Source organism: Marmota flaviventris, chromosome 13 (assembly GCF_047511675.1).
Source record: "Marmota flaviventris isolate mMarFla1 chromosome 13, mMarFla1.hap1, whole genome shotgun sequence".
NCBI lineage: Eukaryota > Metazoa > Chordata > Mammalia > Rodentia > Sciuridae > Marmota > Marmota flaviventris.
The window spans coordinates 104,694,704-104,766,792 of record NC_092510.1 but is presented as its reverse complement, the minus strand read 5'-3'; the positions used below and the strand labels follow the sequence as shown (position 1 = coordinate 104,766,792).

At 41.3% G+C, this 72,089-nt stretch overlaps 1 pseudogene; it reads left to right on the top strand.

The window, feature by feature from the left end:
- The first annotated feature begins 42,340 nt into the window (after positions 1–42,340).
- Positions 42,341–47,272, top strand: LOC114084377 (E3 ubiquitin-protein ligase Mdm2-like; annotated as a pseudogene).
- The last annotated feature ends 24,817 nt before the right edge of the window (positions 47,273–72,089 follow it).

The following is a 72,089-nucleotide window of genomic DNA, read 5'->3' as shown; positions in this document are numbered from 1 at the left end:
GTTGACTACTCATTTAAAATTATGCTAAATATTAACTAGGTTCACCATCTGGCGATTTTAATCACTTTCCTTGTACATAGCAAAGCATTTATCAGTTGTGAATCAGGATAAATTAAAATTAAAAAGAGACAAAAATATTTTGGTTTTTTAAATTTCATTTTTTTGATAATCATTTGCAAAGCATTTAAGAAAGTATCTTTTTAAAATGAACTTAAAAATGGCATGAAGAGTTTCCAACTCTCTGTAAAATTTGTTTTAACATATAAATTGTTTTAAGAAAGCAAAAGGTGTGATTACTGAGTAAAGTGTAAAAAAATCAATCATCATTAGATAATAACAGTATTTAGGCAGGTTAAGCCAATGCACTTGAGATCCTTGGACTAGACTAGAATAAGTCTAATTTGCTTGATTTTGAAAATAAGTTTGTGTAGGATTCTGTTTATAGTGATATCCCCAAATCTTTCACTATGTGCTTCTGAATCTTCCTGCTGCATAATTGAGATGAAAGGACACTCTCCTAGAGAAGACGTGATCAAGAATAATGCAGGATGAGTCTTGTGGGAGAAAAATTCTACTCCATGAGCAACATGGAGGGGTCCATGTTCTCAAAGCCCTCTGTATCACTGTGTCTTCTTTGTAGCTCTGTACAAATGGTCATCTGAAGCCTACAAGCACAGCAGAAATTCTTCAGGCCTCTACTACATTGATTCAGATGGAAGTGGCCCTCTGGGACCAGCTCTTGTGACAGGTATGTTAAGCTCTTCTGTAGTAGTTAAATTCCTATGAGTCTTTGTTGTGTGCAAAACCAAAATTAAGAAAGTCAAGCATTTACTTAGTTGGCATGCTTGTTTAGATGTGCATTGTGATTTAATGTAATGGCCAAGAAATATTAAGAAAATGTTGGAAAACAGGTAAAATGTGGTGTGGAAGGACAGTTTTGGTGGGTATTTTATTATGGTTGTAAAGTTTACTTTCATTACTGTTGTTTTGATGCTAACACTGTGATTACTTTGGTTAATAATCCACTAATATTCCTTTAAATATTACCTTGTATTTGATGTTCTCCTTTTAAAGTTATTTCTTTGCCTCTGAGAGTTGACATGTTGATTGCATTCTGTTTTTGTTTGTATTTCTCTGGATTCATGATATCATAACACATTGAACTTTTTGAATTTCAATATTCATTTCTCCCCCATATTTAGGAAGTTTATAACCATTATTTCTTTAAATAAAAAAAGCGGTGTTCAAATTTTCTGCAAATGTTCTTTCCTTATAAAATAATAATTGATATGTCTTTGCTTATTAGTCTAAAAGGAAAAAGGATAAATGAGTTTTATTACATCAATAAATGTGAAAGACTTCAGAGAATCTTCACTATTTTTTCCTAGAGTGATGGAGATGGAGCTTGCAGCTTCACATGTGCTAGACCACTACTTTACAACGGAGCTTCCTTCTGAGCCCTCTATTCACTTTCTAGATCTATGAAAATGTCCTCTTTCTTTTGAATCTTTCTAAAATATTTTATTTTATTCTCCAGATTTATTGAGGTATAATTGACAAATAAAGTGATATATATTTAAAATATACAACCAGATGTTGTGAAATGTGTATACATGGTGAAATGCTTGCCCTTGTTAAGCAATTAGCATAGTTATCACCTTATGCCTTTTATAATTCTTTCTTTCATTCTTTCTTTTCTTTGGTGAAACAGTTGAGATTTACTCTCTTAGTAAATAGCATCTAAACACTACAGTGCTGTTATTATAGTCACCATACTACATATTACATTATCAGAGCTGATTTATTCTTCATATCTGAAACTTTGTACCCTTTGACCACCATCTCTCCATTTCCCCCTTGCTCAAGCCCGGAAACTGCCACTCTACTCTGGGTGTCTTGCTTAGATTCACATAAGCACATGAATTTTTCTGGAAGATAATAAATGTTTCTAAATCATACATACTTCATGTAACCATGTATTCATGTGCAACAATGAGTATGTAATACCTAGAGAACCAGTTATAAAATAATTGTATGGTAGAGAGCAATTAATATATGTTGTACAAAAATTCTTGACTCTTCCTATTTGACATCTGCTTTTACAAGTATAAGAGCTCAGAAGAACTAAATTATCAAGTCTAGTGGATAACAGCTACCCTAACTTAATTGGTGTGAGCCACGGCCTCTCTGAACGTACAGCTCTTGTCCATTCCTCTGTAACTGTATCTGTGTGTTCCTCTCCTCCTCAAAATTCTTTCACCAACCAAAACAGAACAACCCTCCTTTGAGGAGCTGTTTCTGTATTACCCTAGCTGTATAGAAACAGGTACTTTAACCACTGGAGAATTTGACACTGCACATTCTGAGATAATGTTCAGAAAAATATCAACTCTAGGTGATACTAAGGTAATTATAAGTTAGCTATAATTTGGTATTCCTATTATTACTACTATTTACTGCCCTGATGGACTGCGATTTTGTTTTGCTGTTCTTTCTTCCAACGGCAACAACAACAACAACAAATGCCACAGCCTTACCATGAAATGAGACTGTTGAACAACAAAGTATAAATGCTCAGAACCTGTCTAGGTTGCCTTAATAGTCTAACATGTCTAGAATGATAACTTTGGATCTTTAGGTGCCTCTTGACCCAGTCTCTTCATTTAATAAACATAGAAATTGAGGCTCAGAGAAATTCATTTTTTTTCTTTTCTAAGATTATAGATAATAAGCCACAGTTTTCTACTGACAAAGACATGGTGTTCTGTCCATATCTAATTTTATAAGTATATACATAGTACTCCATCAACAAATGGTTTTGATATAATGGCATTTGGAAGGTTGAAATCCAAAGGGTGACACTAATAATAATACCATCTGATGTTAACTGAGCATTTGGAATATTCCAGGCCTGAAAAGATATCAAGAAAGCAGAAATCCTTCTAAGCACAATAGTAAACAACCACATGTTTGAATGAGTAGAGCCTCATAAATTTTTTTAAAGTGGAATGACTACCCTTTGAATGTCCATGGAAATGAGGCTGTACTGAACAGAAAGCTTTTAAAGTGTCTTTGCAGAAGAGAGCTGATGAGTGATAGGGATACCTAGGTGCATCTCATAGCATCTACCTACCTGTGCTGAAAATATTCAGGTAAATCATGAAAAGTCTCAAGACTTCAGAACTATGACAAGAAGGGCAGTCCTTAAAGGGCCCTAATATAAATACTGATTTAGAAGGACCCACACATTGTGGGGACATGTCAGGTGCCACCCCTGTGCTTTCCCAGGGCTCTGGGGTCAGAGCTGGGATCTTAAGGCCATCACTTAGAGCCTGAAAGCTATCACTAAGAGCTGACAGCCTTCAACTCAGTAAGGCACAGATACCAAATCATTCTTGGTTTTGACCAATGGACAATGTGGTGGGGCCCAGTAGTTCAGAGATTTAGGGCATAAACAGGAGTGGGTTGACCAGTGTCTTTATGTGCACATGAATGTCCATGATCTAGTTCTATTTTCTATTTCCTCCTGGAGTTTTGTCATATGGAATATAGGATAGGGCTTAGTTGTAGAAGGTACCTAGGAAGTCCTCAGACCTCTGCCATCTTTGAACATCTTTACTAATTCAGAAAGCTCAGTGACTAGCCCTAGGTTACCCAGAAATGTGTAGTGGAGTTGAATTATTTTGTTAGGCTGGGCAAGTAAATTTTTCTAGGCCTCCATTTTCTCATGTGTAGAGTAAGAATTGAGCTGAATAAAGGATAACATCATCATCTCTAACCTCTGCTTCTCTATGAAGAGGAACATAGTGGAAGAACTTCTGAGAAAGCTGGCATGGGGCTATACTTCTCAGAGGCACAATACTGGGACCAACTTTCCCTTGTAGATGCAGGATAGCTGCTAGTGATTTTATTAGCGAGTCCCTATTAATGATATTGAGCGCAAGTTTCTTGACCAGTTCTTCATTTTAAGATAGAATATGACAAGTTACATGTGAACTTGGTAAAAATCATCTGGACACACTACTGTCCTACTCTTCTCTGAACTTGTACATGCTTTCCCATCAGAGGAAATGTAGGCAGGTGGCTTCATCTCCAAAGAGGTAATGTGTAGAAATGTATTGGACTTCTTTTTTTATGTACCTTTTCTTGAATCAATTCCCAAAGTGACAGAATCAATTTCCATGATTGACATCATATTTTTTAATGAAATATTTCTTCTTTCTTTTTGGGGAGGTGGACGTGAGCATAGCAGGTATGCTTTGAATGTATGTTTATCTGAATGCATAAAATAAACATGTTTCTTTGTCATCAAGCCACTTTTTTTCCTGTAAATGTTCCTTATATAGCTTGAAGGTGTATTACTCAGTGTAGAAAGTTTCAAAAATTGGAAAGCAGACATACTTTAGCAGAATAAACAGAAATCAGTGGATGTTGTATGATATGGGATCAGTGTTGTTGTTTGTATATGGCTTAATCAAACCAAATCATCAAGTTAAATTAGCTGCAAGTTTATTTACCTGAACTTTAGAGGGTGGATTAGGAGCCTCCAGTGGTCACCCTATGAGTGCAGACGAAAGGGGCTCCCGTGAGTTGGAGGAACATGTTTTCATGTGGTGGGATTTAAGGATAGTTCAAAAATCCTTTAAAAATTTGTTCACAATTACAATTAATTTCTTCAGTTTTAATTTGCTATTCAGACTACAGAGCAGCTATCTGTTGTTCCAAGCTGTTGTTCTCTTTAATTATTTGGTCTATTTGCTCATCCTTGAAAACAAAGGACAAATTATGTGATCTCAAAGTTCTCTGATAGGTAGTATTTTTTTTTTGAGTTTGTGAAAGTAATGTGTTGTGGAAATGGTGTGTCTTACTTGGGGTCTTTTAAATAATATCACTAGAAAGGGCAATCATTTAAATTATGATTTTTTTTTCAGAAGAATAGTTTGAGAGATTATCATCAGGCTTCTCCTCTTCTGTACTTGAAGGAAGAGATTTCTTATATTTTAACCGTGCAAGATCATAAATCTATCACACTGGCCACTCGTCTATATGATCTGTTTAGGCACATCATTTTTTGATATGTCAAAAACCATGAAACTAAATGACAGTATGACATTGTAATTGATGAGCTCCCAAGCCTCACACAGTCTTCTACCTATTTTCTTTAACACTGGTAAATCCTTCTGCAGGTGGAGTAGGTAATCACAGAAACTAAATGCCTAGCTGACTTAATACAAATTGCCCAGTAAAAATATGACTAAAGGGGAAAAAAACCAAACTATGGAATTCAAGAGGCTAAGGGAATGCTCACAGCCTCCATTAGCCAACAGAGAGAGTGAGATAACCTCTTAAGTCTTTTATTCTAATGCAATTGAATATAAAATGGACATTAGTCCTGCTAGTTCAGTTTGTTCCAGTTCTTGCTAGTTTTTGGATATTTTTGTAACCTTGCTCTTCACAGGCTTTGACACAGAGTTCTTTGCCCTGGCCATTGGAGTTCTTGGATTTCTGATTGTATCTGCTGCATTTTTGGCCTGTGTAAACAGCAGTGTGGCTGTAAGATTTGTCCCTTGCTACATGGTATGGAAAATGAGACAGGCATTGGGTCCCCACAGCAGGGGCAGGGTCCTGTGGGGACTTCTCAGAGGGTTCCTTCAATATTGTTTTGGTATTTTAATCTTGTTCATGGTAGAAGTGATAGCATTGCATTTGTTCATATAGCAGCACAAACTCTGCACAGCTATTTTGTGTCTTCTGTAACTTGGAATGTTTTTATATAGAGAAAAACTCATCATTTTTACCGAGTTCACATTATACAGAGATGGTCATGTGACTTGGTATTATCGGCAAGAGTTAAGGCAACTTCAAGTCTACTTTATACCACTGAAATTTAGGCCTTTTATACTGTGTAAACTTTTATAGGTTTATGATATAAGATGAATTGGGGAGAAAGTGAAAGAAGTCAAAAGTTTTTTCTTCTGTAAACATTTTGGAAGGCATTTTAATTTTTTCTGATTTTTTTCATTAAGAAATAGGAAATATATAGAGATAATATAACAGAAATCTGTCAGAATTTTGCATCTGATGTTTGTGTCCCTATGGTTATTACCAGGAATAGATATATTAGATGATCAAATGTCTTGTGTATTTTAGTGTTGGCTGCAGAATGAGTTGCTGATAGCTTTTTGGTCAGTTTTAGTCAAAAATATCTATTTTAGGGCTGGAGCTGTAGATCAGAAGTAGAACATTTTCCTAGTATCCACAAAACCCTGAGTTTAATTCAGCACCTCAAAATAAATATTTTATATAGTGTTTCATGATCATATAGCCTTTTTATTCCTCAGATATATCTGTTATACATATATTTGATTATTTCAGAAAAAAGGTACTCACTTCAGAAAGGACTATGATTATTAAAAAGATAAATATTCATAATTTGTGGTGTTAGATCACAGAAATTCAGAAATGGACCCTTTTGTAATGTTGACTAAATTGTCAAACAGATTTCACCAAATATAATTACTGCAAATATATGGTAATGTAAATTTCAAATTTTAATATTGATATCTTAAGAATTCCAGTTATGATGATCTTAATCTCAAAGAGATTTGATGATTAAAAAACCTTAATTAAGATAAGAGATGCCTCTGATGTTTATACTCATTTCAGCCTAGTCATGTTCTGCTTCCTCCCTCTCCACCCCTTTCTGCCCACAAGACCCTGCATGGACTTGAGTGCAGCATAATGGCTCCCATCTGAGTCAAAACCTCTCATGGGAGAAAGCCCACAGCCTGTGATTTTCAATTACATGGCCTGCAGGGACCAACTGCAGGCCGTAATTAACCAGGCAGACCACAGCCAACAGGAGCTGGCTTTCCACTGCAGGAAATCAAGGCTTTCAGCTCACCTTGGTAAGTCTTCAGCTATTGCAGACTTTACTTCCTGGGAGCTTGCAGAAAGCAGCTGCAGATTCATGAGACTCCTGTATCCACAGCACCAAGGTCACAGCCTGGAAAGAGGCTTTTGCCTGGGCACAAGGAGCCAGGGAAATAGCTGCTCCTCTTTTCTGAAAGCTGTGAGTGGTCTGGAGTCTCTTCTCAGCCTCATTTGGGGAACTGAGTGATAAAGATCTTCTGATGAGGCCCTTGGTATGCAGTGTTCATGCACTATGAGGGGCAGTGTTGCCCCACTTGTGTATCATCTCAGAAAATATTGCTCACAGAATGGCTTAGTTATTTGAGGGTGATTATTCCATGAAATTCTCTCTCAGACTGAATTCAATTAGTGTTGTGGATACTTGGTAATTAGAGAACAGAGTTAGTGTTGTATATTTCTTTCAGGACTCCAGGTAATTCTGTGGATGCCTGATTATTTATTTTTAGTCTATCCTGTAAAATTCTATCATGAGTTTTATATCTTCTTTCTTTGAAGCATCCAATTTGTGAATATGTCAAACCCTGCTGCCTTGATGAAACCTCGTTGGTTTTCTGGATGCTGGTCTGTGTTCTCTGAGGTTTTATTTCAAGTCTGTTACTTGAGTTTGGGGTATCCTAGGATCTTTCTGAATTTTTAGAAGTAAGATACTCATCTCTCTAAGATATAGTAGTGTAGCATCTATAAAGCATGTGAAGTAAATGCTGCTTATTCACAGCTCTGCAGTGTTTTGAATTTATAGTTACTGCTGGGAGTCTTAGTACTTATTGTTAGTTCTGGGAGGCTTAGTACTTATTGTTAGTTCTGGGAGGCTTAGTACTTATTGTTAGTCAATTGCTACCACATAGATCACTGAATTAAGATTGTATATTCCCAGAAGAATGAGAAAGTTGGCTCCTGGAGAATAAATCAATGCTATAGAACAATCAAAGTTGAGTCACTTAAACAGAGAAAATGAGGCAAATTGAGTAGTTTTTTTCTGACTGTTAGTTAATAAATAACAGTCAAAAAGAAAAAAAAATCACCCAGTGAGTCAGGGAGTCAAATTCATGTAGTCTATTTCATAAGTGTAGCAGTGCCCAGATAGGTAAAGAATTACTGCATGAAGGACCAGTGTGTTCCTAGTGATTTGCAAGTGTTTGTTTGATTATTATCATTTCTATGTACATATTTAAAAGAACAAGAGTGACTCAACCAAGTATTTTGTTGGGCTTAGGAGAAAAGATGGACAGAGAAATGAATTTTAAATTTGTTAAACACTTTTTAAAGAAATTAAGGCAGTACATGATACACACTCAAAATATGTGAATTTTTTACATGCTGTCTCTGGAGAATTTTTAGTAGACATTTAATTCAAACAAATTCTGTTACAGACCCATGTATCCCAGAAGCTCTAAACTGAAGATAAGATAGGCAGCTACTATAGCCTAAAATTCCTTCAAATCCCTGCACTAATTGGCTTTATATCATCAATCAATGTAAATAGGTGTGCAGAACATTGGATGCTACTCTTGTTCAGAAGGAGTAATGCCAACCGAAGTCTTCAACTGGAGCCTTCCTTATAATGCTGCAGAGTGAGAACCCCACAGGATGACTGTGGTACAGGGAGCAAATAATGTCAGGGTAGATGGGCAGACGACATTCAAAATACAGTTCCATTTTATTTCCAGAAATTTTTATGAAACAAATTCTCAGGAAGTATTGGAAAAAAATACCTTGAATAATCATAAGAGGAGACTCAGGAAGGGCAAGACTAGAGCCATAATTTAACGAAAAAAAATTTTTTTTTGGTTTTGCAACTGGCCTTGAGAGGAAAGGTTGGGCACCAAGAAGGTGAATCTTTACAGTTCCAAATAAAGAGCCAAGCCATGCCATAAAGGAAAAAGAATAAAAAAGAAATAAATATGTGTCTCTAAGCAATTTTGAACACACAATAGGGAATGTCAGTGTCATAAAGATACTTTTTGTCTTCCACTGTCTTCCAGGTCGCTGTATTAGAGTTTCAGTGGCAGAACCATAGGTGGCTGAAGAGGAAGTGTGACAGTGTTGATACAGTGGAATAGTATTTAGTCACCACATTGTGAAGAGAATCAGACCAGGGCCAACATACTTGAGGAAGTAGAGCAGTATTCCTTGTCCAGTGATACCTTTCCTATTTCTCTTCATTTCAGCCTCTGATTCCTTTTGATGTCTTTTTAAATCATTCTCTGTAGAAATCCTCTTGGTGAAATAAATCTTGAATGGAGTTAAAGGCATTCTGTACCTTTAAAAACACTTATTAATTCTTAATTTATAAATAAAATTATGAACTCCAATATAAACACAAAATTGTTCATTTGTATATAAGGATTTCTTTGCTGTTCAATCTATGAAAGAATAAATATTGAATAATTATGTTTTGAAAATAGAATTTTGGAACATGTATATCAAATATATGTTAAAATATCTGCTCCCTAGGGATAAGTTTGCAGCACATTTTAAAAAAGGAAAAAGATGGTTGGTACTGATTCTTTGCACATACTTCAGCCACTGGTCCAGGGCTGGTTGGTGATAAATGCAGTTGGTATGTTTGCAAGCTGCAATGTTGTTAGCTGAAGCAGAGAGCTCCTCTAACCGGGAGCCATCATGAGCAGTGCTGCTGTGTATTACAGGAGGAGTCCCATTCCAGATTCTCAGTAGTGGTCTAATGGTGACAGCTGATGGGTTTGAAAGAACATGCTGAAAAGAAGAAGCATCTTTGCAACTGATTTGATGTCACCTCCATTTTACCTTGTCTCTGTGGAGGAGGAAGTGCCCCTCCCCACCTGTGCACCATTCACTTTTACCCACCCTCACTGACACCTGGACTAGGGACTGCCAGTGTCTTTAGCATCAAAATGAGGTCCTTAGGGTTAAGGTGGCCTCCAGTACTGTGACTGAGTTATGGTAGCCCTGAAAAGGTGGTACTAGAGGACTGAGACGTGGTTGGTTGAGTAGTTCAAACCCACATTCACCTGGAGCATGAAGGAGGTGAATCTTCATAGTTTTCAAGTAAAGAGCCAAGCCATTTAGTAGAAGAAAAATCACAAATGTGTGTCCCTAAGGAATTTTTAACACATAATAGGAAGTATCAGTGTTACTTCAACTAATAAAAAAAGTAAAAGAAATCATATTTTGCATAATAACAACTTTTTTCATTGCATTTTATGATCTCAAACAGATTTTAGGTTCAGTGTATCAATTAGTCTGATTATTATTTTGGTGACAATTTATTTTGAATACTATTTCCCAATAAATATATTTACAAGTAAAATTTGTAAATATCATGCCTGAATGAGTAAAGACTCTTTGCTTCTATTCTAATAAAAGAAAAAAAAATAAGATAACTAAAGTCTCAGTATTAAAAATTTTTTAAACATTCAGAAGTCCTTTAAAAATTATCCTGTTGCAGATTTTAAAATGTGGTCATTCTTAAAATAGTGCATATTTTACATAGAGGGAAGTAAAGGAATGATATGGGGAGGCAGGTAGTGAAGGGCAATACTTGTCTTTCAGATGGAACCCCAGTGAGTTGGTAGGTTGGAAGAACCAATGAAACACACTTACTAGGGAGATTATCTGCCAGGTGCTCAAAGGTGTACTTGTGAATTAGAGGGGGAACTGCATTGATTGTCAGCATCACTGCAACTGTGATGCTTACCAGAATGAATGGTGATTTCCACATTTTCCCTGTGCAAACTGTAATGTTTTATTGCTTGAACTATGTACCATAGGCAGATATTAGACAAGAATGCACAATAAGGAGAATAAAGAAATCCCCAAGAAATTAAAGAATGAGCTTTGATATGTATGATGTATATGATCTGAGGCCTAAAATATCAAGATGGTTATTTCCGTTTACCTGTGAATAATTATGTCTATTTTATTTTTCTAATAAAACAAAATAAAATACCAGATTAAGTTTCACATTCAGTGAGAGTAAAATGTTAGCCTTCTTAAAGTTTAACTGAGTGTCCACGGCTGATCTTGACTTGTTTTTTGATCCCCTAAATCCTTAAATGGCCACATGAGGGAAACTAGGAAATTCCTTGGGTACATAAAAGGGACATGTGGAACTCAAAATGCTCCCTACAGTTGGAGGTCTCAAAAGGCTACAAACCCAATGAAAAGGTGAACAAGGGCAAATCTTCCAGTTAGCTCATGAGATATAGAAAAAATTAAGTCTGAAACCTCATGTCTATAGATGTGCCCTCACACAGATTTTTAATTCAAATCAGCAATACATAAATGGCCTCAGAATTAAATTACCATGGCCACAGGTTGGTAGCACCAACAGCTTGTCATAGAATTACAAGACACTTTTACTGAGAGTCTACCCTCCTCCTTAGTGCAGCATCACAGGGTTCTCGTGGATAAAATGCCTCCAAGTGTAAGCTCACACTCCAGTATTACAAAACACAAAAGAAAGTGGGAGGGGAGAGAAACCACAAAAGGGAGAATTGAATATTTTAAATATTCCAGGAAACAAGTATGATTAGAAATATAAAATAAATGTGTGAGCTGTTGGAAAAATAAGCAATGGAACTAGAACACAAGGAAACAAATACTTTCAATGAAGATAATTGCAATTTACAAAATAACAGATGTTTGGAAATGAAATTATTGTGTTTATTGAAAATTTTAAGACATGGGATCAAATATTGAACTCAAATGAGATATGAAGATTGGGAAATGAGCATGTATGATGATCTGAAATTGAATATATTTTTTTGAATGAATCCATGATGTAGAGATTTAAAATGAAATTTAAAAGCTTTATAAATCACGTATGATCCTTCTAAAAAAAGATTGGGAAATGAAAAATACATGTAAATAAATTATATGGATTTAGCACAGAAATAAACAAATTGGGAACCTTGAAAGGGATGCAGAGAAGAGTTGTGTAGAGAAGAGACACACATATGTAGCTGAAGTTTTTTAAGATGTTGGGACAGGACTGGCATTATGGCTCAGTGGCAGCATGCTCACTTAGTAGTTATGAGGCCCTGGGTTCGATCCTCAGCACCACATAAAAAAACAAATAGGGGTATTGTGTCCAACTACAACTAAAAAATAAATATTAAAAAAAAGAAAAAAGATGTTAGGACATAATTAGGAAGAGGCAATATTCCAAGTAGCTAAGAAATTTCCAGACTAGAGAAAATACTGAAATACCAAGCATGAAAAATAAAAGTTAAATCCATATCTACATTCTTCAATTTCACTGTGTTGGAATGTATTTGCATTGAAATTTTAACTTGTGGTATTAGCATTAAATTGATTCAAGTATATGCATTAGGTTTTTAAGTGACCTCTAAAAGAATAAAAATAGAGCAAATAAATCCAAATCAGTAAAGAAAGGAAAAACTGGGGAGACTAGTGTTGTAGCTCAGTAGTGGGATGTTTACTTGGCATGCTAAAAGGGGAAAAGAAGGAGGCAAAGAAGAAAAACACAATTTTGCAAACTCAGTTAATCCAAAAGAAGGTAGAAAATGAGATTTAAAAAGAATAAGCAGCACAGTAAGTTCAGAGTTAAGATCACAGTAATGCACAAGAAATGTGATGAAATGTCCATTTAAATCTAGATATGTCAAATTGAATGAAAAGCAATCTTATCTTGTCTATACACACAGGAACACTGAAAGTGAAATGGAGTTCTGTCCTCGTCTTCTACCAGGAATATATGCACAAAACAAGCAAATTTTAAAAAACTAATTCTGGATAAAGATGATCATACTTTTTAATTTTACCAGAAGGAACTAAGAGTTCTAAACTTGTACACATCTAATTATAAAGAAATACTTGCCAATGCTGCAAGAAGAAATTCACAAATTACCCAGAGGAAAATGTTGAAACACACATTTGTTAGTAATTGGTAAAACAGGTGAAAAATAGTAAGAAGATAGACTATTTTAAAAACAAAATTAATGGTTCATTTGTTATACACATAAAACTAAAGAATGTATTATTTTATCTAACACTTATGGCATATTTTTACAAACTGATTACTCAGTATTCCATGAAGCAAAACTCTAAAACTTTTATGAGTTGATGTCAATATCATGTGGACAGTTTCTCTGATCACAATGTAACTTGGTTAGAAACGAATAGTAAAAAGATTAAAAGTACATATTCAAAAGTATAAATAATTAGAAACAAGGCAATAAAGATATTATTCATAAGAAATAAATAATGATTGCAAAAATCCCCAGAAAATTTTTTAAATTAATGGGAGTCTAGTGAAGCTGCTGAATCTTAGAATAACTGGATTCATATGAAGAACATAATACCATGAAAAATGTTATAAAAACCAAATCAGCAAAAGGTTTGACTATGTGGAATAATGATAACAGAAGCATGCAAGTCTTTTATGGAAAAGATAGCATAAAACATGATCATGGGAATTTAAGAAGACTTAAATGAATATGAATGAGATTCTACTGTCATGCATGAGAAAACTGGGTACCTCTCCCTTAAGTGCTTTGTTCGATTTAATTCCAAACAAATGCCAAATATTTGTTGATGATTTTATTTCAACATGGCTCTAAACGTTATATAAACAGTGGGGAACAAGAAGGTAGGACCACAGTGAAGATAGAAACTAGGTGGGAAGACCTGACACACCAGACACGAAGCTTTATTTCAATGATGCAGTAATTAATGCAGCGGGGGTCTGCCCAAGGGATGTGCAGATGGAACAGTGAAAGTCAATAGAGAGGCCATGCTGCCAGAGTATGTGATTCTGGATGATGATTATGTGGTCCCAGCCCCTCTTTCACTGGAACAGTTGTGAATCATGAAATTTGACCTAGCATTTTTTCCCCTGTAGCTTTCTCAGTAGCACAAAGTAGACAAAGTTCTATTTTACCACCAAAAAATGTCCTTTAAAATGATGAAGGGTAAGAATTGTTTCTAGAGCACTAGAAACTAAAAACATAAAGAAAATGGGTTTGGAAATTCTCTTACTGCATAAAGTATGACAATTAGTATCCTGCATAAAATATGACAATTAGTACCCTGCATAAAATATGAGCAGTTGAGAATGACTTATACTGAGAAAATTTTTTTTAAAAAAAATTGTTGAAAACTCCCTCAGAGTTACAAAAGTACTTTACAAACAATAAAACTGTTATAAAATCTGTGTTAATACATATAACAAGCATTATGATTTGCATATGTATTTTCAGAACTCTGTATATGCATTGTTAATGTCAAAGACAAATTAAGTTGCAATTTTTCTTACATTGTTAGAAAGTGCTGCTTTTCAGTGGTTCCTCAGTATTCAAGTATCCTCAATGAATGACTAATATACATATTTTTCCTCTAAAATGTTTTATCAAAATGGCAATCACAGAAACTAACATGTAAGACTTACAAATAGGTAATTAATTTTCCAGGTTATTTCTAGAGTTGTAATAAAATAAGTTTCCAGACTTGACTCCCATAGTCTGGTTGTACCTTTTAGCTTGCTGACCAGCTGATATATAACAAACCAGACATTGATATGCTTCTTATATTCTGTTTGTGTGCTTCTGTTTAGCAGGAATCACAGGAGTTTACTTATTTAGTCCAATGCATTAATTCAATAAAGCCATTTTTTTAATTTCAGATATTCATCTCCTAGTTTTCATAACACTATATGCACTGCTTGTTACTTTATTAACAATTTAAAATAGGATAAAAGTTTTAATAATTTTAACTTTCCTATCTTAAAAGAATATTTGGTAGCTAAATAGAATTGGAATGATTAATAAGATTTTCTTATACCTCTTAAGGTGTCTGTAGTTTTTATTGCATACTTAATAACATATGCATTTTTAATTTATGGAGAACTACTTTCTTGTCTAGTTTATCTTTCTGATGTCCCATATCTGTGTAGAAACTAGTAACTCTTAATTTCTAACAATCACAAAGCTGTCACTTACTCCAGGGTATACAAGATGAAGCATAGAAAAATACACTTGTGCAGGTTAAAAAAAATCCAAGAATTTAACATGGTTCAACCTAATAGCTTTACAGAAATGAATATGAATAATTTATTAATCACTAAATTCATTCACTGATTTCATACAATATTTTGAGTTCATCTGTATTTTAACTACAACTCACCACATGAGGTCAGGGGTGAAATTTTTTACTTGTATTGTCAGTACTCAAAAGTTTCTGATTTTGGATCATTTCAGACTTTGGATTATTTGTGTAAGTATGCTCAGCCTGTTCATGCCTACTGAGTTCTAAGTACAAGTACTTTGCTAAATACTGATATGCCTAAAATCGAGAAGATAATGAGAAAATGAAAGGGCAGAGCCCATTATGGGCCCATTCAGAATTAATTAATGAGTATTAATTAATTCTGAATGTTACACAGGAACCTTGATCATCATAAATTCGTGAAAGACAATAAGTAAGACATATGTGTTCTATCTTCATTTCCATCCTTACAGTCTCTCCTAAATAAACTCTATCAAGGCTCCTCCCATCTCCCTCTCCACAAACTGCTCTCTTCCAGGTCACCAGTGTGACCTCGATGTTGTTAAATCCAATTATTATTTTTCAGTTTTCCTCTTAATGGACTGGCCAGCCACTTTGGGCTCCATCGTGATTCACTTTTTAACTCACTTTCCTTACTTGGCAGCCAGCATACCACAAAGTTCTCATTTTCTTCCCTCTCTTCTCTTTCCAGTATTTACCTCACCAATAGGCTTATGTTGGTATGCTCATGGTCCCCCTCCTTGACCCTTTCTTCTCTGCATGAGACTGATGTCTCCTGCCTCTAAATACTTGTGACCCCACTTTATACCTCAAGACCAATGTCTGAGCTCCAGGCTGGTGCACCTGACTGGGTGATGTGCTTCTGCTCGTGCCTTAGTAGGTACTTCAGATTCACCCTGACAAAGCATGGGGGTGGGGGAAAGAAAAGCATTTCCACAATTTTCCCCAACTGAGTGCCTGACAATTCCATTCTTCTCATCACCCCTTAAACTGAGGTCACTTTTAACTTCTCACTTCCTCTCATATTCCCATCACAGTTCACATCCAATTTATCAGCAAATCGAGTTGCTACTAACGTCAAGAATGGATCCAGAATCTGACCACATCTCACCACCTCCATTGATCCCTGACCTGGATTGTTGTTCCATTCTTGATATGTTCTGTCTGCCTCTGTCTCTTCTCACTCAGGCTTGTTCTCAGCACCAGCATGAACAAAGTCTCATCATGTCAGTCTTCTGCCCAGAACCCTCCAATGGCACCTGAATCAGAGGAGGGGCCACAATAGAGTGTCCACCAAGGCCACCATGGCCATACTGTCCTCTGAGACAGGCAGGTCCTGGTGGGGCCTCTGGGACTCAGATCTTCTACAGGGCCCGGTACAAGGGCTTACTCTGGGAGAAGGTCCTGGTGTTTCTGGATGCTGTGATCAACAGTCTAGATAATGAAAATCACATGTCCAGGTTTTTTCTGAATCAGTTTTTTAGATATGATTATCTGAATTATCATAACGAATGCAGCATAATAATTTATATCATGCTAGCATTAATAATAAAATTCTTAGCAAACCAGCAATAGAACTTCCTTAGCTCAAGAAAGAATATCTACACAAAACAAAGCAAGCATTGTAATTAATAGGAAAAAGATGAATTATTTCCTCCTGAGATTGAGAACAAGACAAAGCTATCCAACCTCATTACTTGTATTCAACAATTCTATCATAATGGAAGTCCTAACCAGTGCCATTAGGTAATAAAATAAGTAAATATAAAGATTAGAAATAAAGAAAATTCTACTCAAGAATACATATATATGTACATTTGAGTGTGTGTGTGTGTGTGTGTATTTGACTGTTCTCACAGAAAATCTCAAGGAACTAAGCACACACAAACCCCACCAACATGTAAAAAGAACCATGTTAATTTGAACGCAAGAATCAAGAAAATGTAAATAAGTGGAGAGATATCTGTGTCCATGATTGGAAAACTCAACATAGGAAAGATGTTGATTCTCCCCAAACAGAGCAGACACTTCATAAAAATGATGTAAGAATATCAAACGTACATGAGAAGATGTTCTACAACATCAGACATAAGGGAAGACACATCAGTAAAGTTCATTGGCTCATGGTTCTAGAGGTTCCAGCCCAAGATAGAGTGGCCCCATAGTGCTGGGCCTCTAGTGAGGGCAACACATCATGGGAGCATGTGTTCACCTCATGAGGGAGGAAAGAAAGAGAGGAAAGGCTGGGGCCCCACATCCTCTTCGAGGCCACACCCTAGCAATGACCTAAAGACCTCCCTGGAAGGCCTTGCCTCTCTTAGGTTCCACCCCTTCCCAAGAGTGCCACCCTGGGGACCAAGGCCTCAATAACACCTGGGCTTTGAGGATCACTCACCCAAATCATAGTAAGTAGAGAGTAAAACAACACCCCTGAGACATGAGACAGTCTATGACGGTTGGAGATTACCTTACTTCTGTGTGCAGTCAGGAGATCAAACCAGACTGGTTATTGGAGAAGGGCAGAAATAGAGACTGGAAACTTGTTCTGGTAGTAGAAATTTTTTTCTGTGCTCCTTCGTACTTTCTCATTTTATGTTTATGACTCCATCAATTCTCTTCCATCTTTCCTACACATGGCGTGTTTGTGGGAATTGCCAACAGCTGGCTAGCCACCTCCTCAATATTTGTTAGCAAGCCTGGCCTGCCAAAATGGGTCTCCCTATCACCAGGACTTGTGCTGACATACTGAATGCAAATAGTTGAACCCCTGTCTAGTTAACACCACTTTGCAGCACATAATGGTCCTTGATCACCATCAAATGGCAAACAAGACTGTGACCAATGGTACTGAGATGCTGTTGAATTGTTGCCAGATAGGAGTCTGAAGAGGTCCCTCAGAAAGAAGAAGGGGGACCTCAACTCAGCCCTAGCAGATTCTTTGTTTATATCAGAGAAAAGAATTTCAGGATGTGTCAGAAAGAGTCAAAAGCAGAGATTTATTTGGGAAAGCAAGGAATACACACTTTCAGGGACAGAGAATGTGGGCCATCTTAGGAAGGAGACATGATTTTGGGTTCTCAGATTCTTCTTTTAAAGGGGACTCTGTAATACTGAATGTGAGAAGTAGGTGGGGGTGGCCCAGCCTGGTGAGCCCAAGATTCTTATCATGCAGCACAGGGTGCTTCACCATGGTCTATTTGTCAGGATCTTTAGATTGACAATATTTAGTCATAGATAATGTTTGGAATGTATTAATATCATAGGTATCTACAATACTTTCTCTTGGCTTTATTTATAAAGAAAATCTATTGTATGACCTAGCAATGCACATAAGCAATAGTTATCTGGACATGCATACTCCAAGATGTTAGGAACTTTAAACAAATTTATGTCCAGAGGAAACCAAATTTGGGGAATAAAGATGATGGTGTTTGTAAAGCTTATCATTTAAACTTAGAGTTTCTTTCCCTTCTCTGTTTTTCTCCTTTCTACCTACCTATATTTCTTCTATCCTATTTCAGAACCACTTCTAATGGCTGAATCTTGAATTGTCGGCCTTGGTTCATTTGGATCATGGAATAGTCCGTTAAAGAATGTATTACTGTCTTTTTCCTCCTGACATGTTCCTCTTTGTTGTTCTCAATTTATATACTCATCCACTGCTATCTTGGCAAATCCAGTGGTCTTGTTATGGTAGGCATAACAAAATGTAAAACTTAAATCCATCTAACATTTTTGGGGTGACAGTACTGGAGATTGAACCCAGGCACGCTTTACCACAGAGCCATAGCCCTAGTCATTTTTTAAAATTTCTTATTAGGATGTTGTGAAACTGCTTCCAGTCTCTAAGTTGCTGAGGCTGCCCTGTAATTCATGATCCTTCTAAACTTCCTACTCACTAGGATTATAGGCATGCACCAATATGCATGGCTCATCTAACTAATTTGCCATTGTGAAATTGTAAAGTCTGTCCTGAAATCAAGCAGATTGTTTGTGCCAATTGTGAAGATAGCTTCAATGTCCACACTCATGGTGGACAAAATGGGGCTAATTCTAAAATAAATTTGTCCTATAACTGTCACCACACTTGGGTAATAAAGTTTATTCCAAAATAGACTCTGTACATGGTGCATTGTAACATCAAATAAACTGTAACCCAACATAATGGTAGGAATTCACTTATAACCAAGCTACTAAGACTCTGCCAATCACAACAGTGCAGCTTAGACAATCATGTGCTATGGACTAATCTGACCAGACACATATAGTCAGAAATGCTGGCTGCAGCCAATCAGATGATTTCTGATATGGCACTTCCTTTTCTTTAGTGGTGAGTATAATCTGCAGAGGTGGTAGGGTTAATCGTCTTAGGTCCCAAGTACAACCTGGTTCTAGAACCTTTTTTACTTTTTCCTTGTCTTTCTTTAGGCAAGTTTTGCTAAATTAAGTTTTCTAATTTTTCTTAAAACAATTCCCATCTAGGAACCAGCATGAGAACCTGACTGCCTTCCTTCTGGCATTTGGTGGGAGTCAAAGACTATTTTCTGACCATCTTTGAGCCATCTAGGAGTAGAGAGCTGCAGTACCCAGAAACAAAGAAGAGGCTGCTTCCCCACCACAGGGTTCAAAGTTAAACCACAGCTTGAGAGCCCTGGGGAGGGGAGGAAGAGGGTGACAGCAAGAATACTACTTGATGAGACAGTCCAGGGGAAAACTGCGAGGATCAAACAGAGGAAATACAGAAATGAGACCCAGGAAACCACAGGGAATGCCAATGAAGGAGTCCCCTCTGAATGCAAGTCTAATCCAGATAGAATCCTTGTGGACACATGTTAGAGTCTGTAAACAAGTCAAAATAACACCTGGCATTTTGCCAGGGGAATGTTAGAGTTGGTAAACAAGTCTGGATAGTGCCTGGCAAAATGCCAGAGGGAGTGGTTTGAGAAGTAACAAAAACAAGCCATTAAGAGTGGAGATTCCTTATTGGTTGACTGATGTATCTAGTTTATGCTAATTAGATAAGCTGTGTGGAATGTATAAATACTGCTCCTGTCCTGCAATAAACGGCTCCCTCTCCTGCTGTATCAACGTACACAAGTTATTCGTCACCCCCCGGTTATTTTGCTGCAGCAGGACTGCGGCAGACACAGGGAAGAGAGCACCCATCAAGTGATATTTTCTTGTTCTTTTACTCTAGGGTAGATATTGGACTTGAATTGGTCAGAAGACAAGATCACTAGGCCTGCCTGCTGGAAGAGGTAGATGTACCAAATGCAAAGGGAGAAATATATTTGCTACTTGCTGGCTAGGCTCTGCAGGGTTCTGGCAAGACTGGCTGTTTCTGAGACAGAAACTTCATGTTTCAATGCAGTGTCCTGTTTTGACTATAAGCCTGGGACTGGCAGTATAATTACTGCAACCAGACCTCATTCCACCCCTGTAGAGAATCAGTGGATATTTCCTTATCTGAACATAAGCAGGTAAGCCATGGGGCCCCTAGATTTCACCCAAGGGCTGGAGCAGTGTGCCTATGCAGTGTGGAGAGAACAAAGTCTGTTTTGAAGACCTCCATGAGTGCAACTTGTTCACACTCAAAGCTGCAGTAACTGGATTACAGAAAACAGTCCTTTAACATCAAAGTAAATTAATAGAAACACACTAAGTATCATGTTCAAAAAACAATTTGAAAAAGTACTTTAAAAATATTCATTTTTTCTCAAAACTGTAAATCTTTAGTATGTATTAAACATTAGCTTTTGTGCTAAAAAAGTAATTGCTTAATTCTGGAAACAATATATCACAGTTGTGAGTATTTATTTAACAAGTAAAAGTTATGCAGTAAAAATAAAAACAATTGTAATATAAAAGCCCAGTTAAGTTGGTAATAATAATGAAATAAAATAAAAACAAGGATAATATCAAAATCATCCAATAGGAATTATGTATTTTAATATTGTAACTCATTTCCCCTTCATTACAATATCACTAACATTCATTCTCATTTCAGGAAGTGATGTTGGAGACACTGAGTGACTTATCTAAGTCATAGACCTGGAATGTGGAAAGTTTCACTCCAGGGACCACAGCGTACAAAAGAAATTCATGCACCTTATGAAGTTTTTCTTGATGTTGGAATTAGGTAGGTAAAGAGTTACTAGCAATGGATTATGACAGGAATATAAGAGGGTGGTGGGATGGTCTTGCTTGCAAAGTTTCAGTGGATGTCTGTGTGGTTGAGTGGTTGTTGGCATAAAATGGTAGAGATTATGACAACATGAGGGACCAGGTGGCAGCAATTTCCAGTACTGGACAAAGTTGTGGAAGAAGAGCTACAGACATAATGAAAGTGAATGAGGATGAGAAAAGCTGACACACAAAAATGGTCAGGACTTCAGGGGTGTGCCAGCCATGTTTCCTAGAGAGCTTAGCATTTTCTAATCCCCATTTTGAGTTAACTTTTGTGCATGGCGAGAGGAGGGGATTCAGTTTCATTTTGTTGCATATGGATTTCCAGTTTTCCCAACACCATTTGTTGAAGATACTATCCTTCCTCCATTGCATGCTTTTAGCCCCTTTATCAAATATAAGATAGTTGTAACTTTGTGGATTAGTCTCTGTGTCCTCTATTCTGTTCCATTGGTCCACCCGCCTGTTTTGGTACCAGTACCATGCTGTTTTTGTTACTATTACTCTGTAATATAGTTTGAAATCTGGTATCGCTATACCGCCTGATTCACACTTCCTGCTTAGAATTGCTTTTGCTATTCTGGGTCTTTTATTTTTCCATATGAATTTCATGATTGCTTTCTCTATTTCTACAAGAAATGCCGTTGGGATTTTGATTGGCATTGCATTAAACCTATAGAGAACTTTTGGTAATATAACCATTTTGATGATGTTAGTTCTGCCTATCCATGAACAGGGTATATTTTTCCATCTTCTAAGATCTTCTTCTACTTCTCTCTTTAGGGTTATGTAGTTTTCATTGTATAAATCTTTCACCTCTTTTGTTAGGTTGATTCCCAAGTATTTTATTTTTTTTGAAGATATTGTGAATGGAGTGTTTTTCCTCATTTCCGTTTCAGAAGTTTTGTCGCTGATATACAGAAATGCCTTTGATTTATGCATGTTGATTTTATATCCTGCCACTTTGCTGAATTCATTTATGAGTTCTAGTAGTTTTTTTGTAGACCCTTTTGGGTCTTCTAGGTATAGAATCATGTCTACCGCAAATAGTGATAATTTAAGTTCTTCTTTTCCTATTTTTATGCCTTTAATTTCTTTCGTCTGTCTAATTGCTCTGGCCAGTGTTTCGAGAACTATATTGAATAGAAGTGGTGATAGAGGGCATCCCTGTCTTGTTCCAGATTTTAGAGGGAATGCCTTCAATTTTTCTCCATTTAGAATGATGCTAGCCTGAGGCTTAGCATAGATACCTTTTACAATGTCGAGGTAAGTTCCTGTTATCCCTAGTTTTTCTAATGTTTTGAACAATAAAGGGATGCTGTACTTTGTCGAATGCTTTTTCTGCATCTATCGAGATGATCATATGGTTCTTATCTTTAAGTCTATCGATGTGGTGAATAACATTTATTTTTTTATTTTTTTTTTTTTTGTCAGTAATTCTTTTTTATTGTTGGCTGTTCAAAACATTACATAGTTCTTGATATATCATATTTCACAATTTGATTCAAGTGGGTTATGAGCTCCCATTTTTACCCCATATACAGATTGCAGAATCACATCAGTTACACATCCATTGATTTACATATTGCCATACTAGTGTCTGTTGTATTCTGCTGTCTTTCCTATCCTCTACTATCCCCCCTCCCCTCCCCTCCCCTCCCCTCCCCTCCCCTCCCCTCCCCTCCCCTCCCCTCTTCTCTCTCTGCCCCCTTTACTGACATTCGTTTGTCCCCCTTGTATTATTTTTCCCCTTCCCCTCACTTCCTCTTGTATGTACTTTTGTATACCTCTGAGGGTCTCCTTCCATTTCCATGCATTTTCCCTTCTCTCTCCCTTTCCCTCCCACCTCTCATCCCTGTTTAATGTTAATCTTCTTCTCATGCTCTTCGACCCTACTCTGTTCTTAGCTACTCTCCTTATATCAAAGAAGACATTTGACATTTGTTTTTTAGGGATTGGCTAGCTTCACTTAGCATAATCTGCTCTAATGCCATCCATTTCCCTGTAAATTCTATGATTTTGTCATTTTTTAATGCAGAGTAATACTCCATTGTGTATAAATGCCACATTTTTTTTATCCATTCATCCATTGAAGGGCATCTAGGTTGGTTCCACAGTCTAGCAATTGTGAATTGTGCTGCTATGAACATCGATGTAGCAGTGTCCCTGTAGCATGCTCTTTTTAGGTCTTTAGGGAATAGACCGAGAAGGGGAATAGCTGGGTCAAATGGTGGCTCCATTCCCAGCTTTCCAAGAAATCTCCATACTGCTTTCCAAATTGGCTGCACCAATTTGCAGTCCCACCAGCAATGTACAAGTGTACCCTTTTCCCCACATCCTCGCCAGCACTTGTTGTTGTTTGACTTCATAATGGCTGCCAATCTAACTGGAGTGAGATGGTATCTTAGGGTGGTTTTGATTTGCATTTCTCTGACTGCTAGAGATGGTGAGCATTTTTTCATGTACTTGTTGATTGACTGTATGTCCTCCTCTGAGAAGTGTCTGTTCAGGTCCTTGGCCCATTTGTTGATTGGGTTGTTTGTTCTCTTATTGTCTAATTTTTTGAGCTCTTTGTATACTCTGGATATTAGGGCTCTATCTGAAGTGTGAGGAGTAAAGATTTGTTCCCAGGATGTAGGCTCTCTATTTACCTCTCTTATTGTATCTTTTGCTGAGAAAAAACTTTTTAGTTTGAGTAAGTCCCATTTGTTGATTCTAGTTATTAACTTTTGTGCTATGGGTGTCCTATTGAGGAATTTGGAGCCCGACCCCACCGACTGTAGATCATAGCCAACTTTTTCTTCTATCAGACGGCGCGTCTCTGATTTGATATCAAGCTCCTTGATCCATTTTGAATTAACTTTTGTGCATGGCGAGAGAAAGGGATTCAGTTTCATTTTGTTGCATATGGATTTCCAGTTTTCCCAGCACCATTTGTTGAAGATGCTATCCTTCCTCCATTGCATGCTTTTAGCCCCTTTATCAAATATAAGATAGTTGTAGTTTTGTGGATTGGTTTCTGTGTCCTCTATTCTGTACCATTGGTCCACCCGCCTGTTTTGGTACCAGTACCATGCTGTTTTTGTTACTATTGCTCTGTAATATAGTTTGAAGTCTGGTATCGCTATACCGCCTGATTCACACTTCCTGCTTAGCATTGTTTTTGCTATTCTGGGTCTTTTATTTTTCCATATGAATTTCATGATTGCTTTCTCTATTTCTACAAGAAATGCCGTTGGGATTTTGATTGGCATTGCATTAAACCTATAGAGAACTTTTGGTAATATCGCCATTTTGATGATGTTAGTTCTGCCTATCCATGAACAGGGTATATTTTTCCATCTTCTAAGATCTTCTTCTATTTCTCTCTTTAGGGTTCTGTAGTTTTCATTGTATAAGTCTTTCACCTCTTTTGTTAGGTTGATTCCCAAGTATTTTATTTTTTTTGAAGATATTGTGAATGGAGTGGTTGTCCTCATTTCCATTTCAGAGGATTTGTCGCTGATATACAGGAATGCCTTTGATTTATGCGTGTTGATTTTATATCCTGCCACTTTGCTGAATTCATTTATTAGCTCTAATAGTTTCTTTGTAGACCCTTTTGGGTCTGCTAGGTATAGAATCATGTCATCTGCAAATAGTGATAATTTAAGTTCTTCTTTTCCTATTTTGATGCCTTTAATTTCTTTCGTCTGTCTAATTGCTCTGGCCAGTGTTTCGAGAACTATGTTGAACAGAAGTGGTGAGAGAGGGCATCCCTGTCTTGTTCCAGATTTTAGAGGGAATGCCTTCAATTTTTCTCCATTCAGAATGATGCTAGCCTGAGGCTTAGCATAGATTGCTTTTACAATATTGAGGTATGTTCCTGTTATCCCTAGTTTTTCTAGAGTTTTGAACATAAAGGGATGCTGTACTTTGTCGAATGCTTTTTCCGCATCTATCGAGATGATCATATGGTTCTTATTTTTAAGTCTATTGATGTGGTGAATAACATTTATTGATTTCCTTATATTGAACCAGCCTTGCATCCCAGGGATGAATCCTACTTGATCATGGTGCACAATTTTTTTGATGTGCCTTTGTATCCGAGTGGCCAGAATTTTATTGAGGATTTTTGCATCTAGGTTCATTAGAGATATTGGTCTGTAGTTTTCTTTCTTTGAAGTGTCTTTGTCTGGTTTAGGTATCAGGGTGATGTTGGCCTCGTAGAATGAATTTGGAAGTTCTCCCTCTTTTTCTATTTCCCGAAGTAGCTTGAAAAGTATTGGTATTAGTTCCTCTTTAAAGGTTTTGTAAAACTCTGCTGTATACCCATCCGGTCCTGGGCTTTTCTTAGTTGGTAGTCCTTTGATGGTTTCTTCTATTTCCTCAATTGATATTGGTCTGTTTAGGTTGTCTATATCCTCCTGACTCAATCTGGGCAGATCATATGACTTAAGAAATTTATCTATGCCTTCACTATCTTCTAATTTATTGGAGTATAAGGATTCAAAATAATTTTTGATTATCTTCTGTATTTCTGAAGTGTCTGTTGTGATATTGCCTCTTTCATCCCGTATGTTAGTGATTTGAGTTCTCTCTCTTCTTCTCTTCGCTAGCATGGCTAAGGGTCTGTCGATTTTGTTTATTTTTTCAAAGAACCAACTTTTAGTTTTGTCAATTTTTTCAATTGTTTCTTTTGTTTCTATTTCATTGATTTCAGCTCTGATTTTAATTATTTCTTGCCTTCTACTTCTTTTGCTGTTGTTTTGCTCTTCTTTTTCTAGGATTTTGAGATGAAGTATGAGATCATTTATTTGTTGGTTTTTTCTTTTTTTAAGGAATGAACTCCAAGCAATGAATTTTCCTCTTAGAACTGCTTTCAATGTGTCCCATAGATTCCGATATGTTGTGTCTGTGTTTTCATTAATCTCTAAGAATTTTTTAATTTCCTCCTTGATGTCTTCTATAACCCATTGATCATTCAGTAACCTATTGTTCATTCTCCAAGTGATATATTCTTTTTCCTTCCTTCTTTTATCGTTGATTTTCAGTTCCATTCCATTATGATCAGATAGGATGCATGGTATTATCTCTACTCCTTTGTATTGTCTAAGAGTTTCCCTGTGACATAATATATGATCTATTTTTGAGAAGGATCCATGTGCTGCTGAGAAAAAAGTGTAACTGTTTGATGTTGGGTGGTATATTCTATATATGTCAATTAAGTCTAGGTTATTAATTGTGTTATTGAGTTCTATGGTTTCCTTATTCAACTTTTGTTTGGAAGATCTGTCCAGTGGTGAGAGAGGTGTGTTGAAGTCTCCCATGATTATTGTATGGTGGTCTATTAGACTCTTGAACTTGAGAAGAGTTTGTTTGATGAACATAGCTGCACCATTGTTTGGGGCATATATATTTATGATTGTTATGTCTTGTTGGTGTATGGTTCCCTTGAGCAGTATGTAGTGTCCCTCTTTATCCCTTTTGATTAACTTTGGCTTAAAATCTATTTTATTTGATATGAGTATGGATACTCCTGCTTGTTTCCGAAGTCCATATGAGTGATATGATTTTTCCCAACCTTTCACCTTCAGCCTATGTATGTCTTTTCCTATCAAATGCATCTCCTGTAGGCAGCATATTGTTGGGTCTTGTTTTGTGATCCATTCTACTAGCCTGTGTCTCTTGATTGGTGAGTTTAAGCCATTAACATTTAGGGTTATTATTGAGATATGGGTTGTTCTTCCAGCCATATTTGTTTATTTATGTTACTAAACATGGTTTGTTTTCCACTTTGATTATTTTCCCCCCTTTAGTGTCCTACCTCCCACTGTTGGTTTTCATTGTTATTTTCCATTTCCTCTTCCTGTAATGTTTTGCCAAGGATGTTTTGAAGAGATGGTTTTCTAGCTGCAAATTCTTTTAACTTTTGTTTATCGTGGAAAGTTTTAATTTCATCTTCCATCCTGAAGCTTAATTTCGCTGGAAACACAATTCTTGGTTGGAACCCATTTTCTTTCAGTGTTTGAAATATGTTATTCCAGGATCTTCTAGCTTTCAGAGTCTGTGTTGAAAGATCAGCTGTTATCCTGATTGGCTTACCCCTAAATGTGATCTGCTTCCTTTCTCTTGTAGCTTTTAAAATTCTCTCCTTGTTCTGTATGTTGGGCATCTTCATTATAATGTGTCTAGGTGTGGGTCTCTTATGATTTTGCACATTCGGCGTCCTGTAGGCTTCTAGGATTTGGGGTTCTGTCTCATTCTTCAAGTCTGGGAAGTTTTCTCGAATTATTTCATTGAATAGATTGCTCATTCCTTTGGTTTGAAACTCTGTTCCTTCCTGTATCCCAATGACTCTTAAATTTGGTCTTTTGATGTTATCCCATATTTCTTGGATGTTCTGCTCATGGTTTCTTAACAGTCTTGCTGAGCTGTCTATGTTCTTTTCAAGTTGAAATACTTTATCTTCATTGTCTGATGTTCTGTCTTCTAAGTGTTCTACTCTGCTGGTAGTATTCTCAGTTGAGTTTTTAAGTTGGCTTATTGCTTCCTGCATTTCTAGGATTTCTGTTTGTTTGTTTTTTATAACCTCTATTTCCCTGTATAGTTGATCTTTTGCTTCTTGGATTTGTTTATGTAATTCATTGTTGAAGTGATCTTTCATTGTCTGATTTTGCTGTCTGATGTCTTCCTTGAGACTCCAGATCATCTGAAGCATGTATATCCTGAATTCTTTATCTGACATTCCATCAGCTGCAGCTATTACCTCTTCTAAAGTTGAGTTGACCTGCAATGCTTGTGGTCCTTTCTTTCCTTGTCTCTTCATACTGTTCGCGTTCCTTTCTTCTTGGTGAAACTGTTGTGCTATTGAATTTTCCCCCTATATATTTATATTGGTCTTGTATAGTTGCAAAGTCTCCCTTGCAGGCACGGGCGGCGGCTCTGCCCCTCCGCCAATTGGGGCAATGTGCCTACCACGCCGGCAGGCCGCTGGGCCTGCTCTGCCAGTCGGTAGCAGGTCCGCCGTCCTTGCAGGCGCGGGCGGCGGCTCTGTCCCTCTGCGGGCCGCTAGGCTTGTTCTGTCGGTGGTCGCCGTTCAGCCTACTTTGCAGGCGCAGGCAGCGGCACTGCCCCTCTGCAGGCCTCTGGGGCTGTACTGCCAGTGGGTCGCAGGTCCGCCTACTTTGCAGGCGTGGGGGGGGGGGCGGCTCTACCCTTCCTCAGGCCACTGGGCCTGTTCTGTCTCTCAGTTGCAGGTCTGACCTGTTCTGATGGTGGTCTCAGTTCCGACTACCTTGCAGGCGCGGGGGGGAGGGGGCGGCTCTGCCTCTCAGCAGGCCGCTGCTCCTCTTCTGCCGGTGGGTCGCAGGCCCGCCTACCTTGCAGGAGTGATTGGAAGCTCTGTCCCGCCGCGGGCCACTGGGCCTTTTCTGTCGGTGGTCACCCTTCCCCTACCTGGCAGGCGAGGGGGGTGGGGGGCGGCTCTGCCCCTCAGCAGGCCGCTGGGCCTGCTCTGTGTTTGGTCCCAGTTCCCTCTACTATGCCAGCGCAGGGGGAGGGGGCAGCTCAGCCTCTCAGCAGGCGGCTGCTCCTCTTCTGCCGGTGGGTCGCAGGCCCGCCTACCTTGCAGGAGTGATTGGAAGCTCTGTCCCGCCGCGGGCCACTGGGCCTTTTCTGTCTGTGGTCACCCTTCCCCTACCTGGCAGGCGAGGGGGGTGGGGGGCGGCTCTGCCCCTCAGCAGGCCGCTGGGCCCGCTCTGTGTTTGGTCCCAGTTCCCTCTACTATGCCGGCGCAGGGGGAGGGGGCGGCTCAGCCTCTCAGCAGGCGGCTGCTCCTCTTCTGCCAGTGGGTCGCAGGCCCGCCTACCTTGCAGGAGTGATTGGAAGCTCTGTCCCGCCGCGGGCCACTGGGCCTTTTCTGTCGGTGGTCACCCTTCCCCTACCTGGCAGGCGAGGGGGGTGGGGGGCGGCTCTGCCCCTCAGCAGGCCACTGGGCCTGCTCTGTGATTGGTCCCAGTTCCGTCTACTATGCCAGCGCAGGGGGAGGGGGCGGCTCAGCCTCTCAGCAGGCGGCTGCTCCTCTTCTGCCAGTGGGTCGCAGGCCCGCCTACCTTGCAGGAGTGATTGGAAGCTCTGTCCCGCCCTGGGCCACTGGGCCTTTTCTGTCGGTGGTCACCCTTCCCCTACCTGGCAGGCGAGGGGGGTGGGGGGCGGCTCTGCCCCTCAGCAGGCCGCTGGGCCTGCTCTGTGTTTGGTCCCAGTTCCCTCTACTATGCTGGCGCAGGGGGAGGGGGCGGCTCAGCCTCTCAGCAGGCGGCTGCTCCTCTTCTGCCGGTGGGTCGCAGGCCCGCCTACCTTGCAGGAGTGATTGGAAGCTCTGTCCCGCCCTGGGCCACTGGGCCTTTTCTGTCGGTGGTCACCCTTCCCCTACCTGGCAGGCGAGGGGGGTGGGGGGCGGCTCTGCCCCTCAGCAGGCCGCTGGGCCTGCTCTGTCTTTGGTCCCAGTTCCCTCTACTATGCTGGCGCAGGGGGAGGGGGCGGCTCAGCCTCTCAGCAGGCGGCTGCTCCTCTTCTGCCGGTGGGTCGCAGGCCCGCCTACCTTGCAGGAGTGATTGGAAGCTCTGTCCCGCTGCAGGCCACTGGGCCTTTTCTGTCGGTGGTCACCCTTCCCCTACCTGGCAGGCGAGGGGGGTGGGGGGCAGCTCTGCCCCTCAGCAGGCCGCTGGGCCTGCTCTGTCTTTGGTCCCAGTTCTCTCTACTATGCCGGCACAGGGGGAGGGGGCGGCTCAGCCTCTCAGCAGGCGGCTGCTCCTCTTCTGCCGGTGGGTCGCAGGCCCGCCTACCTTGCAGGAGTGATTGGAAGCTCTGTCCCGCCGCGGGCCACTGGGCCTTTTCTGTCGGTGGTCACCCTTCCCCTACCTGGCAGGCGAGGGGGGTGGGGGGCGGCTCTGCCCCTCAGCAGGCCGCTGGGCCTGCTCTGTCTTTGGTCCCAGTTCCCTCTACTATCACAATTGCTATTCTTGCAAGAAGCCTCATAAAAATAGATCAACAGTGGTGTCTCTGATCATCCTGGGGACCTTCCGACCCAAGTGACCTTGGCACTGCCTTTGGATCTACTGTTGCTCTGTTGTTAACTAGGAGAAGGGATGGTGAGGCTCAGTACCCAGTGCTGGTTTCTAAACCTTTTTCTATGACCAGGTCCGAGACGGCTCTCACTTCAAACCACACGGTAGGGCAGCAAGGCTTACTCAGGGCTAGGAGGAGAGAGAGAGAGAGAGAGAGAGAGAGAGAGAGAGAGAGAGCTGAATAACATTTATTGATTTCCGTATATTGAACCATGCTTGCATCCCAGGGATGAATCCTACTTGATCATGGTGCACAATTTTTTTGATGTGCCTTTGTATCCAATTCGCCAGAATTTTATTGAGGATTTTTGCATCTAGGTTCATCAGAGATATTGGTCTGTAGTTTTCTTTCTTTGAGGTGTCTTTGTCTGGTTTCGGAATCAGGGTGATGTTGGCCTCATAGATTGAATTTGGAAGAGCTCCCTCTTTTTCTATTTCCTGAAATAACTTGAAAAGTATTGGTATTAATTCTTCTTTAAAGGTTTTGTAAAACTCCGCTGTATACCCATCTGGTCCTGGCTTTTCTTGGTTGGTAGTCTTTTGATTCTTCTATTTCATCTATTGATATTGGTCTGTTCAAATTGTGTGTATCCTTCTGACTCAGTCTGGGCAAATCATATGACTTAAGAAATTTATCGATGTCTTCACTATCTTCTATTTTATTGGAATATAGGTTTTCAAAATAATTTCTAATTGTCTTCTGTATTTCTGTAGCATCTGTTGTGATATTGCCTTTTTCATCCCGTATGTTAGTAATTTGAGTTCTCTCTCTTCTTCTCTTTGTTAGCATTGCTAAGGGTCTGTTGATCTTATTTATTTTTTCGAAGAACCAACTTTTAGTTTTGTCAATTTTTTCAGTAGTTTCTTTTGTTTCCATTTCGTTGATTTCTGCTCTGATTTTAATTATTTCTTGCCTTCTGCTACATTTGCTGTTGTTTTGCTCTTCCTTTTCTAGGGCTTTGAGATGAAGTGTTGAGCTCATTTATTTGTTGGTTTTTCCTTTTTTTGAGGAATGACCTCCAGGCGATGAATTTCCCTCTTAAAACTGCTTTCATTGTGTCCCATAGATTCCGATATGTTGTGTCTGTATTTTCATTTATCTCTAAGAATTGTTTTATTTCCTCCTTTATGTCTTCTGTAACCCATTGATCATTCAGTAACATATTGTTCATTTTCCATGTGATGTAGGATTTTTCCTTCCTTCTTTTATCATTGATTTCCAGTTTCATTCCATTATGATCAGATAAAATGCATGGTATTATCTCCACCCCTTTATATTTACTGAGGGTTGCCCTATGGCATAATATATGGTCTATTTTTGAGAAGGATCCATGTGCTGCTGAGAAAAAAGTATATCCACTTGATGATGGTTGATATATTCTATATATGTCAGTTAAGTCTAGGTTATTGATTGTGATATTGAGTTCTATAGTTTCTTTATTCAACTTTTGTTTGGAGGATCTGTCCAATGGTGAGAGAGGTGTGTTGAAGTCACCCATAATTATTGTGTTGTGGTCTATTTGATTCTTGAGGAGAATTTGTTTTATGAACGTCGCAGCACCATTATTTGGTGCATAAATATTGATAATTGTTATGTCTTTTGGTGAATGGTTCCTTTTAACAGTATATAATGTCCTTCCTTATCCCTTTTGATTAACTTAGTCTTGAAGTCGATTTTATTCGATATGAGGATGGCCACCCCTGCTTGCTTACGAGGACCGTGTGTGTGGTATATTTTTTCCCAACCTTTCACCTTCAGCCTGTGTATGTCTTTTCCAATCAGATGTGTCTCCTGGAGGCAGCATATTGTTGGATTTGTTTTTTAAATCCATGTTACCAGCCTATGTCGCTTTATTGGAGAGTTTAAGCCATTAACGTTTAGAGTTACTATTGATATATGGTTTGTACTTCCAGCCATGTTTGATTATTTATCTTCTTTTTTTTTAATTTAGTTTGTTTCTCCATGATTAGCTTTCTCCCCACCCTCTGTCTTTACCAAGGCACTTCCCACTGATGGTTTTGGTTATTGTTTTTCATTTCTTCCTCGTGTAGTGTTTTGCTCAAGACGCTTTGCAATGCTGGTTTTCTGACTGCAAATTCTTTTAGCTTTTGTTTATCATGAAAGATTTTTATTTCATTGTCATACCTGAAGCTTAATTTTGCTGGATACAGAATTCTTGGTTGGCATCCATTGTCTTTCAGTGTTTGAAATACGTTGTTCCAGGATCTTCTCACTTTCAGGGTCTGTGATGAAAAATCCGTTGTTAACCTTATTGGTTTACCCCTGAATGTATTCTGCCTCCTTTCTCTTGTAGCTTTTAATATTTTCTCTTTGTTCTGTATACTGGATATCTTCATAACAATGTGTCTTGGCGTTGGTCTACTGTGATTTTGTGTGCTCGGTGTCCTGTATGCATCTACAATTTGTATATCCATTTCCTTTTTTATTTCTGGAAAGTTTTCTGTAATTATTTCATTCAGCAGGTTACTCATTCCCTTGGTTTGAATCTCTATACCTTCCTCTATCCTGATGACTCGTAAGTTTGGTTTTTTTATGTTATCCCATATCTCTTGGATGTTTTTCTCGTGATTTTTTACCAGCCTTTCTGAGTTGGCTAGACTCTTTTCAAGATGATACATTTTGTCTTCATTATCTGATGTTCTGGCTTCTACTTGCTCCACTCTGTTAGTGATACTCTCATTTGAGTTTTTAATTTGGTTTATAATTTCCTTCATTTCTAGAATTATTGTTTGATTTTTTTATTATCTCTATCTCCTGATAAAGATGCTTAACTTCTTCTTTTATCTGTTTATTTAATTCATTTTCAATGTGTTCTTTCACTGTTTGAATTTGCTGTCTCGTATGCTCTTTAAGGTTCCATTCCATCTGTCTAAGGTATTCCTTGAGTTCTTTATTTGACCATTTTTCTGATGACTCTAGGTCCTCCTGAATATTTAGGCTGTCCTGCATTGTTTGTACTCCTTTTCTTCCTTGCTTTTTCATGCTGCTCATGTTACTTCTTGTTCTGTTTGACTGCTGAGTTACTTTTTACTCCTATAAATTTATTTGATGCTTGGGAGGAAAGATATTAGAAGGGAAGGGAAGAAGTCACTAACGAGAATGAGAGTAAGCAGGTGGAATTCAAGGAAGGGGGAATAAGAAAATTGAAAAGAAAAGAAAAGACAAAAGAAAAAAAATAGAAAGTAAAAAAAGAAGAAAAAAATTTTTTTAAATAATAATAATAAAAATGAAAATTAAAATTTTAAAAAAATAATAATAATAAAATAAAAAAATTAAAAAACGACAACAAAAAAATGAAAATGAAAACAAAACAAAAAACCCCAAATTAAAAAAAAAAAAAAATTAATAAATGCAGTCTTAGAGTTTGATTAACTTCTCTTCCAGTAGGTGGAGCTGTGCCCACTGGGCCAAGCTTCTCCTCTCAATACGCGGGAACCAATCACTGTGCAGCAGCTCTTCCTCCCAGACTGGGTGGGTCTCCAATCCTGAGTGCCTAGGGCCTTCTCTTGTGTCTAGTCACTTCCCTACTTTTCCTCAAGCCAGGCCCCACTCACCGGTGACGCTCACCACAATACTGGCTACACGCCAGGTCTGCTGCTCCTGGGAGCCCTGTTTTCATGAACGACTGGGCACACTCTCCCTGTTTGCCATTCCCTCAGACCCTAAGTTTGTAGAGCTTGGGGCTGAGAACCCCCAGCGAATTTGCTTGCCCTCCGGTAGCCACGCCCCCGGTAGCTGGTGCAAGAGACCTCAGTTGTCAGCACTGGTGGGAGCGGTAGCTGGGAGTTCTGCGCCGCGAGTCCTGCGCCACTCCTGATTCCCTCGGTCCGGCTATCGCGCTCACAGGAGAGCTGGGAGGGGCCCTTAAGGTTTCCCCGCTGTGTGGAGAGGGATGGCTAGGGGATTACACACCTGTCGCCGCTGGTTTCAATGAAGTTATCTCCTCCACCACGTTCTAGTGACGTCAGTTCTCTGCCATGGTGGTATCCCATGCAAATGGTGACAGTTCGTTCCCTTTGCCAGGTGACCAATGCAACGGGTGGGTCCTGACTGTCTCTCCCAAGCCCCGTTTCAATCCTGTGGCCACTGCCTATGAAGGCTCGGTTGGCTTTTACCTCCGTAAGTTCAGAAGGGCTGACCAGTTGTTTCAGCAGGGTCGTTAGTGCTGAGTCACAGCAGTTTGGCTGCAAGAAGCAGGCGAACGGGAGATTGAATGCACCGATCCGGGCTCGGTGTGTGTTCTGAGAGGCCCAGACTGTTCGCCCCAGATCCATGTCAGCTCAGCATTGCCTAGTGATCCTGAGCAAACAGCATTTAGACAGTTTACAACTCCCTATGCCCGCGCAGCTGAAGAGGTCAGAGACTTGATCTCTCCACGCCCGTCGCCATGTTGGATCCCGAACCTTTCATATTATAATAATTTACATGTATCTCTTTCTCACTAATTTATCAGAAATGCTAGACCATGTCAAATTCATATTTGCATCTTTTATGTTCAGCCTATTTTCTTCTTATATGACATGCTTTTTGTGTGCACTGAATACCTTAATTTACTTTTTTTTAGAGATGTTGATGAATCTTTATTTTGTTCATTTATTTATATGTGGTGCTGATAATTTAACTCAGTGACTCACATATGCTAGGTTACTTTTTAACATTGAAATAATAAAGACATTTTGAAACTAATATTTTGGTCGACATCATATTGCCCCTCTAAAATACTCCTCTGCTACTTTTAAATTTCAAAATCTATTCTGAATACCTTTCATATCAGACTCTTTCTCTGCAAACTCTTGGATGTCCCAGCCAATTTCAATTTTTCATTATCAGCCAGTTCATTTACCTTCTCTTTCTATGCTGTCTTCAGTATCCTTGGTCCCTCAAATGCTCTGCTAGAACATATTAAGTTCCCATCCCTCATGACATGATGCTTCCAAACCTATTCCAAATGCAGTTTACTATTTGTGATGCTAAACTAATGAAAAGAAATTTTAATTCCTTCATAATTACATTCTTTGATAAATACACATTCTGAGTTAATTGTTTTTTGAAACTTTAAAAGCCTGAAAAATTGTATTTTATAATCTGTAAAATGAAATTTGTTTTGACATAGTATTTCACTGATTGTAAGCTTATTCTAAAACTTTATATCCCTTGATATAAATTATATTATTTTCAGTGTTGATGTGTACATTCATACTCAATGTCTTTGATTTCACATAATTAAAGGAACTTTTCTTTGTTTGCTGTCATATTTTTCCTGTAATGAAACTGGCTTATTTCATAGATCTCTTTCAAGTTTGGCATTACTCAATTTCATGTAATTCATATCAGTCACAATTATGAAAATTAAAATTTAAATATCTAGCAGAAATAATGTGGTATTCAAAATAAGAATTAAATTATAAAATTATAAAGAGTTTAAGGTTAAAGTACTTCATAATGTTCTATTTTGTGTTTAGTGATGAGCATGCAAGTATATTGTTATTTATTAAACTATTTTGTATATGCCCTTTAATAATACAGCTCTCTAAATACATTTTTCTATAAACACCACCTAAATTTTGTACAAATTTTTAACAGCTTATGAAAAAAAAATTTCAAAATGCATAAGATACCATTTGATCATAAGAATATTAAAATAATGCACAACTCAAAATTATAGCCATTCTTGTATGAATAGGATTATGACAAATAAATAGCATTAAGATTATCAAGCTATAAAGTCTTATATTTCAGTATTATTCAAATGTAAATAAATATAAAACATTAATTTGTATAAAATATGCAAGCATTTCTAACTAGAACCAATGAATGTCTTGAACTAATTGCCTCATTTTAAATCATTATACAATCATGTATGAATATATGCAAAATTTGAGTTTTTTAATCACCTTTTAATGGAAAGAGTAGCTATAGCATCTTCATATTTATTTTTTATTTATTTTTTTGTTCTTCAATCTGTTTATGTCTAAAGGAGAGCAGAATGCATTTGAAAAAAATTCTACCTCAGGGAAGGCAGTTTCAACTTTATAAGAACATCAGAAAAGATTAATGTGGTACTGTGTGGTTATTAAACCAAAACCCCCAATATTCTACTTCTTAATTAAAGGAATGTTCTAAATAGGACATTCATTTTATCTTCTCTTCAGCAATACCCGATGGGCCTGGTTTGTCAGCCTAATGGTTAGATAATAGATTTCTATGATCCTGCTCTCTGTGTGACTTCATGGTCAAGGAAAATTTATTTTTCTTCTGAAACCAGTGTCCTTACTTTGAAATCAAATGTTTGTATATCCCCACTAACTCACATAGAAGTAGAACATATTTAGAGGGAAGCTGGACATTCATAAATGCATCTACTGAAAACTAGCTGGAAACTTGTTGAAGGCACAGTTGTGTGATTCATCTCTGGTACTTCATCACAACTTCCTGGTCAATAGATGTAACTATTAAAATATTTATTTTAACTCAACCAATTGATGATAGAGCTAACTGGTTTACTCCAGCATACACACACACACACACACACACACACACACACACACACCATCTTATTTTAGACTCTTAACTTTTAGGTTGCATACAGGTGATGATGTACATTGGTTTATTCCTGTCGTGATGCTATTATAGTTTGGATATGGGATATCCCCCAAAGGCTCATGTATCAAAATCTTGGTCCCCAGTGCAGAAATGTTCTGAGATGAGACATTTGGGAAGTGATTGGATAACAAGAGTCTAACTTCATCATCTCCATTGACGGAATCATAACTGAATGGATTGTTGGGAGGTGGTGGAAACTGTAGGAGATGGAAACTAGTTGAGAGACCAGATCTTTGGAATTGTGCCCTGTCCCAGGATCTCTTTAAAATAAACCTTTCATCCTTTATGTTGATTTTTCCCAGGTATTTTGTCACAGTAATAAAAAGCTGACTAATAAATATGCCATAATTATTTTTAGAGGTGGCCTTATTTAAGGAGTGTGATAAGAAGAATAATAAGCCCCCAAATGCCTAATTCCTAGACATATATTCCATGAATACACTCTTATGTGGAAAAGGAATTTTGCAGATATGATTCAGAATATGGATCTTGAGATGCAAAGAGTATCCTGGATTAACTTGGACCGAGTCTAGTTACATGAGTCCTTAAAAGCAGAGAATTGTTCCTATGAAGGTCAGAGGGATATGACAAGATGGAAAGGGGGAAACATTTCAAGCACAGTATGGTCAACTTCTGTTGGCCGGTTTTCAAGATGGAGGACAAGGACCAAGGTCAAAGAATGTATGTAGCTGGGAACAACCTTCTGCTTACAGCCACAAAGGACTAAATCCTACCAATAATGCAAATGAGCAAGGAAATGAATCCTCCCTTAGAACCTCCAAACAGGAAAACACACCCTTACAGCACGTTGGATCTTAGTCTGGTGAAATTTTACAAAATCACGAAACTGTGAAGTAATAGATTCATTTCAGATGTCAAATTGGTGGTGATTTATTCTAGCAGCAGGAGAAAAACTGGTACAGATATTTTAATATGGTCACTCCAGTTGGGAAGCTACATCAGGGCCAGAGAACAGAGAACCTGCAGACGGGAAGCCAAGATCATAAAGTCCCTTCAATTTAAGAGTCAGAAGAATGCAGAGTGTACAGAAAGGCAGCCTCTCCTCCTCTTTAGCATCTTTCTTGATTCCCTTAAGGTCTTGGAGAATGGGAGCATGTGTTATACACAGCAAGATATTAGGAGGGCTAGTTTATGTCGTTAGAGACGGAAAATTTCATCTCTTCAGAAGAACTGGTTTACAAATGCATACAGAAATGACAATGTCGGCATTTTTTTAGAGTATCATAATACGGTTGAATGAATATGAGTTATATGAAAGGAGAGAGCACTTAAGTATTTAAAGATAAAGCTGCTTCGGCTGCTTCAGATTTCCACTGATTGAGCGCAGGCCTCTGCAATGGCCTCTGCAGCCATTTCAGGCTTCAGTGCTACTCTTTCAACTTGACATTCTGGAAATTAGTTACTTTAGTTTTAAACAGCTGACTTACTGTTAGGCAATAAAATACATCTCTTTAAGAATCACTTCTCTCCTCAGGAAAAGAAAGAGCATAAGTAACATAGACATACCAGCTGCAAGCTGAGTGGTGTCAGGGACTAGAAGGAAATTCTCCTTCAAAGATTAGCCTGACAGCCCCCTGGGAGACATCCTGCCTGGGAGGCATCCTGCAGCCACCTATCTCCCTGGAACATCCTGCGGTTATCAGGATCATCAGACATCTTGCACCTGGCAGTTTTACCACCCACATCCAGCAGTTGTTGATTAGAGAGCTTCCCCATCCCCAGCATATAAATACCCCTGTGTGAACAATAAAAGTTTGCAGCTTGATCAGAACTTTTGTCTTGCTGTCATCCTTCTGTGTCTCTTGTCCCTTCATTCCTCCCCACCTAGGTTCGCTGCCCACGTTGATGTGTCCTGCCGGACGGGACATTTGGCGCCCAGTGTGGGGCTCGAGCCTTTGACTGAGGGGGAACGCCGTCCTCCGGGAAGACTTGGCCAAGCGGGAGCGCGAGATCGCCTCGGCAGACACGACCGAGAGACAGATCCAGGAGGAGAGTGAGGACGACGCAAGGTGAGTGACCCACCATGGGACAAGCAGTTTCGTCACATGAGTTGTTTTTGTCAGGCCTCAAGGAGGCCCTCAAGACACGGGGGGCGTGTGTTAAGAAAAAGGACTTAAGATTATTCTTTTCATACATAGGAGAATTGTGTCCATGGTTTCCCCTTGAAGGGACCATCGATGGTAAAAGATGGCTTAGAGTAGGAGACTGTTTAAAAGATTATTATGAATCCTTTGGCCCAGAAAAGGTGCCTGTTCCCACCTTTTCTTACTGGAACCTAATTAATTAAAAAAAAAAAAAAAAAAGCTTAAAAAAAAGAGAGAGATTTTTTGGCCTTTATGTTCTAGAAGTTTGTGCTAAGAGAGTGAAAAAAAAGGGAGAGAAAATGTGATGTTTACCTGGAGAGAAATAAGTTTCAATTTTCTATTGTTTTTGTCAATACTCAGAAAGTATGTACGGACCTTTTTACTACATGATTGTCCTATGAATCAGAATGGCTATAACTCAGCCACTGGGGACAAGAGACTTTAGCCGCTGCTGCTCGCTATGGGGTCCTAGCCCCTGCGGCCAACAGTGCTTTTAACCCTTGAATTACTTGACCTAAATGCCAAACACAGACTAACTTAAGATCTGATGGTAATGCTAGCATTTGCTGCTAAAAAACCTTTGGAACACCCACGTGCCACAGAAAAAAGTGCAGGATGTACACGAGCTGCAACCGCAGGTTGCAGAGACAGAACAAGCTGCTACCGCAGTAAGATCTTGGCCAGGTGGGGGAAAATGCAGACAAAATCAATCAAAATGCAATCGGCTAGGAAAACTTTTGCCCCGAAAATGGGCAGCAGACTCCATGTTGTTTACATCACCATGGTAACAATGGGGTGACTGGCAGGAAGAGCAGGCTTCCTGGTCCCACCTCCCACACTTTTGTGTGCTTCCGATTGATTCTTCCACAGTCACTCAGACAGGACTTCTAGTCCCGCCTTCCAGCCACTAATCTGTACTACTGTGTTTCAGATTTCTACCGGAGCTGTTCAGAGCCTGTATTTTTAAGAATGCCTACCTGTAAATGCTAACGAAAGATATCTTTTTCAGACAAAATTTAATTCCACAGCTTTCTATGTTGCAGCCCTAAATTTAAGTTAGTTCTGAGTTAAATAACCTGACTTTTCTCTATAGTTGTGTTACTAAATAATGTTCTATTGATGAGAGATATCAAACATGCTTCTTTATATTTTACTTTTAATTTTGGAGGTTATGAGGATGCATTTGCTCGCCACAGGAACAAAGCCGGCAATGTTCCTGTGATGACCAAAAAATCCTTATTCTCATTCCTAACTATAAAAAATAAATATGTATACTCAACAAGGATTTTATTTCAGTTACATCAAGTGACGTCACATAGAAGAGTGCACTCCTAGTTAAAAATAAATTAAAATGGATCCAAATATTTTAAGACCACGTGGTTACATAAAATTAATACAATTATAAGTTATGTTCTTATTCTTAATATATATATTTTTAAGATATTTAGATAACCTATATTTGTTAATCTATAAAATAATTAGCACATGCCTAATTGATTAGTTAATATATATTTGCCTAATTGTTTTTCTTCAACAGAAAACCCATAATTTATGTTTTATATTTACATTTATCAGATACTCTGCCTTTTCAGTTACAGATATTTGAGATAAATGTGTTTACTATAAATTTGCTTTTAAGTGAAAATACAATCTTCAAGTAGTTTATAATTCTCAAAGTTACTGTTCAAACTCATAAGATGATAAATAATTATAATTATGTCTACAAAATATCTAAGGATTTTAACTATATTTTCATTGATATCTCTCAAAGCTCTCCAAAATTGTTCTGCAACTTATATGCATACCCAGGCGATGCATGTTTCTTGTTATGCGTCAGCCTCAATTTGTGTTAACAAGCAGGGAGAACAAGCCACCCTAACTAAAACTCATGCAGCAGAGGGGACCACTATTCATTATACCCCCCTCCTCTTTGACCGGGGAGGAGAAGGCATATATACCAAGTTACAGTCAGCTGGGTGCCAAGGCACTGTTGGTAAACCCTCCTGCTGGCCCATTAAGGCCCCTACAGGGGTCTCTGATGGTGGAGGACCAAGATGCTGTCAAGCATCTTCAGATAATCAAACTTTTGAAACCTCAGATCCCTGAGCTCACATATCATCCCTTAATGCTGCCTAAATCCCAGCTCCCAGATTTAGATACCAATACATTAGATATTTTGGAAACTACCTTCTCCTTGCTTAATAATTCCAACCCCACCCTTGCTGGTGATTGCTGGCTTTGCATGACAACAGGGGCAATCATGCCTATGGCAGTTCCTATTAATTCTATCATAGACAATGATAATACATGCCAACCTGGATTTCCTTTTAAAGTACAGCCTATAGGCACTTTTACATCATGTCTTTTAGGCGCGATGCAGAATAATACCTATGATATTGATGTTGGAGTTACTTCCTTTGGAAATTGCTCAACAGTAAAAAATTATTCCTCACCCACCCCATCTCTTTGTCCCCCCAATGGCACAGTTTTTATGTGTGGAGGAAACTCAGCCTTCCCCAGGCTTCCAGCGAATTGGACCGGTGGCTGTGTTCTTGCCTTATTACTCCCTGATATAACTATTGTCCCAGGAGATGAACCTCTACCCATTCCTAGCCTAGACACCTTAGTCAAAAGACACAGGCGGGCAATACAGGCCTTACCACTCCTTGCCAGCCTTGGAATAACAGCTGCTGTGGGCACAGGTACAGCTGGCTTAGGCACGGCTATACACTCTTACCGTCGCCTATCTCAACAACTTATAGATGATGTACAAACTCTATCAGGAACTATTAAAGATTTACAGGACCAAATAGACAACCTGGCAGAAGTGGTCCTTCAAAACAGATGAGGCTTAGATTTGCTGACAGCTAACCAGGGAGGTATTTGCTTGGCCTTAGGGGAAAGATGCTGCTTTTATGCCAATAAATCAGGCATAGTATGGACTAAAATTAAGCAGCTTCAAGAAGATCTAGAAAAGAGAAGAAGGGAACTATTTGAAAATCCCCTCTGGACTGGGCTTAATGGATTTTTACCCTACCTTCTTCCACTATTAGGCCCTTTGTTGGGTTTACTTTTAATGGTGTCCATAGGACCCTGCATTATAAACAGGCTGGTACAATTTATTAAAGAACAGATTAATATTTTGGCCTCTAAGCCCATACAGGTCCACTATCACAGTTTGGAGATGGAAGACCGCGCTGCCAACATTTAAAAGGATGTTCTACCCTTCTTTCAGGCTTATTTCTTAAAGTTTACATCCCCACAGATCTCTCTTTCTTATATAAAAGTATAAGTAACAGCTCTGACCAACCATCTTCTGCCCTTGCCATAAGGGTTCGCTCCTCCATGGGCCCCTCCGCTTGGGGGAGGACGCACCCATGGAGTGAGGATGTTAGGCCATAATGACGGAGGGTGCAGGAAGGACTGCAGGAGGATGGATCCACGGATCCCAAAACCCAAGACCTCTGAGTGACACGCTCTGGTGCATGGCGGTTGGCATGCTTCTCCCTCAAAACCGTCTCCTCCAAAAACATGCCAAGGCCACCACGAAATCTCCTAGTGAAGACGCTGGCTCGGATCAGGAGATATTCTAAGGCCTTCTAGAGGAACAGAGCCTCTATCACCCCCTAAAAACATGGCCGGTAAAGTATGGTCAAATATTTTATATAAGAAAGGGGGAGATGTCAGGGACTAGAAGGAAATTCTCCTTCAAAGATTAGCCTGACAGCCCCCTGGGAGACATCCTGCCTGGGAGGCATCCTGCAGCCACCTATCTCCCTGGAACATCCTGCGGTTATCAGGATCATCAGACATCTTGCACCTGGCAGTTTTACCACCCACATCCAGCAGTTGTTGATTAGAGAGCTTCCCCATCCCCAGCATATAAATACCCCTGTGTGAACAATAAAAGTTTGCAGCTTGATCAGAACTTTTGTCTTGCTGTCACCTTTCGTGTCTCTTGTCCCTTCATTCCTCCCCATCTAGGTTCGCTGCCCACGTTGATGTGTCCTGCCGGACGGGACAGAGTGGCAAATTCTTTGCTGCTGTAAAGCCTCCAAGGTCCTGAAGAAGGGCTCTTCCTTGCCCTGAGAGATGGGCCACCAGGAGGAATCCGTGTGGAGACAGGTTCAATCATGGCTTGGACGGAGATGAGGAATACTTTGAGGACGATGTAAAGATGGCCAGAAAGCGAGAAAGCCATCTCCCAACACCACAGTTCTCCAGAGTGGTCCCCGGACCCCAGTGTCTAGTAGGAATCTCCCCCAGGCTCGATCGGAAATTCTGGGGGTGGAACCTCAAACTCCACACTGTTACAAAGATCCTGCAGGTGATACAGATGTCTGCTGATGTTTGAGAAATAGTGACCTCACACAACCTCTCTGGTCACTTTCTGAATCTTAGCTTCTCTAAAGTCTTCTTTAATTCCTGATTTGCCTCCAGGAATTGAACAGAGGCTGTTCTTACTGGGTCACTGCCCCTCAACCTGATTTATTCAGGTACTGTGCATGAATGAGCTCTCACTATATCCAATAAGGTTCTTAATATGTCAAGTGCCCAATCAATGGAAAATGATCAAAACTCATGATACAGTGAGAACATGTTCAGTGTGTGGGAGTTCAAAAGAGGAGAAAAAGAATCCAATCTATTTGGTTTCAAATTTATTTTGTTTGCTGTCTACTTTTGAGCGAATTCATTTGCTTGTTAGCAGCAAAATATTGTCATGAAATATATTTTGAAAACATGGATTCTTAGGGCTTTTCCCTGCGTATTTACATAGTTATATGCAACACTTCTTTATTTTCCTAAGAGAGGTCCTTTCCCACTTTTGTCTAGAACTTCAATAGTTTCCCAGGAAGCTAGGAGCATGCTTTTGAAATTAATCATCTGATCATCTAAATAATTGAAGGCTGATAACAGAGTTAGGAAATTTAGCAATTGAAACTAATTTTTAGAAAATATAGCTTGCTATCTTTTTTGAGATTAGTTCTGTCAGACAAGTGTTAATGGGTAAAAAAAATCACTCACTGTACACAATTAAAATATTTGGGGAAGGATGGTTGCAAATAGGACCTATAAAATGTTAGATTTTCAATGCAGCTTAATCCTGTGGCTTTGCTTGTTTGTTGAATGTTCTTTAGATTGAGATATTATTTATACAATGCTGTTTTAAAGCATTAATTCACAGTGTGATATATTTGATCATCTTAATTCTTATGGCTAATCAATGTTCCTTGTTATTCTAGAAAAAGTAGATGAAACTGAAAATAATGACAATTACAAGCAAATAAAAATTATAGGAAAGTTTTTTGCACTGAAATCCACTTCAAAGCTCCTACACCTTGGAAAATGAAAGGAATGGGGGTTCTTAGTGTATATTTGTGGAACTAGTTAATTTGGACTTCTCATGTACTCATGAGAAATTCTAAAGTAAGAATCGAGGTAACACTTTGTACTACCTAAAATCATACTTAAGACAGTGAGGGGAAACTACAACTTGTTGTTGACTTTTGTTTTACTCATGTCTGAAAGTTTTCTGTATATTTTGTCATTTTATAATAGCATTAGTCATTGAAGTACCTTGGTTATTTCTTTTTTTCCCCTGTAGTTCATAGATTTGTCTAAAAAAGTACATAGATATGTATATGAAAAAATATCATTCCCTGCTGGAAAGTATTCTATAAAGACTTTCTGCTGCTTCTCGCTAGTGAAGAGAAACCCATTTGCTGTAATTCTCTAAGATGCTAGATAGGCATTACCTGAGGAGAAGGAGTGATGTAGCGTGGAAATGCTGACTCACTGGGTGACCTAAGGACAAATAAACATAATGTCTCTTTTGACTCAGTTTCCACATATGAAAAATAAGAGATTTGCTCTTGGACTGTGTTGATGAGCCTTCTATCTTCACGGCCTATGCCTCTACTTCTTTGACCACATTAATTAAATATGTTCCTACTGTGTTCCCTGATACCTAGATTCTTCAGAGCTCTTCTCCCTCATGCCACACTCTCTCAGAGTGTTTGTGATCCTGTCTACCTGTTTGACCCTGTGCCTCTTAGGGGACTCTTGAAGGACCTTAAGCCATAAATTGATAACAGTGCTGCTGACTCCCTTATATAACATCAAAAAAGTATTTTTTATTTTTATCTCTAGAAGCTTCTTTTGAGAATATTTTCAGAAAAAAAACCACTATGGCTTCCTTGGGAGTTGGTATTATAGATGAGAAAATTTTCAAAATATAAAAATTGCAGAAGATACCTTGTATAGAAACAAGATGGAAATTTAGAGAATTTTGAGGGGACAATTCTGATGCATCTCAACTTGAGTTCTGAATGCATTTTATATGGGACTTGTTACATTTGCTGCTTACAGAACCAAGTATGTTTCTCTAAAGCCAAAAGAAACATCATGATAGATTTTCCTTTTAAAAAAAATAGATGTTGGCAAAACTTAGAAATATTTACTTCTCTTTTTACACATCCTCAAAGCTATGAACAAAAGAAACTTGAATTCAAGTAAATCTGTGCCATGTTTTCCTTAGGAACAAAAAAACACTTTGGGGGCACACTGCAGAGCTTGGCTTCTGCACTGGCCTCTGCGGCCCTGTGTTCTGGGGAGAAAATTGAGCCAGAAACCTAACTCGAGGGGCAGCCCTACCCCTCTAGCCGAGTTCCTGTCGCTTCCCCCCCCCCCCCCCCCCGCCAGGCACTACCTTTCTCGTGGGGCTTAGTGCATTCAAGCGCCCAGTGGTCTGGGCCGCCAGTGGGATGGTTGCCGAGGCCCAAGCGCTCCGGGTGAAGGAAACTGGGGCACCTTGAAGGACCCTTCATGCCCCCCCCACCTCCAAGCAAAAAGCCTGGAGTGTTTAGCAGGCTGGTCAAGTTGGGACATGTTCCCAGACTGAGACTGTTGATGAAGGAGCTAAGTCCTGACTGTCTACAGCTGAGGCCATTTAAACCATTCCTTTTCCTGATTGAAGATAGACACCGTGGTCACAGATATGTGGCACATTTCCTGTACTGATCCAGGCCATTGCGCAACACCAGCATATCTGTTTCTACTGATGGTGCTGTGAGCACCTCACAGATTCCAGGAACAAGAGACCCTGGTTTGACCAAAGCCATTGCTTTTGAAGTTGTTAAAGTCTGTTGGTGCACAAAACAACAAAAACACTTACACTATGAAAGAGAACCATCAGACGCCAGCACATTAGCGAGTGAGAACAGGTGTCACCTCGAAGGTGGGAGTGATCAGAAAGGCCTTATGCTAGAACTACAGGAAGAGAAGCCTTCATCTTCCTGTTTGGTTTCTAGACCATCTACCTCATCTAAAAGGAGAGCAATTAGTGAGACAGAAGAAAATTCTTATGAATTATCTGGTGAATGACAAAAGCACCACAAATCTGATAGTGTTTCCCGTTCCTCTGATGAAAGCCTGGCTCTGTGTGTAATAAGGGAAATATGCTGTGAAGGAAGCAGTAGCAGTGAATCAACAGTGATTCCATCAAATCTGAATATTGAAGATGGTGTGAGTGAACATTCCCATGATTGGTTGAATCAGGACTCAGTTTCAGATCAATTTAGTGTAGAACTTGAAGTTGAATCTCTTGATTCAGAGGATTATAGCCTTAGTGAAAAAGGCAAGAACTCTCAGATGAAGATGATGAGGTGTATTGAGTTACTGTGTATCAGGCAGGGGAAAGTGATACAGATTCATTTGAAGAAGATCCTGAAATTTCCTTAGCTGACTATTGGAAGTGTACTTCATGCAATGAAATGAATCCTCCCTTTCCACCACAATGCAATCGATGTTGGACCCTTCATGAGAACTGGCTTCCTGAAGATAAAAGGAAAGATAAAGGGGAAATTTCTGAGAAAGCCAAACTAGAAAGCTCAACACAGGCAGAAGAGGGCTTGGATGTGCTGGAGTTAAAAAAAAAAAAAACTACAGCAAATGATTCCAAAGAATTGTGTATTAAGGAAAATGATAAGATCACACAAGCCTCCCAGTCACAAGAAAGTGAGGCCTATTCTCAGCTATCAACTTCAAATAGCATTAGTTATCAGTCAAGAAGATGTCAAAGAGTTTGAGAAGGAAGAAACACAAGACAAAGAAGAGGGTGCGGAAACTAGTTTCCTCCTTAATGTCATTGAACCTTGTGTGATTTGCCAAGGTTGATCTAAAAATGTTTATGGTAAATAGGATACCTTATGTCATGCTTCACATGTGCAAAGAAGCTAAAGAAAAGGAATAAGTCCTGTCCAGTATGCAGACAACCAACTCAAATGATTGTGTTAACTTATTTCAACTAGCTGCCTTGTCATAAAAATAGGATTATATATTTCTAGTTATAACCCTAAATATTTTGACCCTATGGATTTTATTTTTACTGACATTTATAAGGGAAAGAAATTCAAACTGTCTTCCTCTAGATTTTTTTGTAATGTAATTTACCTACCTTGGCAGGAAAGTAGGTAATATGTATTCCCTTCTAGGAAAGTTTCCCTTCTGTTTATATTTTATATTTGGGCTTTAATACAATTTACATTGAATATATAGCTCATTTTTTACCCTCACCCCTCATTTTAAATAATTTCAACTGTCTTAAGTGAGAAGTACCTAATTTTCTTTTTTTTTAACATAAGGCATTTAAGTGTAACTTACTTAGTACTTTTCATGTAAGGAGAAAAATATGTATAGAAACATAATATTTATATTTGAGATACTCTGTGCTGGATGTGGTGATCCACACCTGTAATCCCAGTAACTGAGACTGAGGCAGAAGGATTGAAAGTTCGAGGTCAGCCTCACCAACTTAGAAAGATCCTGTTTCAAAATTAAAAATAAAAAGGCTGGGGATATAGCTCAGTGGTTAAGTACCTGGGTTTAGTCCCTGGCACCAAAAAAATAATTTTAGATACTCTGAAAGTTTCTGATCTTTTTCATAAGTTCTTTCATAAGTTGAGAGTTATATTTGGTGCTATGTAAATAAAAATAAACTTATTCTACAGCCTCTGTTATATGTGGCAAGGGGTAGGTAGTAATGAGGTCAGTAAAATATGGAAATGTCCTGAGAAAATTGTATTATTTTCTATAAGCTGAAAAGTGATTCTAAGACACTTTGAAATAACTTTTTGGACTAGGTTATGTGGTTCTTAATAGTTTCCTAAGTTTCAGAATTTGGTTTAAGGCTTGTTTTAGAAACCAGTGAATTCAGAAGTTTGATAAACAACTGTTTATTAAAACTAGCTGGAAAGGTTGTAAAAAAAATAACTTTTGGAATCTATTTTATATATTTTAACTTAGGTATCCGGGAATAGCTCTGTTAACTTCTTTGGGTATCAGGAGATCTGGTCTTCGCCAAAGGCTAAAAGACTAAATATCTACTCTGCTCTTTGTCTCTGCCTCTTAACAGAGAATATTTAGTTTGTGTTCTTTCCCAGGAGATACATTCTTAAGGCTCATCAATGTTTGCAATGCAGAAATGAGTTAGAAAGAAAATAAGAAATGGATGTGTTTTCCATAAAAGCTCCCTTCTTCCACCAAAACAACATCTTCTTGCAGGGAGGCACCATACAAAACAAGACCTCAGTTTGAAGTCAGAAGTAGATTCATATCCCAGTTCTACCACCACCAAGCTATGTGATCTTAGGAAAGCACCTAACCTCACAGTTGTAAAAGTGATATTATACTTAACCTCTGGAGGGTGATACAAGGTTTGAATGAAATAAAATACATTACACTCTGGAAAATGTGTATAATTGATTGCATTTACCATCTCTTCTAACAGTAAGAAGTTAATGGATTCCAAAAGATGATATAGTCATAAAAACTAATAGTCTGAGGAAGACAGGATTTTTTAAAGAAGCAATGGACCTGGATTAGTTCCAAACCCAGTTGTTTCTGTTGTAGAGATGGTGATATTTATAAACTTGAGAAGCTGTGCATGTGAACAGGGTGACTGCATAAAGTTGAAATGAGCTCTATGTGGGAATAGTGTGCTGGAATCTGAAACACAACAGTGAAGGTGTGAAATCATTTGTTCTTTGATATATTGATTGTGGCCATTTGTATTCTCTCTCTTCCTTCTATGGACCCTAGGCCCCCCATGCTGAAGATCTCCTCAATCTCAAGGCATGTTTGACAGGGTGAACCATGACATCCTGTCAATGAGGACTCTAAGACAGAGTGAAAGAGAAGGCCCACGGCTACCACCAGGAGGTGGGCCATGTCCTCGGAGAGGAAGTCTGTTAATGCCATCTGTCAGTCAGCAGGGGCAGGCTGTGCTCTGTAACAGCAATCCCTGTCTCTCCAGGCCTTGAAACTGCCCAAGCCATTTCAGTTTTCTGCATTACTACTAACTGCCATTAAGGCCACTTGTGGACTCGGGCGGATAGGCAGCAGCCCACATTTCAAGGTGACCACACATGAAGGAAAGAAGGAACTTGGGTGTGTCCCCTCTGGCAGCCCAGAGTGATGATGCCCTCAGCTACCCTCACAAGAATGGCTGTGGAAGCCACTGACCTGCAGGGAGGGTACAATGTATGATCCAGTGGCCCCAGACGGAGGAGAACCAGGGGAACGTGGTCCCCTTTCCCAGAGACCAGAGACGGCAGAGTGCAGCAGAGAGCAGCTCAGTGACTCAGAGGAGACCATGGGAAGGAGAGAGGGATGTGGGCTGTCCTCTTGACTGGCCATGTGGCCTGAGGTTGTGACCGGGCAGTTCCTCTTTCTGGGCTTCCTAATAGGATCCTGGGATCTTGTCTATTCAGATGCTTCAGTGAGCTCCCGTTCTGGGATCTGTTGTGGAGAACAGGACTCAGCCTCTGCCCCCTGAGTCTGCATGGGGCAGGAGTATGCTCCAGGCCTGTGTGTGATCCCTGGGCTCAACTGGGCCTGGCAGGCCAAGGGAGAGTGAGGCGAGCGTGCCAGGGCAGGAGAGGATGCAACAGATTGTTTAGAATCAGGAATTCTGAGAGGCAACATGGTCTGGAATCGTGTCTTAGGCGACTGAGTGTGCCCCTCAGTTGGGCGGATGGAGGAAACAGCACAGCTGGGCTGCTCAGACTCGGCTTCTCAGTTCTGGGGGCCAAGGCCGGGTTGCCTGGCCATAGTCTCTCCTCTTGGCATGTCTTCCCGAAGCCTTCCTGGAGATGCAGGCAGAGAGTGCTGTCTCCTCCTAAGGCCACTAATCATGACTCAGGGCCACTATGGCTGGGGAAGGGCACTGCCAGGAGGGCACAGGAGCTTGGCCAGCCTCAGGGGAGACCATGGTCAGTGCACTCTGTAGGAGAGGTGCTCATGGGCATTTGTGCCACAGCTGTGGTGGTTAAATGGCAGAACCCACAATGGGCCCAATGAGTGGGACAGGGCATGAGAAGACAAGGGGACACACCGCCTGATCTGTTCTTTGTGCTCAGGGGAGGACTTGCATGCGGGCTGACCATGAACTGAGAGTCCTAGTCCCAGGCACAGGTCCTCAGGGGACTGAGCACCTGACATGAGCCAGAGCAAGTCTGGACCAATTCTGTACCTGGGCAGGGGTGAGCTTCACACCCACCCCCAAAACAATTTTAATTGTTCTGACTTCTTTGAATAAATGTTACCTCCACAACACACCAGAGCTGGTGACTCCTGCCCAGGCAGGCTTTTATGGTTTTATCAAAGCAAAAGCTTACAAGGCTCTTGGTGGCCTCTCTGAACTTACAAAGTTCATGCTGCCATCCAAGATTTAGATGGTGGTGCAGCAACCTTCTGTGGCATAGGCATGAAGCAGGGGCACCGTCCACGAGTGTGCTGGCATCCAAGATACCCTGATGGGTCACGGCAGGTTGTGGGCTACAGTCACACAGGCAAACATCCTGTGAGAGAAAGCGGCAGCATTTCTGTTATGGAAACCCCACAAGCACTGTAAAGGCGATGGCTGTTACTTAAATAGCTTCAGCGGTGCCTGATGGTGATGCCAGCACATTCTTGGGGCTGATGATGCCCATCTGTTGAATAAGGAGGTTTCTTCCCCACAGCCAGAACCTGAGCGGTGACCCTTCTGGTTTCTACAATGGGACAGGCAAATTCCCATCGAGGGCACCCCACACACGTCTGACCGGGTGCCTGGTGAACAGCTGACCCACTTTTCTTTGGCTTTGTGGAATGATGGTAACCTTTATCTCTCTGCATTACACTTTCCCTGTCTATCAATCTGAACAAATGATTTGATACTTTCTGCTTCTAAATACAAAGGCAGCCAATAATTGGAGCAGGGGTGTGTGTGTGTGTGTGTGTGTGTGTGTGTGTGTGTGTATCCCTGTCATCTTGGTGTCAATAGCTATGGTTTTACCAGGAGCCCACATGGACTGTGGTTAATGCCTTTGAGAAAGATTTTGTTGTTATTTAAATTCAATAAAGTTTTCCTACTCTGCTTTTATTCTGTTGTTTGCTTCACTGAATCCAGTCTAGAATGTCTGTTTCTTTCCAGCAAAGCACAGCTATTTGAGAAAGAAATATGCTTTAGATAATAGATTTTCCTAGTAAATACCGGACCAGGTACATTGAATTTTTTTCACAACCCAAGGGCTGTGTGGTGGTAGTGCACAGCACAATGAAATTATATTTTGCAGACTTCAAAGTGAAGCTTGCAGAATAGGAACCTGGAACCTGCCCTGTGAAATCAGAGTCAAGACAAGTGGTCACACATGACCTCTGGCCAGTGAAGGAGCAGGGGACATGGCCCAGGCCACCTGGAGCATGCTTTGCAGTGTGGTGTTAGCTCCTGCTGCCCTACCCTGCTCCCTGCCCTGGCCTCCTGGGGCAAACCCGAGTGAAATCCGTCTGCATGGGATGTGGCATTCCTGTGTGGGTTGAGGGGAACATGTCTTCACCGTCCTGAGGTCTGCCCTTGACAAGGAAGTCTCCTGACCCACTCTCCACAGGGAGAAAGCCCAGGACAGAGATGGAGCAGGCATCTGACCACAGCACCCTCGGCACTGGCCACTGTGCACCCTACCCACCATGGGCCTGCCCCCCAGCAAGCACAGCTCAGTTTGGGTCCCTTCCTCTGGCCATGCCCCCAGCCTCGTGGTGCTCTGCTGAGCAGCCTTTCCACCAGGTGATGTGCAAGTAAGTGTGCACCATCAGTGAGCCCGGGAACCTCCTCTGCAGAATCACCCTGGCTCTTCTTCTTTCTCCTCAGGAGTTAGCATAGCACCTGGAGAATCAAAGTGTGTCCTGAACAAGCAGTAAGGAAGCTCAAACATTCTAGATCGTACACTCCAAAGTGTGATTCTGAGTGTTTGTGGCCTGGTATCATGGATCTGAACTACGAAAGGGACCAACACCCTCCACCTGTGGGGAGAATAGGGGGATGCAGAGCTGAGGGCAGGATTCCCAGGGTTCACAACTCTCCACTCTGTGATTTATTGCTAAGACTGGAAATTATAAGAAAATCTATAGACAGTGGGAAAAACAATGTAAAAACTGCCAACCATTCTGAAGTTAACTGCAAGGAATAAGTTATTAAGGTAGCAAGCAACAGAATATTGTGAATAATTCTTAAATGTTGATAGAGATAACAAGTGCTGCCTTGTGAATAAACAAGAGCAATCAGAGTGCGTGGAGTGGCTACTGTAATGGAGAACTCTGTCTTGCAACTGACTTTCACATTCACTGTTTAAAGGGTCATTTGGAAAGTAATTGTTCTTCTTCTTATGTGCTCACTAGCTCACATTTAGAAATTTTTCTCTTAAAATATTTCTCTCCTACTTATGCCATTAGAATTGGTCTCTGTATGTGGAGCTATGTACGTGCACATGTATATTTAAATTATGTAAGTTCTTTAGTTCCTAAAAAAAAAAAAAAGAAAGAAAGAAATGCAAGTTTAACATTTGTGCAAACAATTATTTCCTTTTCTGAACACTAAGAACAGAAATTGCAAGGTGAGTCACTTCCACCCAGAGATGAATACATGATATCTTCCCAGCAGCAGTGCTTCATTCCTTGCACTGGACATTCTGAAGCTGTGGGAGAGGTGCCGACACACTCTCTGCGTCTGCTGCACAGAGATCCAGAGGGGTCTCCAGTGGAGGCTTTGAGGAGGTTCATGACTCAGGAAAGGGTGGTGTGGGCACCAGGTGGCCTCCAGGGTGCCTTCCCTCACTCTCTCGCCAGCACCAACCTTGTTGCCGTCATGCTGAATCCTGATCTGGTTGAAGATGAAACCCTTGGGTGAGCAGACCTGGGTCACTTGCTGCAGTGTGGACCCAAGGCTGAAGGCCCCGTGCTGGAGTGCTTAGCTCCCCAGGATATCATACCAGGGCGTGGAATGGCTTGCTAAGCCCCGGGGGAAAAGAGACAGAGGACGGTGTTCCAGGGATATTCCAGCTCCTTCCCATCCCCCATGGAAGTGAGATGAGCACTGGGGTCACTTTGGCTCTGGGGTTCAGATTGGAGAGACACTGAGGGCTCCTGAACCCTTCAGTCCACAGCTTCCCAGACAGCCTTGATGCTCTGGGAACAGCACGTGCAAGAAGATCTCATAGCAGTTGGGAGCTTCCCAGTGGGATGGGGCTGACACTGCTTTGGGATCAGGAACCCCAACCACTGGATTGTGTGCATATCCATCTCTTTCCTCACTTCCTAGTTCTTTAAAAACAAGGAACACTGGAATAAACAAAGGAAGATCCTTCTCTTGATCCCATGTGGAGGTGGACAGAATATATGGAGCCAGACTGAGGCCTGACCCCAGCCTGGGCCTCCTACCCATGCCGGGCCACGGCTGAGCCCCGCACAGGGAATGAGGCCATGGGCCAGAACCCCGGACAGGTGAGGAGGAGCCCACTTCTGCTGCCACCCACATTCCCAAACTAGGATGTTCTGCCACTCCTTAATAAATACACCTCAACGCTCCATGGGCAGCAGTTGGCTGGCCACGATCACACACTCCGTATCAATCCTTACTTATTTAATCCGAGTTTTAATAAAAACATTTGGGTAAATCCCATGTACTGTGAGAAATTATTAAGTATTTTTTTTTTTTTTAATTTGAGAAGCCTGACAAGGCTAAACACAAAGATACTGAAACAGTTAGTGTCCTGACAGTCATACATTAGGGCAGATGTTGGCCTATGGGACGTGACAGTCTCGTGAGGGCTCTGACCTGTCAGGATACATACAATGATGGGTTCACATGCTAATGATTTTGGGGAGCTTTGTGATATAAGTGAACTCTCTCTATGCCCCCTGGCCACTTGGATGTTAGTGCTTTGCACCATGATGTTCTGCCTTATCAGGGACCCAGACACAATAAAGCCACATGACCGCAGACCAAAAACAAAGTAAACCTTTGGTCCTTTTAACTTGTTTCTCTCAGGTGTTTTGTCATGCTAACTGAAAACTGTAAATCAACAGAATATCCCCTCATCTAAAGAACTAGAAATCTTATTTTTAAATTTTACATTGTTTTCTAGTCACAGAACCATTTTCTTTGGAAGATGTCACAATAACACAAGCAACACAAATGTGTCATATAGACTAGTAACATGGTAGTTTGGGCTAAGAAGTGTTTATACACACACACACACACACACACACACACACACTCTTATTTACTTTTTGTAATGTCGTTATTTTTTCCATCATATCATTGAAGAAAATGCATCTTGGAATTGTGGTAAGTGCTCATCTAGGTCAATGTCCAGGCAGCAGATGGTCTGGCATGTTCAGGGAGGGTGAGCACAGCTGTGACTCCTTCTCTCCTTGTGGTCTAACCCCAGGAAACCCGGGAAGAAAACCAGACCTCAGTGCCAGGAAGGAAATGGAGTGCTGCTCCTTACTTCTGGACAACCCCCACCGCAGACCAGTGTAAGCCTTTGAGGATCTCTACTCGACAGAGGGCTGCCGGGACATGTAGGCTGTGCTGAGAGCTGTAAGGGAAGAATTTTGAAATCAAATAGAATCTGTAACTAAAGGTCTGCACTTAGTGATCTACTCGCATATGCTCTGAGACCTGCTTCCTCCCCTAATGTGGGCAGTGTCCCTGCTGTGCCAGGAGCCCGTGGGCTTAGAGGCCAGGTGTGCGGCTGTCGTGTGGAGTCAGCTTTCAGAACGTGCAGGATGTCAGGGCAGGACACGCAGGCCCTCCAGAGCCTAGACTCCAGGCGCTGCAGACTGCATCCCGGCCCTTCCAGCTGCGGTATACCATGAATATGCTTCAGGCCAACTGACACTTTTTAGTCAAAGGGGAAACTGAAAGCTCTCCAAGTGGACTCAGACACATGGCAGGGTGTGTGATGGCGCAGATGTATCTGGGTGTGTTTCTGGGAGGAAGGCGCATCAGGCATGCCCCCCCCCCCCCCCCCCGCCGCGGCGCTTGTCAGGGTGACCATGTGACCCCTGTGAAGCGGTGCCCGTGTGTCCTGGTGAGCACATCACGGTGCCTGACATGTGGATGGACTTGGGAGTTCAGGGCCATGATGGGCAGGGAGGTTTCTCCTGTGCTGTGCTGAGAACCACAGAGCAGTTCAGTGCTGGCCTGGGCACCTGTAGGGCCTGTACAGGTCTCCTCTCCAGACCTTCTCTGCCACTGAACCACACCTTCTCAGAAAATCCCCTCCAACATCACTGCCTTCCATAGCCCCCACATTTTCCATTATGCTCCAAAAGCATTAGTTGATTCAGGAGAACATGAGATGCCAAGGTCAGCACCCGAGAGCCCCTCCCCTGGGAGCCCCATAGTGACATCTTCCACTCTTTCTCAGAGCTGTGCTGCTGGCCTGAGAGTGTGCTCCAGTTCTCCTACCAGTCCCGGCCTTGACCCTTGCTTCAGCAGGAGCTGATGGTGTTTTGCTCTCCCTGTCTCTGTCCCTTCCTGATGATGGTCATGCCCCCAGCAGCACTGCACAGCATGTGAGGCCCTACTGGAGTTTACAGGGATGTCACCATGCTCATGGATGCTGGGTGGCACTCACTCTGAAGCCTCCACCTTCCTCTGTCCTTCTCCATGCCTTGAAAGCATTTAACTTCACTGTTCCCCAACTATTGCCCCTGGCACAGGGGGCAAGGGAAGATCCTCCCTGAGATGGGACCCTGGAAGAGAAATCAATGTCAGAGGGAAGGCCTGGAGTCAGGCAGAGCTGGCCTCACTAGACATTGCTAACACTGCTGAGGGAACGCTGGGTCCATGCTGCATAGATGGGTTGCAGGATGCAGGATTTCAGGCTTCAGACACAAGTATGAGTCCTTCCCAGAAGGTAGCTGAGGCTCTGATTATCAGTGGGTTTCCTGAGAGAGATTATGGGAGAGAGCATCAGGGCCACACACTGCTCATGATGCCACAGCTCTGATTACCGATGGGCCCTTCAGAAGGGTGAACCATACATTGGCTTCCTGTCATGCTTTCCTCTCTGCAGGGTGATTTCTTTTGTCTAAAATATGTCCTGTGGGGTTAACCCAGGAGAAAGTGAAGGTCAGCTGTGTTGAGCTGCAGCCTCCAGAACCCAGACCTTGGGAGGGGGTGAAGTTCTCGCTTCCTCCTGGGCAGCTGTCCCTGCACAGCCCCCTGAGCCCTCTCGTGACACTTCCACAAGGGTCTGTGTGTTGGGGTGCTCCATGCTGCCCTGGACAGGACACGCAGCTCCAACACGTTGCTGTTGGAGCTCAATGGCATGGGGGCCAGCAGGATACAGTACCTCCGTCCCCCTTGACTCCCAGCAGATTCCAGCATCAGGACTGCACACTCCCACCCTTCAGGCTGAAGCTCAGTCCAGGCAGCACACGAACTGTGGTGCCATTGTGGGGACCTCCTGCCTTCCCCCTTTCTATTCTTAAAAATGAGGCGGCAGTTCACTCTTTGGAGTTTCTGTATTCTTGTTCCGAAGACTCACCATCCTATAATTATAACACAAGAGAGAATTAACAGCAAAGAGAATAATCCAATAATGTACCAGGCCGAGTGTTTAAGAATATTTCCAGGGTTGAATCCATTCAACTCCTTTAATATTTGGTTTGCCAGAGAAGAAGGATCTGAAAAATCAGCTCTATTATTTTGAATGTCTTGGATATGGTGATAAAGTTCCAGAATATCCAAGCTATTATTACTATTTTGCCAAATACCTAACAAATGGTTTTTAACCTTCTCCCAACCCCAGAGAGAAGCATTGTACTTGGCAGCTGTAACACAAACATACTTATAATTGGCATGGCATTTAAGCCTTTCCTTAAATTTTAAGGCGGAAAGTTCATTACCTATGTCTATAACAGTCACCTCTAAGGCGTTTAATTTAGTCTCAATCCTTTCATCAATATTTACTTGATTACACAGAGCCTTGGAAGTATTTTGAGCTAAATTATTAAGAAATTTTGCATGCTGAATATTCTGAGACAATGTCAGAGACGCAGAGACAGTTGAGGCAATAAAGGAGACTAGCACCAAAACACCAACAATTATAACTCCAATAGCACGTTTAGGTCTTGCTAACTGGGCATGAATTTGCTGCAAGACTTGTAAACCAGTATCAGCATACCATGGCTCTGAAATATTAGCAGGTAATAAAACGAAAGTATCAGCACTCCTTTTCCTCCATTATACCTAGTAATACAATTGGTTAGGTTGCATTTATTACATGTAACAATATATCTGTCATCTATCCATTTAACTTTTACATTTCCAATAATTAAAACATAAGGAGATTGGACACAGGCTCGTAAGCCATAGCAAGATCCCTCTTTACAGTTCTTGCCAACAAATTTTGGTAAAGGTTTGTCTGTAAAATATAAGAATTCTGAGGCAGCAACTAAACACCAAACATCTTTTTGAACACCTCCTTTACTATAAGTCAAAATATTACTAACAAATCCTGCAGGAGTCATAGCAGAATTTCTTCGTAATTGTCTTTTATCAATTTTTGGAGACCAGTCTAAAATATACCCACTATCTTTAGACACCTTATGTTGTACAGGAAAGGTATTTACACAATCCATCCATCTAGGAAAGGTGCCAATCTCAATTGCAGAACTATTTGGACAGTGGGGCATCCGTGGAGGTTTTGCAGAAATGACTGGCTTGTTATGGGAAAGTCCCATCTTAATTACTGATCTAGTATAAGGTCTTAAGTCTCAATAAATAGAATTATTTGTCAGTCTATGTCTACCAATCGCTGTCTTTTCTTCGAATGATACTTTTAGACAGCCGGCATGTTTATCATGTGACCAACACAAAGGTAATTGGGCACTGTAGCCAGAATAATTAAATCTAGTCACATGATTGGGAGTAATATGGGTATCTGTAAATCCTCCCATCATGAATGAGTCATTAGTAAATACTGGAATAGATTCTCCAGTCCACACAGCTGGGTGTACCAGGGGTGGATCTGGGAAATATGTCCAGTAAGTGTCTACTTGATCCCCCTTTACCTGACAGCCCAACAGGGCAATTACTGTTGCTACCATCATCATTGGGGTCCTGTTCTCTCCTAGGTGTCGAAGTATTCGGGAAGCCTGGGTTGTTAGCTTCTTCACGTCTTCCCATGAAATCAGCTTTTCGGCTGGGTCAATCTGGTCTTTCTTCATCCTTTTCCAATATCTCCTCCTTCTGGATAGGGGCTCCTCCAGGTCGATCCTCAGTCGCTTGAATCTGGGTTCTGTCTCTTCCATGTCTGATAGCATGTTCAGGTACCCAAATAGGATGAAATGCGCCTTCTGGGAAGATACAAGCATGACCTCTGCCCCACATCATCACTGGGTCCGGGCCCTTCCCCTGACCAGTCTGTAAATCTTTCCACAAAACTCTACCTAAAGGGCCTGTTACTGAGGGAGACATTTGTCTCTCAGCAGCAGTGTGACCTTCTGCGTCACAGTTTAAAAAATTTAAAACAAACAAGGCATGATTAAGGCTATTTTGGGGAGTCATAAACCTATTCCCCCCCTTTAATTTTTGTAATTGAAGCTTAATAGATAAATGAGCTCGTTCCACAATGGCTTGGCCTTGAGGGTTATAAGGAATTCCTGTTTTATGATTAATTTTAAACTCTTGGCAAAATTGTTGAAAAGAAGAGCTTACATAAGCTGGAGCATTATCTGTTTTAATCTGCATAAGGCACCCTAAAACAGAAAAAGCTGCTAGGCAATGAGAAATTACATGTTGAGTATTTTCCTTAGTACGTGCTGTGGCAAAAATAAATCTAGAATAAGTGTCCACTATGACATGCACATAACATTGTTTACCAAATTGAGGAATATGAGTTACATCCATTTGCCATATTTGATTTGGTTTTAATCCACGGGGATTTACCCCTGATGGCAGAGATGGAGTGTGAATAACACATTTAGGGCACTGGCTTACAATCTGACGAGCTTGTTCTCTAGTAATATTAAATTTTTTATGTAAGCTAGAAGCATTTTGATGATGCAAGGAATGGGAAGCTAGTGCACAGTCATATGAAGACATCTGTTGACAAAAAGCTACTAATTTATCAATCTTGTCATTACCTGAAACTAAGGGTCCTGGAAGATTAGTATGAGCCCGTATGTGCCCTATGAAACATGGGTATTTTCACATTAGCACTGTCTTTTGTAAATTATGAAATAACTCAAATAACTCTTGTGATGAAGTATACCCAATAACTGAAGTTTCAATATTTTTAGTAACTCCGACTGCATATAAGCTGTCAGAATAAATATTAATAGGCTCATTAGAAAAGTAATTTAAGGCACAAATCAGAGCTTGAAGCTCTGCTCTTTGGGCAGAAGTATAAGAAGTTTGTATTACCTCTGTGTGAACACGACTATAAAAACCTGCTTTACCTGAGTTAGAACCATCCGTGAACACTGATAAAGCTTCATCTATAGGATGTGCACGTACAATCTTTGGAAAAATAAGTGACGTTAATGATGCAAATTGTATAATCTTATCACGAGGATAATGGCTATCTATCTGGCCAGGAAAATCAGCAAAAGCTATCTGCCATGAGCTAGAAGTTTGAAAAAGCCAATTAGTCTGTTAAATAGAAAATGGAATAATTATGATATCAGGCTCAGATCCAATTAATTGTAAAATCCTAGTTCTACCTTTAATTACTAATTGAGCTATAGAATCATGAAAAGGAATTAATGTCTTTTGAGGAGAGTGGGATAAATAAATCCACTCAATAACTCCTAATCTTTGCCATATGGCTCCTGTTGGGGTATGCTCAGTTGGAAATATTAATAAATACACTATTTCTTTAGGATCAACTCTAGTAAGCTGTGCATTTTTAATTGCATGTTCAACTCTCCTTAAAGCCATTCTAGCCTCTAAGGTTAGCTGACGTGGAGAGGTTGGAGAGGGATTTCCTTGTAATATCTGAAATAGAGGACTTAACTCAGAAGTAGTTAGTTTTAGGGATGACCTCAGCCAATTAATATCTCCTAATAGCTTTTTAAAATCATTAAGGGTATGTAACTCCTTTATTCTTATCTGAAGATTTTGAGGACGGATTGTACGTCCTTGAATTATCTGACCTAGATATTGAAAAGGAGGCACCTTTTGAGTTTTTTGAGGGGCTATGCATAAACCCATTGCTGTAAGCGAAGTCTCTAACTGAGTAAAAATTTCTGAAAGTACCTCTGGATTAGCATGAGCCAATAATATATCATCCATAAAATGAATAATATACGCATCAGGAAAGCTATTTCTTATGGGATCTATCGCCTGATCTACATATTTTTGGCACAGGGTAGGACTATTACGCATTCCCTGGGGGAGTACTTTCCAGCAATATCTTTTAACAGGTTCCTTAAAATTAATTGTTGGGACAGTGAAGGCAAATCTCTCACAATCTCCAGGATGTAACCTTATAGAGAAAAAAACAGTCTTTTAAATCTATTACCATCAAGCTATAGTCTAAAGGGATGGCTGTAATGATGTCCTGGCTGTAATGATCCCATAGGTCGAATTGCATGATTTATCGCCCTTAAGTCCTGTAGCAATCTCCAATTTCCTGACTTTTTCTTAATAACAAAAATAGGTGTGTTCTAAGGACTAAGCGTTGGTTCAATATGACCAGCCTGAAGTTGTTCCTCAACTAACTTATGAATTATTTTAAGCTTTTCCCCTGAGATGGGCCACTGAGAAATCCATATAGGCTCCTCTGTGAGCCAGGTGATTTTTTCGGCTGTCTTAGGGATCGGGGAAGTACTCAGCGCCCCTAGTAAAAATTTTGGCTTGGAGCATTTACTAATCTTTGTCGTGGAGACTGGTTTGTAAACAGATACTCTTCCTGAAGGGTCTCCTTATCATCTCCAGGAAAATACCTCTGATTAACTTCCTCAACTGACCTTATAGAGTTTGGAGTAACTAATAATAATCCCATCTTGGCTAAAATATCCCTTCCCCATAGGTTAGCTGGTAAATACTCTAACACATAAGGCTTAAATACTTCACTGTTCCCATCGGAATCTTCCCAACGGAGATAGTTGGCACTTTGAGCAGGCTGTGAAACCTGTCCTATTCCCTCTAGGTTAGCTGGTGAAGCCAGATTTAAAGTTAGGTAGTCAGTGTAGTTAGGTAAATCGGGTCTAATATCAGTGAAATCTAAAATGGAGGCCGTGCGGAGAATGACTCAGTGAAAACACAGGACAACTCATGGAATGTTAATGAAGTCCCGAAAAGGCCCTAGGCCAAAGTCCACCTCAAAGAAATGTTAATGAACAGCCCCCAGCAAAAAGGTGCTGACTCAGAAGTCCTTCCTGACCAGATTACTTCTTTGGCCCACCTGTGTCCCACCCCTCGGTCCTTCCCACCTACATTCCATCACTGAAAGAACTATAAAAAGGGGAGACAACATCCCTTCCACGGATTCCACCTCTTGGGTCCCCTTCTTCCTCCGGGAGAAGTCTTTTCTGCTGTCCTTTAATAAACTTCTAATTTCTACTCTGACCTTGCCTCGGCGTGCTTCTTTGGTGTTATTCTTCAACATTGGGGAAGCAAGAACTCGTCACCGGTCAACAGCGGTAACACTGGTGCTACATGTAAAGGCCAGCTCCTAGGCCAGAACCTACTAGAAAAAACAGATATATCAGCTCCTGTGTCTACTATTCCGAGGAACGTTTTATTATTAATTTTAAGCTCTAATAAGGGGCGTTCTTGTCTTACTAGCTGCGACCAGTATACTCTGTCCGGCGGTCTAGAAACTGAATCTACTGGTGCGTGTCTCCCTGAATCACAAGGCAATAAAATCAATTGGGCAAATGTATCCTTTGGAGTGAGCCTTAGGGCATAGTTGGACTTTACAGTAACATTTAATTGTCCTTTAAAATTTGAATCATTCACACTGGGTATCACCTCAATGGCTCCCTTTAAATTATTGCGTCCCAAAATTAAACCTATAGTATTATCAGGAAGCGGCCCGAAAATTCCAGTAGGGATTTGTTCTGGCCCTGTCTCAGGATTTAATTCAACTGTCCTTGAAGGTCCTAAGAAAACTGTCTGCGATCTATGTTCCGATAAAAATCGCGGGCTGTCCTGGTCGGCGCCAGTGATGTCACACTGTGCGACCTCTCCTCGAACTCCCCGTATTGTTGCTCGGCCCGGGGAGGGGCCGACCAGAAGTTTTTTGTCCTCCAGCTAGGAGGAAATGACTGCGAGAAGGCGGGCTGATCCGCGCCATCTTGACTTGCCACGTGGGGTTGAGTCCTGCAATATCTATTATCACCAGTAGATGGAGCCCTGAACTTAGAATTGCGCGTGCGACACTCCCGCGCAAAATGATTATTTCTCCCGCAAATGTAACATTTTCCGCAGGGTTTTCGTACTAAATCCTGTGGTTTCAAAGTTTCTTTTATTGCTGCAGCTAGGGCCACTGTTTGTAAATGAGTAGAGTCTATGTCAGAACATAAGCGAATAAACTCAGAGATTGTTCCCTTTTTACGGTGCGGTCTAAGAATATCCTGACAGTATTTATTTGCGTTTTTGAATGCCAATTGCCTAACAATGAACTCACTCGCTCCCGAGTCTCCGATCGACCTGTTTACAGCCTGGTACAACCGGGCTACAAAATCTGAGTAAGGTTCACTCACACCTTGCCTGATTTTGGTAAGAACTAAATTGGATTGGTCCTTGGAGATGATCTGTCTCCAGGCGAGTTTCGCACAATCAGTTATTTGATTGTACACTACAAAATCATAATTTAACTGTCTTTCTAGGTCAGTAAATTCACCTGTCCCTAGAAACATTTCTACTGGTGTTTCTATATCCTGTCTTTTGTTCTTTTCTGCCTGTTCAGTACAAAAATCAGTCCAATAAGTCCTCCAAAGTAAGAAATCTCCCCCGCTCAGACAAGATCTGGCTAAAGAAATCCAATCGCTGGGAGGAAGGGGTTGTGAGCAAATATTTTCTATCAGGCTCTGTACAAAAGGGGAATTTGGACCATACGTCTCACATGCACTTTTTAGTTCCTTAATGGTTTTAAATGGGATTACAGCATGAACTGTAACTCTCTGATCTTGCTCATTAACTTGCTCAAAAACTGAAAAGTTGAAAACCGCTAGTATCCTCCCCATCTTCCTGTGCTTTCTTAATACCTCGCTGGAATGGGGTAAGAAAAGTCATTGTTAACCCAGTGTACCTGTTAAATTTTGTCCTTTTAGCAGGTACCGGCCAAATTTGAATAGCCTGGACAGGCGGTGTTAAACGCAGCCTGTTAAGATTCCTCTGTAAGTCCTGAAATTCCATGTCTGATTCTTCTCCCTCAGATTGCAAGTCATGGTCAGACTCTGCACTATCGCCATTTTGAATTTGGGTTTCTAAACCACGTGGCGGAGAAGAACTCTGAGCCCCTCTAGGAATCTCTTCCGGATTTTCCTCTGCAGGAAGATCCTCTACCTCTTCCGGAGGGCTTTCTAGGATATCGGAGGTTTCTTCTCTATGATATTCGCCCCTAGAATCTCCCTGCGGGCTACTCTGGTCTTGCAAGTTTAAAGTCACATTCCTAACCTTCGGTTTGGCCCCTAGCGTTGTCTTTGTTTTTAAACGGCCTAAGGGAAAAGGAATTAACTTAGCCTCAGGCGGATTTTCCATTTGAATAGACTTAATAGCCTTTTGCAAGCCTTTTAACAGGTCTTCAGGGGGCCACGAACTTTGACCCATATACTCAAAAAGGCAAACTTCTAGAGCCTTCCAAGTTTTCTGAATACTTTCTATGCCTCCAGGTAGTTCATTAGAAAAATAAACCTTTTGTAACTTTCTTCCTAATTTCTCCCAAGTAGATAAATTTGGAGACTCTTGTTCACAAAACCAAGGACAATATTCACCTACAATCTTTAAGAATTGTAATAACTGAGCTTTCTTTATCTGTTTTCCTTTCTGATTAATTATACTGTCTAAAATAGTCAGATACATTTCCTTATCCGTAGAAGTTGAATTTCCCATTTTAATTAATTTAACGTCTCTTTCCTTCAATATCTCCAGGTACTTTTGTGACTCTAAATTGTCACCACTTCCTTTATCTTTATCTTTATCTTTATAGCGCGCTCCCACTCAATCTAACTAATCTAGAATGCCCCACGTTGGGCGCCAATTCCACCAAGCGACCTGCGCAATGGTTTCATTAATGAGGTTCTTGGCATAAAAGTTAGCTAGAAGAGATCGAAATAAAACACACAGACTCAGTTACCTTATTTCTATTGCCAGGTCCGAGACGGCTCCCCTCTCTGGCTCCAACCTCTAACCGCCCAGCAGGGCAGCAAGGATTACTCAGGGCTAGCAGGAGAGAGAGAGAGAGTGAACACGCCAGGGAATAGCCTTTTATTGGGGAACAAGAAATTCAGGGGATAATTCCATCCAATGAAGGTTGAGGGGGGACTGAACTCCAAGGTCAGGGTCAGTGATTGGGCCCCTGGGGTCAGTGGTCAGTCACACCCCCACACGGACGGGTTCTCTCATCAGGAAAGGGCCGGGAAAGTTCTGACACAGCCAGAACGCCTCAGACCCTTAACGGGAGCCTCCCAGTCACGTGTCAGGATGGCTTCCCACACCTGCCTGCTGCCATCGTGGTCTAACATCCACATGTGTTCTGGTGCTCCACGGAGCTTCCCAGGATGATGAGGTGAGACCTCAGGTACACTCCACGTTGGGGCATGGGTTTCAGTGTAACTAGGCACTCTCTCTTTTTCTCCACACATGCATGCACAATACATACTCAAAAGACTTTTTATATGCTTGTGTTTTATTATAGCAAATTGGTAGATGTTAGAATTCAAAAGATAATCATAAAACAGTGGAAGTTGGTCCCAAGAAAACTTTAAGAGAGACACAATAAAAAGCATTTAGAGGGGCTGAGGTTGTGGCTCAGCACTAGAGCACTCACCTAGTATGTGCAAGTTGCTGGGTTCAATCCTCAGCACCACATAAAAATAAAAATATGTTTTGTGTCCAATCACAACTAAAAAAAAATTTTAAAAAGCATTTAGAAAGAAAAAATATGAATCACTTATATCCTTCATCAACACCAAATAATTTCTACCTGTGCCTTACGACGAGGTGGTCCTGCCTTGGATGACACGCTGCCTGTTCAGAAAGTGATTGAAACCTGCCCAGCAGTGAGCTGTCCATGCCCTAGCAGCATAGCTGGCTCTGTCCCTCAGCAACCCCTCAACCCCATGGCCAGGTTCCATGCGGACCACACCTGCATCCCCACAGCCAGGCTCAGGGCTGACCACACCCACACTGCTCTTGGCTATTTGGGGTGTGTGTCTGGGCAGTTTTGTTCATTTTCATTTCTCTTTGTAAATAAGCTCCTAACCTCAGTGTTTTTCAGGGGGTTAATAGTTATAGTCCTACATCTTCGTTCTTTGAGGCTTGCCCATGAGAGGATTGATCGAAATCACTCTCAGTTAACAGCTGTAGAGACCGAGCTGCTGCTGATCCAGGATGGTACACCATGCTGAAAGCAGATGGACTCTGTTGTGACAGCCCCCGCGAGGGTGGAAGGGCAGTGCTGGGGACCCAAGCACACCACCAGCAGGCGCTGACTCCTGGTGAGCACATCCCAGGGCTTCCTAACCTGGAAAGGGAAGCCCGGTTTATTCCCCATTCAAATTGGAAATTGTGGTTGATACTTCAGGCACTCGTTCTTTTCTACATGCCTTAGATAAATGGGCTGCTCAGACCAAAGGGAACATTTGTTTCTCATGTGATCAATATGCTCCATGTAAACATTCTCAGTTTGGAGATGAGATCCAAGTTGTATTTTAAACTTGGTGTATTTTCTCTTCTTCTTCTTTTGAACAGAGTGATGCAGCATGCCAACCCTTTGTGCACTGAAACACCACCAAATGCTCTCCAGAACTGAGCCACAGGGTCAGGGTGTCTGGCGCTGGGTTGGGAGGGGCATGCACAGGTGGGCACTGGGTAGGAATGATGCTCTGGGGCCTTCTGTTGTGCTAAGCTTGGGCATTAGCACACTGATTCTCATACGCTGCAGATGAGAAAGCAAAGCTCGGTTCAGAAAAGGAAGGCAGCTGGCTGGCCTGTCCCTGGACCCTGGACCAGAGCTCAATGGCATGGGTGTCCGAGACCCTGCTGGATCAGCACCTCTGTTCCCAAAGAGCAAACCTCAAGGTCACCACTGTTGCTCTTGTGTGGAGTTAGGTGATTTGGCCCACAAACCGCAGTTGTCACAAAGGACTCAAATGAGGCTCTTGGAAAGCCTCCAAGAGTGTCAGCGCCATCAGCCGCAGCCGTGTCATGGAGTGAGTCAGGGAACGGCCTCTCTACGTGAGAACAGAGCAGCACCTCCCTGAGTCACACGTGAGCAGGTCACTGCTCCCACCTACATTCCAGGAAACAAGGAACTCAGGATCCAGTTCCTGAACCAGCACTGGCCACAGTCCCTCAGTCTTAAATGGGCCAAGGATGCCCCAGCCTACCTCATGTCATGGATGCAGATACTACATCAGAGTCTGTAAAAGTCAGGTATTTTAGGCAGTATTTTAGCAAAATATCATTATTTATATTCAAATTGTTGGGAAGAAAATAAAAATATTGAGGTGTAATGCTGATTTTACCTCCCTTCCCGCTCTGTGCTTTTTCTGGTGTTTACATGTCTATTCATAGGTAACACCAGAACTACCAACTGGTGCAACAGACAGGACTCATGTTTAAAGCATACGTCAGAGCTGCACACCTAGTATGTGGACACTGTCTGGAAACTGAGCACAGGTTCACAGAAAGAACACCCACAGGGTGGAGGTCCAATGCCCCGGCACCTCACCAGGGACAGTCCAGGGCTCACCCTAGTGGTCCTGTTATCTCAGGCAGCCACAACAATGGCTTAGCACAGAGAACTCCTCAGAAGAATAAGACCTGGCCTTCACAAAGGCCTGAGAATTGTGCCCACATGCCTCACTCTAGCCCATTCACTTGTGTTTGTTGTATTGTGGCACATAAAGGAGCCGTAGAAGCCAGAGAGGAAGCCAATAGTGTGGTAGCGGGGCCCGTGGGCACTGGAGGCCACCTCTCCCTCTGCTGTTCCCCTGATCCCCAAGAGCCTGAGGTCAGTTGCTGTTGGAGCTCAATGGCATGGGGGCCCGAGACCATGTGGTATCCACTAGCTCAAGGGCAGCTGTGGAGTGACAGTGAGGCACAGGCCTACCTGCTCACCAGGCCTCACCTGAGAAGGACTGGGAATGCAGGTAAGCTGGGCTGCACAGAGCCTGTGTCCTACCATGGATGGGGCTGGCTGGGCTGCAACCAAGCACCTAGAAATCCACACGGGTCATGAGACCATTAGTACTGATGGATTTAGGGATACTGTGTGCTATGACTCATTCTCTGCTCGCCATGCCATTTGGAAATGTCCTAATGGGAGCAGGACAGCTGAGGAGACATGTAATTCCAGTGTAATTCGAGTGTGACCTTCTAAGTGATCAACTGGCATTTTTTGGAAGGTTGCAGGGGTGTTTTCTATGTAGAAAGGTTGCCACAGCCGCTGTGAGAATCACACTGCTCAAGGGCCCACTGGGCATGAAGGGCACTGCCACGGTAGAGGCAGAGGACCCGGTGTCTGTGCTACTTGTGAGATGGGTAGTCCATTTTTAAAGTTATATGTCATTACCAAAAGCAAAATAAGGCAAAAATAGGAGCAAAACACAGAAAACCAAATGGCAGCCCAGAAGCCCAGGCCCCCCTGGAGAACGCATGCATGCTTAGATATGGAATCCTGTGGACTCACCAGGGATTCACCAGGATGCAGAAGCCCTGGATGGCTTCCCCTCCCTGGAGCCAGAACCATGGCTCTCATTAATCACCTCTTCATTCTATGATGGGTGATCTTTAATCCAAAGGAAAGCCCATTAGTCACTGCACATTCATCTCCCAATGTCTTCTCTCTCCTCTGCCTTGGCTTACAAGAAGGTGGTCAAATTGGTTTGCCAGAAGGAAGAGAAATGGAGACTGCAGAGAACGGCAGGAAATGCCAGGAACCATGGAGACGAGCTGGTGTGGGGCTGAGGCCGGCAGAGGCAAGGCTCCAGAAGCAGATGCTGCCAACAGGTGGAGTTCCGGCACGCTAGAGCCCAGATGGATCACAAACAGTTCCAGAGAGGGGTGGAGCTGGGGTAGAGCCTCCAGGCCAGGCTCCTCCCTCTCAAGCAGGGGCTGTATCTCCTGAAAAACCCCACTCTGCTTCTGTATGGCAGGTCCAGGCAGGCCTAAGGCTCCACAGGTGAGACCATCCTTGGAGTGGAGCTGCAGCTGAAGGCCCCAGGACCTCCTGTGGGTGGCAATATTCACACTGTCCCACTGAAGCCACAGGGAGACGTGAGCTTCTCCTGACCCAGGAGATGCTGGCTTTGAAGAATTTGGGCAGAGCTGCCCTGATATTGCTGTACGTGCTTAGGCACTGAACGGTTATGACAAAGTAGGTTTAAAGATCAAGACATTTTATGAGGGCCATTTTATTCATTTGCATCTGCCTTTAATTTCAGGGCAAAACTTAGCTAAAAACAAAGGGTTATTAATGGAGAAAGGTAACGTACACCTGTCCTTTCCTCTGTCAAATAGTGACCTGGGACCTGCCTGTGCTGGGGAAAAGTTGCATTGTACTTCACAAGGTTCAGTCAGCAGCCACACTGATTTGTGAACTTTAAACACTTTTTGGATTAAAATGTCAACTCCATTGCATGATATTTGTTCATGATTTGGAAAGAGACCAAGATATATAAATTTTACTACTTGCAAAGCATAAACCATATGTTGGGGAAATATATGAAGCTATTTTATGCAGTATAGAAAGGATTAGAAAGGGCATTGACTTTTGTTGTGAAGACTCAATTTGCAAGGTGTAACATAAGTAACACACAATCACTCCTGTGGAATTGGGGAAGTTCTGTTTCTTCCTCCCTCCCTCACTCACTCTTTCCTCCAATACTTCAAAAATATGCACCACAGAAGCTCAGAGCTGAGCAGACAGGTCCCTGCCACTATGTGGAAGATGTGCTGCTGAGATCGGGATTCCACAGGGAGAAAGCTTCTGCACATCATTCTCCTTGGGCCTCTTCATCTCTCCTTGGCTGCACCCTGACTTCAGAACCAGGCCTTTATGTCCAGCCTGCTTGCTCCTGCTTACGGCTTCTATCCCAATGTGCTGAGGGCCACGGTTCTCTCCAGTCATGCTTCAAAATGGCCCTGAAATAATCACAAAGTGACACTGAAATTACTGTAAGCATTGTGAGGTGGTATCATGACATTCTGTAACTGGGCCCTCCATTCTCAAGGCTATCTCCAAGCACAGAAGAAAGAGGAGAAACATGTTGTGACAGCCAGGAGCCCAAAATGTGCACAGGGAACAGCAAACACAGCCACGCAGAAAGCCATGGGGTGTTCCCGGCTGTGCCCCATGACATTGGCCCAAATCTTTCAGATGTAACTTCTAGAAGGTGGTTAGGAGGAGCACAAGCAGGCAAACGAGGGCGAACAGCCGCCGGGTGACCTTGCCCTGGCCTGGGAAGCTCCTGTGTCAGCAAGAATCAAATGAAGATGGATGGCTGACTCCTTTGGCCCTATATCATTAAACAACAGCACGTTCATAGAGAAAGATACGCAGAGTGGCCACATGTAGGAGTGGGGCTTGAGGTGTGTGACTTGTGGAGGGCTGGAGAAAAGCATCCATGACAGCTGGCATCTCTGAAATCCTGCCATGTGGGAAAGGAACAAGATCAGTCACAGCCCAGCGCTGCCCTTGCAGGCTGAGGAGGGAGTGGGGACAGGACCCACTTCAGAGTGGTCGCAGAGGGCACCCATCTTTACCTTCCAGTCAAGATCATTCCAAGGTGTAGTCCTGGCCTTGTCCTTCTCCCAAAGACAGTCACTGCCTGTGCTCATGTCCACCCCCGTGAATTCATCTGCTCTGCTTTGAAACAATACAAACTTTTCCCATTAGCTAAACAGTAGTAGCCAGTACCAAGGGGTCTAGGGGATCAGAGTCTCACCCAAGTCAAGAACCTTGCCACAACAGTCAGCACCCAGTGCCTACGGAGACCAGATCAGGCTGCTCCTTGCCAGAGGCAGGGGGTCAGGAAGGCCAAGCACACAAAGGAGCCTTTGGGCTGGAGCGCTCCCTTTCTTCATCAGAAAGTTGTTGGTCTCCCTTTAAGAAGGCATGCATCTTAGGGAAGTTAATTGAACTATCAGCAAAAATGTTTAGAACTTTTCATAAACAAAATTGCTTTCAGCTTTGCACATAAACTCCCACAAAGCTCATCTCTGGGGCTTGCTAACCGCTCAACACTCCAGATGCACCTGGGGTCACTACTCAGACCATGGCTCTGTTCCCAGGGGGTGCTGTACTGATGGTATCATCCCATCTTGGGCAACATGGGAGTGGGCTCATCACTGTCACACAGCTTTAGAAACAAGATCTCAAAATAGCCTGAGCTCAGTAATGTGGGCTGCACAGACAGAGGTGCCTAGAACAGGAAGCCCAGGATCCTTCACCACCCTCTCCTCAGCTGCATAACACAGGTACCTAGGAACACAAAGCCTAGGGCCCTGCACCACTCATCCTCAGCTGCGTCTCTTTGGGCTGCTCTGAGTTCTTTAGGCCTCCTCATCATATCCTAGGTGGTTGCTGACATCCTCATCTCAGTAAGGGCCATCTGAGTCTCATGTGATTCAATGTTTTCATCAGGTCCTACAGGAAGAGGCTTCCAGAGCAGAGATCTGGACCCAGGCAGGTTTGCCTTTGCTCTCTGTGACCATCTGTGCCATGAGGAGTGCACACCTGGAAAGCCGACCTCGCTCCTGTTCTGACACCTGGCCAAAGCACAGGCACAGGGTTGCACGTGCTCACAACACCAGAGATCCTTCCTGGGACAGTCACCTGCCAGGCCTCCTCAGGCCCCCAATAAATGACGGGCCACTGAAGAAATGAAGCCATGGCCCTGGGTCTTGAAAGCCACATTTGCTAGCTGCATTTTGTTATTCAATTTGCTTATAAAGGTACCAGGAGTGATCCCAAGTCTACCCTTCCCTGTTTTACACCCTTCAAAACCCTGAGTTAAGCAAAACAATGAGAAATGTATAGGATCTGGATAAAAACCTAGAGACACGGATTATGGGAAATGGCTGACGTAGAAGAAGGAACAGAAGCACATGCACTGGGAACACAGTCCTCCCAGGTGTCTCACTGGAAGTAGAAGGAGGCCCTGGCTCAGCTTCCCAGGTGTCGCCACCCCATGCAGCTCAGGGGCAACTGCACACAGGAGCGATTCCAACTTCCCACAACCCAAAGCTCAGAAAGCCTCATTTTCTCTCTGAACTCAACCAATGCACTGTAGACTGTTGTTCTGATTTAGGCCACCTAGCCTGACTTCCTCACAAAGAGGAATGGAACATCTTGGGTAACAATGGAGTCACCCAACTGTGCTCACTCCTGCTCAAATTCCTTTACACTAATTGTGCACCTGTGTGATGCACACCTAAGAAGGGAACTCCTTTGCACATGAACAAATCAGTAAAATTCTGGATGCTTTGCAGTGATACCTAATTCTCCTTTTAAAGAATCTTAAATATAGGACTGAAAGTTGGGACTGGGGTGGTGGCTCAGTGGTAGAGTGCTCACCTAGCTTGTGCAAGGCCCTGAGTTCCATCCTCAGCACCACATA